Genomic DNA, 72089 nt, shown 5'->3' on the forward strand with positions numbered 1-72089 from the left:
GAGATCAGGAAAGGGAAAGGGGATGGGATTTGATATACTACCGCCTTTCTGTGGTTATTATCAAAGTGGTTTACATACCTGGGGCAATAGAGGGCGAAGTGACTTGCAAAGAGTCACAAGGAGGAGGCACCCCAGCCCCAAATACCTGACCCCCCTTTCCTCCTAATGTAAAAAAAACAATGCCCTGAAGGTCTAGTGGACCCCAGCCCCAACTCCCTTCCCCTAATGTTAAAAAAATGCCCTGGTGGTCTAGTAGATCCCCAGCTCCCCTCCAGCCCCTACTCCTTCCCTTAAAGTAGAATCAAAATGCCCTGGTGGTCTAGTGGATCTCTAGCCCCCCTCCAGACCCAGCCCCTTCCCCTAATGTTAAAAAAATGCCTGGTGGTCTAGTGGATCTCTAGCCCTCCTCCAGGCCCAGCCCCTTCCCCTAATGTAAAAAAAAATGCCCTGATGTTCTAGTCAACCCCCAGCCCCTCCAGACCGGGCCCCCTTCCCCTAATGTTAAAAAAATGCCCTGGTGGTCTAGTGGATCCCCAGCCTCCCTCCAGACCTGGCCCCTTCCCCTAATGTTCAAAAAAATGCCCCGCTGGTCTTGTAGACACCCAGCCCCTCTTCAGACAAATCTGATTAATTTAAATGGCCAGGAGCCATTTCTGACTGTTGAAATCATTGAATATTGACCCCATCCTTTTTATTGGCCATGTTTTTTTTTTAAACTGCAGAGTGGCCATGGGATCAGAGTTCATGTTGTACAGTTGTATGCAAAAGTTTAAGCACCCTGGTTAAAACAGCACGTTTCAGCGCATCCCTAAGTGACCAATTAAACTCTAAAGGGTTCAAAAACACTCTGAAAACCACTTGTTACCCTTCAAATATTGGGCGCTTTTACCAAGTGGCGGTAAAAAGAGGCCCACAGTAGTGCTGGTGTGTGGAATTACTGCATGCCAAGGACACTTTTTACTGCAGTGGGAAAAGGGCATTTTTGTGTGCTGGAGTCGTTAATGTCTCTGCTCTAATATCAAAATTAACGCATGGCCGTTTACTGCCCGAGCCCTCACAGCCACCGGTTTAGCAGGCGGCTCACGCTGTGAAGAATTGGTCTCCAGAGGCCCTCAAGGCCTTCGCCATCCTGAAGGGAGCCTTCATGAGTGCTCCGTTGTTCCGCAGTCCAGATATCACAAGACCCTTTATCGTGGAGGTCGATGCTTCTTCCATGGGTGTCGGAGCCACTCAGAGTCCCATGTACAGACCGGCCGAGGGATTCCCGGAGCATTGGCCTAGCCAAGATGGCCGGCGCTCCGTATTGTAGGAGGACCCTGGAGCGTCGTGAGCTGACAGGAGGACGGAGGAGCCAGCAGGCAGGGGAAGCGTCAAAGGGACAGAGGAGCTGTTGCGTTGCAGCAGGCCGGGGAATCCCTGGAGCGCCGGACCTGCCAAGATGGCCAGCTCTCCGTGAGGCAAGAACACCCCTACTGAGGTGAGGCGCGTGACACACGCACTAACCCAGACTTCTCGCCTTCTGTCTCGCTGCACCCTACGCCTGGAATAAACTTCCCGAGCCCCTACGTCTTGCCCCATCCTTGGCCACCTTTAAATCTAGACTGAAAGCCCACCTCGTTAACATTGCTTTTGACTCGTAACCACTTGTAACCACTCGCCTACACCTACCCTCCTCTCCTCCTTCCTGTACACATTAATTGATTTGATTTGCTTACTTTATTTTTTGTCTATTAGATTGTAAGCTCTTTGAGCAGGGACTGCCTGCTATGTTTGTGCAGCGCTGCGAACGCCTTGTAGCGCTATAGAAATGCTAAATAGTAGTAGTAGTAGTCTCTTGTAACCAGAGCTAATATTGTGATGACATAATGCCTCAGGCCACCAATAAGAGCCAACCTCATCAGTGATGTCACAATGGCTTGATTGTCCTATACTTGGCTCACTTTTATTACATAGCTCTTTGAGCAGGGACTGTCTTTCTTCTATGTTTGTGCAACGCTGCCTACGCCTTGTAGCGCTATAGAAATGCTAAATAGTAGTAGTAGTAGTAGTAGTAACCCAGCGATAATCGGGCAGCGCATGGCAATATGCCCACACTGCCCAATTACTGCCAGGATCGCCTACTCCCCACCCTCCGTGCGGCAAACTCAGAACTACTGCCGGGTGCCTGGGTGTGCTGTTTTACTGCGCACTACCCGTGCGATAGCCCTACCACCGCGTGGTAAAAGGGCCCCATATTGTTTTATTATTCTATAAAAACACAAGGTGGTATTGTACTTCCAAATATATAAAGAAAAGTAAAAATGAAATGGACACAGCCAGTGAATGAGGCCTTTGCTGAGGTCACATGACTGCTCACAGCCCTTAAAGGGACCGCTGTACTAAGGCACATTAGTGTTTTTAGCGCGCCTATAGGAATACTGTAGGCGTGTACACAGCACGCGTACATTGTTAAAGCGTGTTTAAAAAGCTAACGCGCCTATAATGTCGCTTAGTAAACAGGGCTCAAGGGCTGGCACTGTTAGTCTCAGTGATCATCACTGCATGAGTTACCACACCTTTCTTTCTAAGAAAAATAGAAAGACATGTCAGCTTTAAAGTATCAGTCCTCTGGCACTCAATTCAGGATGGAGTCACCAATGTTCTATTTATTGACCTCCACACAGGCCACATTTTGTGCCTAACCACGGAGTCAAGGGGCAAGGTGCCACAAATTTCACGGAAACTCCATTATTCAAAACATCCCTTACTGTATATGTCAAACTGCCTACTGCAACGGGAGATAAATCATAATAGGGCTTGTGCTACAAAACTGAGGGTGAAAACTAAGGTAGACTCTACCTTATAACATCATGCAACCAGTATAAATCCAATTCCGCTGTAGTGATGATTGATTATTTTATATATATATGATGTGATGATTATTTGATGTTGTGTTGTTTTAAGTTCATTATTTTATGTATATTTATGCCTGTTTTAAGTTGTTTATTTTATGTCTGTTTTATTGTAACCTGCTTAGATTTTTCAGATAATGCAGGCTATAAATATTTTTACATACATAAATCGACTCCCTGGTTTTCAGGTGGCTGCTCTGACCAGTAGATTACACCTCCTCTTGTGGACAAACTTACATAACATCTCTCTGCAAAGTTTAATGCACAGTTACTATTTACTTGCTTTTTTTTTTTTTTACAGGTTCAAAATAAGAAAATAGTGAATTATGGCAGCACTTTTAACACCTCTTTTGGCAGAAATAACAGATTCCAAACATTCCCTGTAGCCAGCTAAGAATCTTTCTGTTCTTGCTTTTGGAATTTTTTCACATTCCTCTGTGCAGAGGTTCAGAAAACTCCTTAGGTCTTCTTGCATGCACTGCATATTTCAGATTTGCCACAGATTTGTAAATTAGTCCTGTTATTTTCTATCTGACTCTAGTTACTCTCTTTTATCTGTTTATATGTTCCACATCCTCGTACCCCCTGTGCTCAGGGCCGGTTTTAGACATGCTGGGGCCCAGGGCAGAAATTAAAGAGGGGCAGGGCCGCTGAGAGACTGGGCTGGGCCCGGGACACGGCCGCCCCCAGGTCTTGCCCCATCCTTGGCCACCTTTAAATCTAGACTGAAAGCCCACTTCTTTAACATTGCTTTTGACTCGTAACCACTCGCCTCCACCTACCCTCCTCTCTTCCTTCCCGTTCACATTAATTGATTTGATTTGCTTACTTTATTTATTTTTTGTCTATTAGATTGTAAGCTCTTTGAGCAGGGACTGTCTTTCTTCTATGTTTGTGCAGCGCTGTGTACGCCTTGTAACGCTATAGAAATGCTAAATAGTAGTAGTAGTCGTAGTCTCTTGTAACCAGAGCTAATATTGTGATGTCATAATGCCTCAGTCCACCAATAAGAGCCAACCTCATCAGTGATGTCACAATGGCTTGATTGTCCTATACTTGGCTCACTTTTATTACATAGCTCTTTGAGCAGGGACTGTCTTTCTTCTATGTTTGTGCAGCGCTGCGTACGCCTTGTAGCGCTATAGAAATGCTAAATAGTAGTAGTAGTAGTAGTCTTTGGGATTCCGGAATCTTGCTACTCTTTGTCCTTATCCGTTATTTGTCCTGTTTGTCTGTCCTAATTAGATTGTAAGCTCTGTCGAGCAGGGACTGTTTCTTCATGTTCAGGTGTACAGCGCTGCGTATGTCTAGTAGCGCTATAGAAATTATAAGTAGTAGTAGTAGTCTTTGGGATTCCAGAATCTTGCTACTCTTTGTCCTTATCCCTTGTTTGTCTGTCCTAATTAGATTGTAAGCTCTGTCGAGCAGGGACTGTCTCTTCATGTTCAAGTGTACAGCGCTGCGTACGTCTAGTAGCGCTATAGAAATGATAAGTAGTAGTAAGTCCAGATCGATTGGTTGTAGAGTCCCTGTTCCTTTTTAAAATGCTGCGATTGTTCTGTCACTTGTTGCATCTTGCAATAAAAATGAAGAGTCCAGGTAGGGCTGTCAGAACTCTCCATTTTACTGCATAAAGCTTTGCCTTGTAAATCAGACGGTTGCATTGATGCTGAGAGCCTCCTGTCCTACCCCCTCACCCTTGCCCAGTTATGAAGAGTAGTTGTCATTATAATCCATTTGATGTACTATTGTCACTAGCTTCATTCATGTTTAGGCCATTTCATTAGTGCAATGACTGACAACCTCTCCCTTATCACATGAAACTGTCATCAATGGTAACCCTGCCAGCTTTCCTGAGGATGAAATTAATACAGCACTGAAGCTATATTTGTGCCTTAAGCCTGGACAACATTTTAAAATATCAGATTGGGTCAGCAGTCGTTGGGGCCTCCTTGCTGCCGTCCAAGAGCGGGTGAAGTGCCATGGTCTGTATTCTGTCTTTTCGTCATTTGCAACTTTTTTGAACAGTAATATGGTTGTGAGTGAATGCATGCGATTCAGCTGGCATTAGCTTTCAGAGCAAGAGAGGATCAGGGGCCATGTGGATCTCGTTTCAGAAACGGTATCATCAGAAAAGCATCAAAACTGGGGCAGTCTCTCAGCACATGTATCTTGAACTTTGAAGAAAGAACATTGCCTTGCTTTCTCTTTGCTGATACAGGGGGGGTTTAATGAATACTCTCTGAAAGAAGGGGACCAGAACATTCTAATTTCACTTCCTTTGTTTTCTGATGAGCTGAACATTGCAAAAGTCTGTTCAGAGTAACTTTCTCCATCATTTCCTCAGAACGTTTGCTCAGAGCAGCCACAAGGACAGGGTCCTCCTGCCCCCCCCCCCCAAAAAAAAAAATGTAAATGCTTTGCAATTGTCAGGGCTGAAATCTGCATTTAAAGAATATCTTTTTATTTATGCTGTGGGATTTATTAACTGCCTCTAAGAAGAAATTCATTGAAGGCGATTGTCTATGACCTACACATTTATGAAAGCCCTCTTACTTTTCATTTGGTTGAACTGTGGTTATTTGCTGACTTTTCCTTGGTACGGTTTTTGAGTATGGGGCATTAATGCTCCCTTGAAACATCAGATATAGCCCTATAATTAGGGAACGGGAGCATCTGATGAGTCATGGACATTGCTGTGCCCCAGCTGAAGAAATTTGGCATGCATGGGAGTCTTCCTTGCCTGCTCTTTGTAAACACTCTGCTTGAGGTACCCAGCTTAAGCTGCTCTCCTACATGGGCTTAGCGTGGCCTAATGCAGGACCTTTCTGTGCGCTAAGCCCATTTCAATTATTTCATTTTCTGGCTCAGCTTTAATGTTAGTATTACTGCTCACCCCACTAAAGAAAATGAATACGGGAGCCATTTACGCCTCCTGTTTAGTAAAGCAGCGCACCCGCTCCTGCCTGTTTAAATGAGGAGGCCTTTATTTCTTTATTTTGTTTTTAGGATTTATTTACCACTTTTTTGAAGAAATTCACCCAAGGCAGCGTACAATTACAGCAGTAAATGCACTCAAATAACAGGACATGGTATGACTTATAGAGGGGCATAATTGAACGAAAACGCCTATCTCCATGGGCGTTTATCTCCAAGAACGGGTCCGTGAAGGGGCGGACCGAACCGTATTTTGGGAAAAAATAGACGCCCATGTTTTATTCAACAATGTGTGAGCTGGGCGTTTTTGTTTTTCAGCGATAATGGAAAATGAAAGCGCCCAGCTCAAAAACGAATAAATCCAAGGCATTTGTTCGTGGGAGGGGCCAGGATTCGTAGTGCACTGGTCCCCCTCACATGCCAGGACACCAACCGGGCACCCTAGGGGGCACTTTTACAAAAACAAAAAAAAAGGTAAAAGAGCTCCCAGGTGCATAGCACCCTTCCCTTGTGTGTTGAGCCCCCCAAATCCCCCTCAAAACCCACTGCCCACAAGTCTACACCATTACTATAGCCCTAAGGGGTGAAGGGGGGCACCTACATGTGGGTACAGTGGGTTTGGGGGGGTTGGACGACTAATAAGCATTAAGCAGCACAATTGTAACAGGTAGGGGGGATGGGCCTGGGTCCACCTGCCTGAAGTCCACTGCACCCCCTAACAACTCCTCCAGTGACCTGCATACTGCTGTCAGGGAGCTGGGTATGACATTTGAGGGTGAAAATAAAAAGTTGAGAAACTTCATTTTTTGTGCTGGGAGGGGGTTAGTGACCACTGGGGGAGTCAGGGGAGGTCATCCCCGATTCCCTCCAGTGGTCATCTGGTCATTTAGGGCACTTTTTGGGGCCTTATTTGTGAAAAAACAGGGTCCAGGAAAAGTGTCCTAAATTCTAGCTAAAAACGCATACTTTTTTCCCATTATCGGTGAAATGCGCCCATCTCTGTTCGGCAGATAACCACGCCCCAGTTCCGCCTTCGCCACACCTCTGACACGCCCCCATCAACTTTGTCCGCATCCGCGACGGATTGCAGTTGAAAACGTCCAAAAATCGGCTTTCGATTATACCGCTTTATTCGTTTTTGTGAGATAAACGTCCATCTCCCGATTTAGGTCGGAACTTGGGCGTTTTTCTCATTCGATTATAAGCAGGCTAGTATACTACTTACAATGTCAACACAATACACAATCTTAATAGACAGGAGGAGTTAGAATATAATAGGACTAACTTAGAGAAATTAGCATGTGAGGTCAGAAAGCTACAGGAACATGATCTCAGCTCAGGTAGGAGTGGATAAGCAGGTCCTGTTACAGTATGTGTAGCTGGTGTTAGTCCTGTGTATGTGTGACTAACCTGCCTATTACCTAGGCAAAGTACAATATAAAACACACACAAAATAGCAGTCCATTTGTCTGTGGTTAGGCACAGTACATACCTCAAACTGAGGGAGAAAGGGAGTAGGGTTCCCTTGTCGTGTTTGTCACCTCTCAGAACCAGTCAGAAAGGGTTCCGCAGAGGACCACAGACCTCTACCATCAGCCTTGAAATGAAGCTCTTCCTCTGTTACCTTCCTGCACCATGGGTTTGGTCAACACACCCAGACCTGAGTCCACTTGCACAGTAAAATTTGGGTCTAACTGTAATGTTCTCACTCGAGCCAGGTCACCACAAAGAGGCTGGATCGATCTAGACTTCATTGCATTCTGGGAATTGTAGTTGCCTTTCATAACTTAGGACTACAAATCCCAGAAGACACAGTGGGGGCTGTAGAAAAACCTATAGAGGTGAACCATCAGGCTGGCTCCTGGTCTCTTTAAGTGGGATTTAACTCCACAGATTTAATTTCCTTGTGCCCTTCATGCCTAGAAATACAGTTTAACAAATAAAAAGAAAGAAGACTTGAACTAATTTGAAAGCATTTCTTGACTAGCCTTCAGGAGTTCAGTTTTCTGATACTTGATGTTTTGCAACGTTTTCTCCTAACAGTCTCATCGCAAGTTTTCAGCTCCCAGGCACGGTCACCTGGGCTTCCTCCCCCACAAGAGAAGCCGGCACCACAGAGGGAAGGTGAGGAGCTGGCCCAAGGATGATCCCAGCAAGCCCGTGCACCTGACGGCATTTTTGGGCTACAAGGCTGGCATGACACATACCCTGCGTGAAGTTCACAGGACTGGAGCGAGTATGAGATTTTGCATTCAGCACAGTAAATGGGGGAGGGGACGGGATCGGGAGTAGCTTTGGCAGTATCAGTGGATTAGGAAAACATTGGGTCCTTTTGAACTACATTTCTCCATGGTTGACTCAAACATTTGGCAACACTATCTGTAGGTGTATAACTTCAAAACACAGTGCCGTGCACCGACGTAAACATTATTTTATTAGTGATTGAGAATCTAGCAAATGCCAAGAGAACTATTGCTCCCTCTGCCATGTCAATAAAAGCTGAGCCTCCGATATTCAGCTGGTGATGGTCAGCGATTTTCCGTCACCGGCTAAATTAGTCCCAGTATTCAATGCTTGGCCATGTCTGGGCAGCGGCACTGAAAACTGGGGGCTAATTATGGGCAGGCTCAGGGGCCACATAAGGGGCCCTTTTACTAAGTCAAATAGGCACCTATGCACGCCCAATGCACATCAATTCAGAGATACCGCGTGGCCCATGCGGTAATTTCATTTTTGATGTGCATCCGCTACGCATGCCCCAAAAACTATTGTATTTTCTGGTGCGTGGCGAAAATTGGGCGGTAACTCTGACTTGACGCGCATAGGCGATTACCGCACGGTTATCGTGAGAGACATTACCGCTAAGTCAATGGCTGACGGTAAGGTCTCAGACCCAAAATGGACACGCGCCAATGTTTATTTTGCTGCATGTCCATTTTCGGTAAAAATTAAAAAAAGGCCTTTTTTACAGGTGCGCTGAAAAATGGATCTGCGCGCTCCCAAAACATGCGCCTACACTAGCGGAGGCCATTTTTCAGCGAACCTTAGTGAAAGGACCCCTAAGAGAGTAATTCAGGTGCCAACACTAAATCTGTTTTTAAATTCAACTTTCACGGAGTGGGTGCAGAGGGAAGAGGAGAGGAGTGGCCTAGTGGTTAGGGTGGTGGGCTTTGGTCCTGGGGAACTGAGGAACTGAGTTCGATTCCCACTTCAGGCACAGGCAGCTCCTTGTGACTCTGGGCAAGTCACTTAACCCTCCATTGCCCCATGTAAGCCGCATTGAGCCTGCCATGAGTGGGAAAGCGCAGGGTACAAATGTAACAAAAATAAAATAGATACTATTGGAGATTCTACATGGAATGTTGCCACTATTGGAGATTCTACATGTAGGTAGAAGGCTGCGCAGGCTTCTGTTTCTGTGAGTCTGTTAGACTCACAGAAGCAGAAGCCTGCGCGGCCACATTGGTGATCTGCAAGGGCCGACTTCTACATGGAATGTTGCTAGTGGAATAGCAACATTCCATGTAGAATCTCCAATAGTAGCAACAGTGGAGGAGTGGCCTAGTGGTCCTGAGGAACTGAGTTCGATTCCCACTTCAGGCACAGGCAGCTCCTTGTGACTCTGGGCAAGTCACTTAACCCTCCATTGCCCCATGTAAGCTGCATTGAGCCTGCCATGAGTGGGAAAGCGCAGGGTACAAATGTAACAAAAATAAAATAGATACTATTGGAGATTCTACATGGAATGTTGCTACTATTGGAGATTCTACATGGAATGTTGCTATTCCACTAGCAACATTCCATGTAGAAGGCTGCGCAGGCTTCTGTTTCTGTGAGTGTGCAGGACGTCAGACTCACAGAAGCAGAAGCCTGCGCGGCTACATTGGTGATTTGCAAGGGCCGACTTCTACATGCTAGTGGAATAACAACATTCCATGTAGAATCTCAAATAGTAGCAACAGTGGAGGAGTGGCCTAGTGGTTAGGGTGGTGGACTTTGGTCCTGAGGAACTGAGTTCAATTCCCACTTCAAACACAGGCAGCTCCTTGTGACTCTGGGCAAGTCACTTAACCCTCCATTGCCCCATGTAAGCCGCATTGAGCCTGCCATGAGTGGGAAAGCGCAGGGTATAAATGTAACAAAAATAAATCACCCTTAAAAAAAAAACCATCTAAGTGGCATCAGAATTGTAGCAAGTTGTTGTTCCAGGTTCATTGGCAAAAGTTCTTCATTCAAGATAAGTCATTTTGTTAAAGACGTTGCATTGCCCTCTATCTGGAACAGCTTTGCCACTGAACTAGTAATTGTTAGAAACAGTGGACCTGTGCAATGATGGGAAGGATGGTGGCCTCATTTCACTTGTGGTGATTTGGACACTAGTCTGAGCACAAACAGAATATTTAAATAAGCCTTTGATAAATGTATATAAAAATAAAATAGGATAATTTCTGACACAAGATTCTGTATTTAGTGAACGGCCATTAAATTGGAAAATTGGCCATTTTCTGGCCACAGCAAAAACTGGCTATGATGTCCCATCATGAGGAGATGGAGACCCCAGAGGCAATGTACCAGGATTTGGCATTATGGAATGACAACCTAGGTTTGAGGTTAGTCCACTAGTTGGTGGACATTGCTGGTTGATAAAACCTGAGAAGGGAGAAAGGGACCCTGTTAGGCCACAAAAGGGATAGGGGGGGTGAGGATATCTGTTTACCCCCAGGACTATAAGAGACACTGATAGGTGATTGACTGTTGGGAATCCTGGACTAACCCTAACTGAGATGGGCCACCTAAATAAAGACCCTACATCCAGTGAGTTGGGAGACTGATCTCTCCATTTTTGAAGGTGAGAGACTCTTCTGCTGGAGCCTGTTGCCAGATGAGTGGACTGACCCTTGTTGGAGTACTGTAGCGGATTGATCTTTTGTTAGAGTACTAAGGTGCATCATGGACTGACCTTTTGTTGGAATAGCGGATGCTGAATAGAGGAGGATGGTGGGGACCTACATCTGATTAGAGGAGCGAAGCTAGAGGACAACGGTCGACAGTGGCCTTAGCGTGCGGGAAAGACCCGCAGCTTTGTAAAATCCCTAAATTGACATAATGATCAGTGCAAATTGAGCATTGTTAATAGTATGAATTATACAGCTTAAATACATTATACATTCTTGACATGAAATAAAGTACTTATTTGTACTGTTTTTAAAATTTTAAGTTGTTTTCTTTTAGTTTAGTCATTTGGTTTTCTGTTAATCCTAAGTACTTGCTCTTGATGAGTTGTCAGTAATGTAGATTCACTTCCAAATGTGTACTCAACATATTTCTCTCTTTGATTTTGTGGGTACCAGAGATTTCCAAAAGGGAAGCAGTAGAGGCAGTTACCATTATTGAAACCCCCCCTCTGGTAGTGGTTGGGATTGTGGGATACGTGGAGACTCTTCGAGGGCTTCGAGCTTTGAAGACCATCTATGCAGAGCACATCAGTGATGAGTGCAAACGTCGCTTTTACAGGAACTGGTGAGAGCTTTATAACTGTTGGATATGTTTGTATGTGTAAGGAGAGAACCCCACTGGTGGGGCCAACTCAGCCTGCCACATGGAGAGCGCTAACAGTACTGAGGAAGTGTATTAATTTGGGCAACGTACTTGGCTTGTCTGTGCCTTTGTTTCCTCAGCAGTAATGGCTTGCTTATTTATATATATATATATTTAGTTATTTAATACATTTATACCCCACATTTTCCTGCTAGTTGCAGGCTCAGTGTGGCTTACACAAAACTGTAGGAAGACTACAGAAAAGTACAATTAAACAATGTAAAAGTAAGATAGTGAACATATAGACATCATTTAAACAACAATATATAGATGATAATAAAGATAATTAGTGTCCATGACAGTGGCGTAGGAAGGGGGGGGCGGTGGGGCGGTCTGCCCCGAGTGCACGCTGCTGGGGGGGTGTCGGCTCCGCTGGTTCCCTGCTCCCTCTGCCCCGGAACAGGTTACTTCCTGTTCCGGGGCAGAGAGAGCAGGGAACCAGCGGAGCAGACGCAGCTCCCAGCAACATGCACTCGGGGCGGTTCGTCCCTCCCCGCTTTCCCTCGTCGCTTTCCCTGGTAAGTACACGCTACAGGGGGGGGGTGCGCTCCGGAGGGGGGAGGGTGCACCGTGCTGCACCCGGGGGGGGGGGGGGGTGCGCAGCGGCAACCCGCCCCAGGTGTCACCTGCCCTCGCTACGGCACTGGTCCATGAATCTTGTTAAAACAGGAGTTAATCAGATTATGTTGAACCTGGAGAATAAGAGCAAAACAGCAAAAGTAGAGGCTGACAAATGTGCAAACCAATAGGGAGATAATATCAAGAAGCAGTTTATTCAGAATATTCATATCAAGGACCCGACAAGCAACAAAGTGTTGCTTGCTGATCGGTTGGCTGTTTCTTTGTTCTCTCTGTGGATTAACCACATGTATACATAAAGGATTTATTCAGGCCAATCAGCTTCTTCTCAGAGAAAGTTGTTTGTGACCCCTGAGGCAGACGCTTTGACGCCGAAACACGGACCGTGTCGGGTCCTTGATATGAATATTCTGAATAAACTTTTTCTCGACATTATCTCCCTATTAGTTTGCACATTTGTCAGCCTCTACTTTTGCTGTTTTGCTTTGATTCTCCGTGGAGGTTCCTCCGTTTTCTTGGATTTGAACCTGGAGAATAAGCCTTCTTGTATGTATTGGGAATTTAGAGTCCGCAGATCTACCAGAGGTAGCCTTTCTGTCTGTGGATTACAACAGTGTCAGCCATCCTACAGTACCAGTGATCAAAAGATAAAAGACAAACAGACAGATCTCTCACAAATATGATCAACCATAACAAATCCGTAAAAGAGATGTGGTACCCCCTGGCCTTAATCACTTTCCTTGCCCATCATCTCTGCATGAGCCAAATGCCTCCACAAATGGAGTTGCCTTCAATTTCTTTCTTTCTTTTTTTTAAATGTTTTTAAATCAGGATTTCAGTAATTAAACAAACAAGAAACAAATCTTCTTGTACAGAAAAGTATGGTAACATTAAGCATATGACAGTATTAACTACAGCATTAAAAAGGAAAATAGAAAAAATAGATTATTTCCGTTACCCATACTCAAATCCACAATTTGATTCCAAGATTCTTAATCATTGGAGACTAAGGAAATTATTATTACTAATTATAGCCAAACGTACCCCAGGATCCTATTTTATACTTCGAGAGCAGACACTAGGGGATCACCCCCCCCCCCCCCCCCAGTGTTCTGTTTAGATGACATAAATACTGCAAGGCGGGAGGGTTCATAAAAAACATATTTAACCGATCAATATCTGATCACACATTTACAGGGATAACGAAGGAAAAAAGTAGCCCCTAACTGAAGTACATCCGGTTTAATTTGAATAAATTGTTGACGTCTTTTCTGGGTGTCTCTTGAAACATCCGGGAAGATTTGAATTCTCAGACCCATAAAAGTCTTTTCCTTATTTTTACGATGATACATTGAAACCTTCTGCTCAGTGTGCTGCTGCGGCTAAGAAAGCAAATAGAATGTTAGGTATTATTAGGAAAGGAATGGAAAACAAAAATGAGGATGTTATAATGCCTTTGTATTGCTCCATGGTGCGACTGCACCTCAAATACTGTGTGCAATTCTGGTCGCCGCATCTCAAAAAAGATATAGTGGAATTAGAAAAGGTGCAGAGAAGGGCGACGAAAATGATAAAGGGGATGGGACGACTTCCCTATGAGGAAAGGCTAAAGTGGCTGGGGCTCTTCAGCTTGGAGAAAAGGCGGCTGAGGGGAGATATGATAGAGGTCTATAAAATAATGAGTGGAGTTGAACGGGTAGATGTGAAGCGTCTGTTCACGCTTTCCAAAAATACTAGGACTAGGGGGCATGCGATGAAGCTACAATGTACTAAATTTAAAACGAATCGGGGAAAATTTTTCTTCACATAATGTGTAATTAAACTCTGGAATTCGTTGCCAGAGAATGTGGTAAAGGTGGTTAGCTTAGCGGAGTTTAAAAAAGGTTTGGACGGCTTCCTAAAGGAAAAGTCCATAGACCGTTATTAAATGGACTTGGGGAAAATCCACTATTTCTGGAATAAGCAGTATAGAATGTTTTGTACATTTCTGGGATCTTGCCAGGTATTTGTGACCTGGATTGGCCACTGTTGGAAACAGGATGCTGGGCTCGATGGACCTTTGGTCTTTCCCAGTATGGCAATACTTATGTACTAAAAACGTCTCAAAAACAGCATAAAGTGACAAGATTTTCAAAAATCTGATTTGAGACATTTTTCTGTGCAGTGCATCCAAGCACAAGGGGGCATGTTGAGGGTTCATAGATCAACAACAAAGGATATATTATACACTGCACTTTATAAAATGTTTTGGACCAATTCGGAGATATAAATTTGACTTATATATCATGCTTATTGATGATTGTGTGAGGCGAGTTCGGAATCTAGGTGTTGTGTATTGTCAGTGTAATAAGAAACCGTGCTAGAGACAAAATGTTCATATTATTTGGAATAATGTTTCTCATGGGTGTATTTTGATCCAATTCAGCCAATAATAAGGCAGTTTTTATACTACTTAGTGATAATCAAAGTAATACTGTCCAGATTTCAGGCATCTCAGATAAATTCATCTCAGATAAATGCTTTTAAATATCTATTGATAATGTTTGTTTGCTTTCTCCTATTCTATATTTAAGTAGTAAGTTTGTCTTTTGCTAGGGTGTGTTACCTTTCCTATCCAAACTGTAGTTCTTTTCTTTTTCAACCTTTTATATTTTATTTATTGTAAACTGCTAGTTAGCTTTACCAGCTTAACAAATTTATTTTTATTACATTTGTACCCCGCGCTTTCCCACTCATGGCAGGCTCAATGCAGCTTACATGGGGCAATGGAGGGTTAAGTGACTTGCCCAGAGTCACAAGGAGCTGCCTGTGCCTGAAGTGGGAATCGAACTCAGTTCCTCAGTTTCAAAGTCCACCACCCTAACCACTAGGCCACTCCTCCACTATAACAACTTAAGGGGCCTGTTTACAAAGGTGCTGAAAAATGGCCTGCGGTAGTGTAGACGTGTGTTTTAGGCGCACTCAGATTCGTTTTTCAGCGCACCTGTAAAAAATGCCCTTTTTAAAATTTTTAATGAAAATGGACGTGCGGCAAGATGATTTTGATTCACATTTTTTCTAATCTAGACTTTGCTAAGTTTGTTTTTGGGTGCATTCTTGTATGGAAGGTTTTTATGCCGATGATGAAAGAGTGAGAGACCACTTTGCTCTGTCTAGCTCGTTAAATCGCTTGCGATTCTTGAGTTCTTTGAGGCTTTTCCTTCCATTTGGTATTGGTTATTTTCTAAGTGGATTTTTTTCTCTGATTTCATTTGTATGCTTTTGTAATCCACACCCGCTTTTTTGTGAACTTTAATGTGTCGATTGCTACAAATAAAAATATATACAAACCAACAGGCTTGATGAATTCTTTATGAAATGCTAAAATCAAGCTCCAAAAGTTTGTAAAATCAGAACTCTGAAACTGGAACAAACTGCAACCTTATCAATATGGGAAGTTCCACTGGAGTTTCCCTGTTTGAACTCTTAGAAGAAAGAAAACCGCATGGGTTTCTATATTATACATGCTAGAGATGAGAAAATGTTTAGATTTGCTCGGAACATTGTAGTATGCTGATAGATAAAGCTTTTTTTTATATATTCAGAAATAATTGTCTTGAATGGGAGGGAGTGAAGACTTGGCAGAACAAGCGGACATAGGGCCATGTTTACTAAGCAGCGTTATAGGAATGTTAACATTTTTAACGCGCATTAAACATGTACGCACATTAACCATGTACATGCCTACAATATCCCATAGGTGCCTACATGGTTAACATACGTGCTAAGTATAGGCGCGCTAAAAACAGTAATGCACCTTAGTAAACAGGGCCTTTAGTCATTGGAGGTTATAAACCTTTCCATTTGTTAGAGGCGTTATTTATTCTGTTGTTATTTTAGGCATAAGAGCAAGAAGAAGGCCTTCACCAAATATTGCAAAAAGTGGCAGAACCAGGAGGGGAAGAAACAGCTGGAAAAAGACTTTCAAGCAATGAAGAAATACTGCAAAGTTATTCGTGTCATTGTTCACACTCAGGTGAGTGTGAAACAGCTTGCCGGAAAAAGAAGTAGCAGTATGTATGAAGGAGCCAGCTTGCTGAGACAGAAGTAATAGACACAAATATATTCCTTTTATACAAACGTAGAGGGCTGATAACAGAGAGAAATGTAGAATAATAATTAGTGAAATTAGTTGAGTCCTCAGTGTAAAACTTCAGACTGAGATAAGAGACAAAGCTCTGCTCTGGGGCTGGTTTTAAGCAAGGACGGTAATCTGGCTTCGATCAGGAGCCAGTGCAGCGTTTTGAGTAGTGGGGTTGCTGATTTTGACTTTCTGTAGATCAGTCTTGCTGAACTGTTTGTAGCGATTTCAAGATGTTTTCTTTGCTCCCTGCATATGCTGCATTGCACTAGTCTATTTGTGGCAGTATTAATGATTGTACAATGAGACAAAATGATTTATTGGTAAAGCAGTCTGTGATTCTTTGCAGTTTCCATGGTGTTTTGAAACACTTTGCTGTAACTGCTGAAATTTGATTTTCAAGAAGAGATAGGTGTTTGTCAAGAACGATTCCTAGTAAATTTAGTTTTGGTTCAATTTGGTACGTTTGTTGGTTGATTCTGAATTTTTGATACGAGTTGGGGTCACGCAGGCTGGTTAGAATCAGGAATTTTGTTTTATCTCTGCTTAGTTTGAGTTCGCCACATCATAGGGATAAAAATCAATACTCAAATACCAAAAAAATCACCTCTCTTCTATTAAGGGTATAAAATAGCCTGCTTTGCAATAAAAATAGTGGAGAAAAAAATACCTCAGAATCATGTAAGCTTAAAACAAATGACCTTTTTCCTAAAGTTTCCCCACAAATATCTGGTTGCTTTTGGGGATAATTGACATGTACTTTATCAACCATCTCAGGTGGAGACTTTTCTTTTGCAGAATTCCTGTTACTCCAACTGACATCATTTCTTAGATTTATATGAACAGGGTATAGAGATTGGATTGAATTTATTTAGGGGGGGAAATTATCAATGTGGGCCACTGTTGTCAGTTTATTTTAGTGGGGTTCCTCAGGGGTCTCTGCTAGGACCGCTGCTTTTCAATATATTTATAAATGATGTAGAGATGGGAGTAACTAGCGAGGTAATTAAATTTGCTGATGACACAAAGTTATTCAAAGTCGTTAAATCGCGACAGGATTGTGAAAAATTACAAGAGGACCTTACGAGACTGGGAGACTGGGCGGCTAAATGGCAGATGACGTTTAATGTGAGCAAGTGCAAGGTGATGCATGTGGGAAAAAAGAACCCGAATTATAGCTACGTCATGCAAGGTTCCACGTTAGGAGTTACGGACCAAGAAAAGGATCTGGGTGTCGTCGTCGATAATACACTGAAACCTTCTGCTCAGTGTGCTGCTGCGACTAGGAAAGCGAATAGAATGTTGGGTATTATTAGGAAAGGTATGGAAAACAGGTGTGAGGATGTCATAATGCCGTTATATCGCTTCATGGTGCGACTGCAACTTGAGAATTGTGTTCAATTCTGGTCGCCGCATCTCAAGAAAGATATAGCAGAATTGGAAAAGGTGCAGCGAAGGGCGACTAAAATGATAGCGGGGATGGGACGACTTCCCTATGAAGAAAGACTAAGGAGGCTAGGGCTATATAGCTTGGAGAAGAGACGGCTGAGGGGAGACATGATAGAGGTATATAAAATAATGAGTGGAGTGGAACAGGTGGATGTGAAGTGTCTGTTCACGCTTTCCAAAAATACTAGGACTAGGGGGCATGCGATGAAACTACAGTGTAGTAAATTTAAAACAAATCGGAGAAAATGTTTCTTCACCGAATGCGTAATTAAACTCTGGAATTCGTTGCAGGAGAACGTGGTGAAGGCGGTTAGCTTGGCAGAGTTTAAGAAGGGGTTAGACGGTTTCCTAAAGGACAAGTCCATAAACCACTACTAAATGGACTTGGGAAAAATCCACAATTCCAGGAATAACATGTATAGAATGTTTGTACGTTTGGGAAGCTTGCCAGGTGCCCTTGGCCTGGATTGGCCTCTGTCGTGGACAGGATGCTGGGCTCGATGGACCCTTGGTCTTTTCCCAGTGTGGCATTACTTATGTACTTATATAGCACAGAATCTCATTGCATTAAATGGGACCCTGTGCCAAAATAATCTGACTTAACAGTAGCCCGTTGTGAGGTTCCTGGGGTGGCCTTGGAAATAACTCAGCCACAGAACATCTATAAAGATGAAAGTAAATGTTGTTATTCAACTGAGCCCTGGGACCTGTTACCTCACAGGCCAGGAATCTCAGATGCAACAGTTTCTCTGGGTTAGTAACAGCCTGTGAACTGTCAGGTCACAGACTTCCCGAGCATGTCCGTCTAGCCCCATCTTTGGCCGTTTTAAAGTCCAAGCTAAAAGCCCACCTCTTTGACGCTGCTTCTGAGCCCTAACCTCTGCTCACTTGCCTGTACCTTTATCTCCTCCTCTTTAATTCCCCTGCCTCTTAGTTGTTCTGTCTGTTGCCTGTCTTATTTAGATTGTAAGCTCTTTGAGCAGGGACTGTCTTTATGTGTATGGTGTACAGCGCTGCGTATGCCTTGTAGTCTTCAGCCAGACCTCAGCAAGCCTTGCAAGTCTTAACAAAACAAAGTTCACTTAACTCAGCCTGCTCACAGCAGCTAAACGCTTATAGTAAAGGCATAAACTTGGGCTTCAGGTCTTCCTTCCCTGGGCCTCTCTAACCTCAGCCTGGCCCTGTCAGTAAAACTCCCAGGTATTGACTCCGCCCCTCCTGGCTTACTTCCTCCCAGGGCGGGATCAGTGCTCTTCAGGTGGTCCAGGCTAGTTTGAGAGGGACTTTTCTTAAGAGTGAGGGGCAGTATTCTATAAACCCCCTCACACCCGCGTTGATAACTTTCCCCCTTAGTTTCGTAATTTTTGCCAGTATTTATTTATTTATTAGGATTTATTTACCTCCTTTTTGAAGGAATTCACTCAAGGCGGTGTACAGTAAGAATAGATCAAACATGAGCAATAGGCAATTACAGCAGTAAAAATATTAAAGTAACAATACAAAGTATGGCATGGTATACTACTTGCAATGACAACAAAATACGTAATAGAACATTTTAATTGACAGCGTAAGGTATAAACAAAGATGGAACATATAGGTAAGAGAGTAAGAGGAGTTAGAAAGTAAGGTGACAAAGTTGCACATGAGGTCAGAGAGATGGTTAAATATTATCTCAGCTAGGGTAGGAGTGGATAAACATGTTCCGCTGCAGTATGTGTAGCCCCAGTCACTCCTTGTGTGCGTGAGTGAGACTAACAATGCTAAAATGAGACTGATTTTTTTTCTTGTAAGAAAATTTCAACAGGACCAGAGATGGATAATAGTGGAGAAAAAAAGACCTTATTATCATCAAGCTTAAAACAAACAGCAACAGCTGATAATAGCCAAAGCTGTCATTCAATCATTAGTCAGAAAAAAACTCCACAAAGTTCCAATGTTGCAAATAGCAGTCAAATATACCATATACAAATATACCAAATATACCACAATGATTCATCCTAAATACCAGACAACAAAATCTTACCAAAACTAAACAAAGCCGAACTCCCTACACCGGACTACCTCACTTACTCGGACACACGTAATACGTTATGCACCACCACTTTATCTCCCATACCGGAATGAACTTTCTATATTTGAGTAACTACCCTATAATTTACTCTATCATCTATGAACTTTAATGCAATACCACCTTGTAATCTACTCTATCATTTACGAATTACAATGCTATAGCACTTTGTATTTCTCAGATCCGGAAGTGACGATTGTCACTACGGCATTATGCAAGCCACATTGAGCCTGCAAATAAGTGGGAAAATGTGGGATACAAATCCAATAAATAAATAAATAAATAAAAATATAAATAGGCAATATCCCTGGTCAACAGATTGTTTCAGCCATGCGATCCAAAACAGCAGCAACAATATCAAAATCAGAAATAATTCTTCAATAACAGTACAAAGTACTTATCTGAATGGCTGAAACATTCCGTTGACCGGGATAGATATCGCCTATTTATATGGTATATTTGACTGCTATCTGTCCCTCATGACATGGTGTTGTGTTTCTCATGTCTTTTTCTGCAGATGAAACTGCTGCCTCTCCGTCAGAAAAAAGCCCATGTTATGGAGATTCAGCTGAATGGGGGGACAGTGGCTGAAAAGATCGACTGGGCCCACGAGAAGCTGGAGAAGCAGGTCCCAGTCCACACGGTCTTCGGCCAGGATGAAATGATCGATGTGATTGGAGTTACCAAGGGAAAGGGAATGAAAGGTAGCTGGTGGGTCAGTGTCTGGCCACATACAGGTGCCACTGGGCTGGACGGTATTTCCCACATGAACACAGAGCAGGCTTGTCCACACACCTCCCCCATTCTGTCTTTTTTTTTTATCCTTAACCAATACTCTTCATGGAGGCCATGTAAAAGTTATGGGTCCTAATGGAGGAAGATGTTTGCTGTCTTTTAGTTCTCCATTCCATTGGAGGAGAACGAGGGGGATTGGAATTTGGAAAGGGGGGGGGGTTGAAGTGGGAATTTTTATTTAATATGAAATGGTGATGGAGTACAATATCTATGTACATGGACTACATATGTTAACTATTCTGGTATTTTGATGGTTTTCTTTGCTTTTGTTTATAAGTTTGTACTGTGATGACCACCAATAAAAACTGACTGAGAGTTATGGGTCCGGTATGCTCATAGCAGAAAGAAAAAACAGGCGTTAAATTCTCACAGACGCTGAAGAAGGCGGCTCTAACCCTTCCACAGCTCTCAGACTTGACATTAAATGGGCCATTGATTGTAATAGTGGTTAGTGCAGTGGACTTTGATCCTGGGGAACTTGGGTTAAATTCCCACTACAGCTCCTTGTGACTCTGGGCAAGTCACTTAACCCTCCATTGCCCCTGGTACAAAATAAGTATCTGTATATACTATGTAAACCGCTTTGAATGTAGTTCCCAAAACCTCAGAAAGGTAGTATACCAAGTCCCATTTCCCTTTCCCTATTTGTAGATTCTACATGGAATGTTGCTACTATTGGAGATTCTACATGGAATGTTGCTATTCCACTAGCAACATTCCATGTAGAAGCCTGCCCTTGCAGATCAGCAACGCGGCCGCGCAGGCTTCTGTTTCTGTGAGTCTGACGTCCTGCACGTATGTGCAGGATATCAGACTCACAGGAACAGAAGCCTGCGCGGCCACATTGCTGATCTGCAAGGGCACACTTCTACATGGCATGTTGCTAGTGGAGGAGTAGCCTAGTGGTTAGTGCAGAGGACTCTGATTCTGGGGAACTGAGTTCAATTCCCACTGCAGCTCCTTGTGACTGTGGGCAAGTCACTTAACCCTCCATTGCCCCTGGTACAAAATAAGTACCTGAATATATGTAAACCGCTTTGAACGTAGTTTCAGAAACACAGTATATCAAGTTCCCTAATATGCTGTGCACTGGTGTATAATGCAGTTTTTACCAGCCTGCACAGGGTTAGCTTCTGTGGTAAAACCTTTTTTTTTTCTGCGCATGTGCTCACAAAATTCTGTGCTAAAACGGTGCTCCCCCACCCTGCATTAGACCTGTGCACAGCCTTGTGCATTTTACTGCATTGGCCCTTTGGTTTTAAAACCTTTGTCCATCCTGGCAATACTTTCACCTGGCAGCAGAGGGAGCTGGAGTACTGGGAATGGAAGTGGATGATAATTCCAGGTTTATTTACATTTATATTGTATTGTTTCTTTTTCCCTTTTTCTCCTCTCCTCTATCCATTCCCCTTCCTAGGAGTTACTTCCCGCTGGCACACCAAGAAGCTTCCTAGAAAGACGCACAAGGGGCTGCGTAAAGTTGCCTGTATTGGAGCCTGGCATCCAGCCCGGGTTGCCTACTCCATTGCCCGTGCTGGCCAGAAGGGCTACCACCATCGCACTGAGATCAACAAGAAGGTATTGGGCAAAGCCCAATTCTTGTTTTCTACCTTGAAGGCAGCAGGTCAGACTGAGTGAATACTTCAGGCAGCTCTGGATCATTCTTGTTTCATAACTACTTGAAGATGAAGAGTTGCAGGAGTCACGTCCTCTCTCATGGGAGCACTGGTTTAGTTAGGGTTACCAGGAGGGGCATAACTCACTGTTCTGTTCCACTGTAACCAGATCCTTTCTAACACAGCAATAAGAGCAGGTGGAGGTCTCAACTCCGCATGTAACTCATTAACAGGGATCTTTTCCCTGCAGATTTACCGCATTGGCCATGGAATCCACACAGAAGATGGGAAGATAGTGAAGAACAATGCGTCTACCAGCTACGACCTGACCAATAAGTCCATTACTCCTCTGGTAACAGAACCCGCTGACCAAAATGAGAGGACTGCTTAGTTCTCTGTGAGAGCCTGCAAGTGCTGTGGTCCAGCCTCCTGCTGCCACTGAACTTCTAGAGCACTTTCTCATGGCCTGAATCCACAGTTTGTGGTTCTGGAGCTCTGAGATTATTGCACAGGACTCCTGTTACACAAGCGAAGTCTTCCAAACTTTGTTTACAATGGAAATTTAAGTGCAGTCCTAGTTTCTTTAATTCTGCACTGGATTGGATTTATTCACATAATATATTGCTCAATACAGAGGTTTTAGAGCAGTTTACAAAAGAAAAACAATTACAAAAACAGTAATTAACCAGTTAGCAAACAATTAACTGACAGAAGCCCAGCACTGGAAACCTCTCTGTAAGTTAAGACTGTGACCAAGTCTTGGCATAGACTCATGGAAACATGTTGAGAACTATTGAAGAATAATCATTTGATGTAACTATTTGTGTTGCCTTTGGTAATCAATAGAAATAAAACAAAATAAAACATGGAAAAGAAAATAAGATGATACCTTTTTTATTGGACATAACTTTTCTTGATTAGCTTTCGAAGGTTGCCCTTCTTTGTCAGATCGGAAATAAGCAAATGTTGGTAGATGACGGTATATATAAGTGAAACATCAAAGCATTTCAGTGACAGTCTAACAGGATGGGGGTAGATAGGTGAGAGATAGGAAGAGTCCGGTGGATGAGGGACAGGGAGATATGCATGGAGATAGGAGGGTGACAAAGCAGTACAATTTAATGGTTTAAAATGGGCTAGAAAACCAAGATCTTTGTTAAGTCCTGTCTGGTGGGTGTCAACATATTTAATCCTGTATTGTTTTAAAGTTCTCTTTCAGGATTCTCACCATGAAATCACTGGTACAGTGTTCTGGTTTTGTAAAGTGCTGCCCCACAGGCGTGACATCTTTATTGGTACTAGCATTTTTCATATGGTGTCTATGTAAATTAAATCTGTTCTTTAGCATCTGACTTGTTTCTCCAATGTAGCAGCCTTCGTTGCATTTTTTACACTGAATGATATATACCACATTGGAAGATAAGCATGTGAAAGATTGCACTTATATATACTGTCATCTACCAACATTTGCTTATTTCTGATCTGACGAAGAAGGGCAACCTTCGAAAGCTAATCAAGAAATGTATTAAGTTATGTCCAATAAAAAATGTATCATCTTATTTTCTTTTCCATGTTTTCTTTCTATTGATTACCTTTAAAAGTGGACTAACATGGCTACCACACCTCTCTACAGTGTTGCCTTTGAACTTAGTTTCTTGTGCTCTCTATATGTGACAGGGCGGATTCCCTCATTACGGCAGTGTCAACAATGATTTCATCATGCTGAAGGGCTGTGTCGTGGGAACTAAAAAACGTGTCCTCACTCTGAGAAAGGTAAGGGAACAATGCTTAGCTCTACCAGTGTCCAAACTGTGTAACTATTATTTTATCACAGTGATTTTCAACCAGTGTGCCGTGGATGGTCATTGGTGTGCCATGGGACTCACAGTGGCTGGCAGGGATCTCCAAGCCCTGCTGACTACCAAGCTGTGCATAGGAGCTTCTTGGCAGTCAGCAGGGCTTGGGGATCCCTGCCAGCTGAAGAAGTCCTCTAACTACTACTACTAATCATTTCTATAGTGCTACTAGACGTACACAGCGCTGTACACTTGAACATGAAGAGACAGTCCAAGCTCTGGAGTTTTATTTAATGCAAAATAACTTTATTGGAACTTCTGCAACCAGCAGGTAAACTCTTTAGAACTTTTTATGTACATTGTCTACCCGAGAGTATCTGTGATAAACTTAGCCACACGTAGTACAAAAAACAGAAGAAACCAGTCTTCGCAAGAAAATCAACAGGAAACAAAACAGCGAAGATGACTAACAAAAACAAAACCAAAAAAATTAATAAAACAAAAGTATATAAAAAAACATCAAAATTAAAAAAAAATAATCATGAAATGTGTATTTAAAAAATATATCAAAAAATTAAAAATCACACAAAAAAGATGACGGGTTATAAAAATAAGAAGTCAACTCGAAACCAAAGTCGAGCGGAGAAAATCGGAGCAGCGTCTCTGGTCTGTGAAATCAAACAGAACTAATATTAGTTCTGTTGGTTCCACAATTGGATAGAAATATTAATCAACGTATGGTGAGAAGACTCCTGACGCAGGCCTGTACGGCCGAAACACAGCTGTGTCGAGTCCCTTTCTCCCTGCTATCGTTTGGCTAATAAAGTTGACTTTTTATTTTTATAACCCAATTGTCGTCTTTTTTGTGTGGTTTTTAATTTTTTTTTATATATTTTTTAAAATACACATTTCATTATTATTATTTTTTTTTAAATGTTGATGTTTGTTTATATACTTTTTTTTTTGGTTTTTTTTTGTTAGTCATCTTTGCTGTTTTGTTTCCTATAAACTTAGCCACTCCACTTCACTCTAAGTATTCCAAAGCTGTATATATTTACATAATCTCCTGTCCTCTACTCATCGGGTTGTGCTAGCAATAAACCCAAGGCTGCTCCTGATACCAATCTAACTCTTTCAGGCACAGACCCTTGAGGCTGCACTTCTTCTAGCGATGCACCTCGCAGGGCTGCACCCCGTCCTTGAACAGGCTTCCCCTGCTCTGGATCCAGCTTCCAGGCCGGATTCCCCTTATCCACCTGAAGCTCTGTCTCCTTCTCAGTTGCTCCTTTACTCAGCCTTCATTTATTCCTTTAACTCCAGGATCCCCCGATGCTCCCAAGAGTCTTGGGGGGGGGGGGGGGGGGGGGGGGGTACAGGCAACCAAAGATCTTCTCGTGTACCTCACTCTAATCACTTTTATTACTTTCCAACTCCACCCCTCCTGCCACAGGAGCCCACTTTATCTCTGCAACTTCTTTGCCAACCCCTCCCTTGAGGCAGGGACCTTCCTCCTCTCAGGGCCTCTGGAACAATCTATCACTGCTGTCTTAGTAATACCCATATCATGGGGTATATTACATGAGGTTTCTTCTCGGGTGTCATATCCCCGAGCTGGCTCTTCTGAGCTACCTATCACTGCACAAAAGGCAGGTCTGAATTTAAGCAGCCATACTTTGGTCTGCTATGGTTAGGAAAAGTTTCAGCTAGGCTGGGTGCTGATTCTGTAATAAAAATTCATTCTTGTGGCTTAAGTAGAGGAGTGTGGTATTCTTGTGGCTTAAAACCTCTTACTTGGTCCAGTGTAACTAATTCAGCACAGATTAAAACCTGGACTAGCTCCAAGTTCTGCTTTGTTGTGACTCGAGTTTCTTTGATATTGAAGGAGAGCAACTATAGAGCTGTCCAGAACACCACGTTCCCAGTTTTTAGTGGCTAGTTACAATGCATTGATTTAGGAGGAGAGGCACACTGGTAATGTCCAGGATATCAGGAACCCTAGGTGAACCTTTAATCTTGCACCCCCCCCCCCCCCCGTAATCCAGTCTCTCATCCTGTCTTCCCCTCATATTCTAGCATCTTCCTTCCTCCCCCCCAATCCATGGATCAGTAATCCCCCCTCTCTTCTCTTTCCCTTCCACCTTGCAGTCCAGTATCTCTCCCATAGGCCAGCATCTTGTGTCACTCCTACCTGGTGGTCCAGCATCTCCCTGCCCCTTTTTGCTATGTTCCCACCATAAATAATTCCCTAATCCCTTAGTTGTCCTAGTTGTCTATCTTGATTAGATTGTAAGCTCTGTCCAGCAGAGACTGTCTCATATGTGTTTAGTGTACAGCGTTGCAGCTAAACAAAATGGAGGCAAAAGGCTTCAGCACATGAGCATGTGGAAGGCTGCTGCATTCCCGCTGTTCCATAACAAGAAAATCTATGCTGGATCGGGTGGGTATCTGTCAGGCCTTCAGTGTGTGAATGCGCTGAGGCCCTGTGCTTCCTTGTTGTTTAGCTGCCAACTCATCTGCTTGTTCCCCCTGTTCAGCTGGCTGCTGATTGGAAAGGGGAATTTAATACCTGCCCAGGCTGCATGCCATTTTATCCACCCCCCCAAATCTCTAAGCTGTGCATGAATTTTAGTCTCATTTCAATAGACCAGAGATATTCATAGAAACATAGAAAAATGTAGGCTGATCGAGGCCATATGGGCCCATCTACTGTCCTTATCACTCCCTTAGAGATCCTACAGTTTTCATCTCCACCACTTCCACTGGGAGGCCATTGCATAGATTCACCACCCTTTCCATGAAGTATTTCCTCAGGTTACTCCTGAGTCTCTCTCCTTTCACCTTCATCCTATGTCCCCTGGTTCCAGAGCTTCCTTTCAAATGAGACTTGCCTTCTGTGCATTTCAGTGGCGTAGCCAAGGGTGGGCCTGGGTGGGCCCACACCTACCCACGTTGGGCTTAGGCCCACCCAGTAGCAGCACACCTATGATGTGGCTGGCAGGGATCCCCAAGCCCCACCAGCTGTCCCTCCTGCAGACCTTGTGAATAACATCTTTGCCTGCAGCAACTGATACATACTGCTCACACTGGCCCCCCAGCCTTGGCTCTGATGTATTCCCACCTATGCAGAAACAGGATGTTGCATCAGAGGGAAGGCTGTGGGGTCAACATGAGCAGTGTGTATTAGTTGCTGCTTGCTGCCAGTGAAAATCTGCTACTTAAAAGGTATGTGTGGAGAGATGGGATGTTTGAGAGACCATATAGCATGCAGGTGAGAGAGGAGAGTCCAAATCACTTGTGGGACAAGGCAGAGTTCTTCTGCCCACCCATTTTGGACCCAGGCCCACCCAAAAATTGGGTGTCTGGCTACGCCCCTGGTGCATTTATGCTGCGTAGGTAGGTATTTAAATGTCACTATCGTATCTCCCCCCTCTCTCGCCTTTCTTCATATTGTGATCATACTGAATGCCTGTGTGTTTTGCGGTTTGTGTTTTTACGTGGGTCCCCCCAATAGAGCTTTGGAATGACTAAACCCAGCTGTACCAAACCTTATGGGAAGGTAGAAACTTGGAGGAACATTTGACTTTTCCACTTTTCAGCACTGGGGAGTTATTTGGGAGAAAGACATAGAAGGCAACAAAGTTGTCAGTTTTCTCAAAAGAAATATGTTTTCACCTTTTATGACTTTGAAACGGATGAACCCAGGTTCTCCAAACTTCCTGAGGCGGTAAGACCTTAGGGAACATCACATTTGTCCATTTTTCAAAGATGTGAATGACTTGGTGTGGAAGGGGCAAAGCTGACAGTTTTTGAAAAGCATGCATGAAGGATTGAACCAAGGCTCTTGAACTTTCTACTTGTTAAAAATATTTAATGTAGCATTTCTGAGGTTCCGTGAGTCTTCTTCCACTTCACCCAAGTGTTCTATACTGTGGATCCTGTTCGTGCCACTCTTTTAAGAAAGTGTATGATTAGCTTTACTGCTCTCATCATGGTTGTGTTTGACTCCTTGAGGTGTTTCAGGACTGGGGTATGTCTCTATGAGCTTCCTGACTGATATTGTGTAGCATAAGCCCTTCTGATGGTGAATTGGTGCCTGTAATGAAATACAAACCCTGCTGATTGCTGAATTTCTCTTCCAGTCCCTTCTGGTACACACCAGTCGCAAATCCTTGGAGTCTATTGAACTCAAGTTCATTGACACCACCTCCAAGTTTGGCCACGGACGCTTCCAGACTGACCAGGAGAAGAGAGCTTTCATGGTAAATTCTCGTTTATACTTGCATTATTATTATTATTTATTACATTTGTACCACACGCTTTCCCACATACAGCAGGTTCAATGCGGCTTACATACCGAAGAAAAAAAAAAAGCATTACAGAGTCCTGTAATTACAAACTACAATAACATAATAAGGTTTGAAGAATATATGGATTGGATATGGGAAGGTAAACACGGATAGATTGGAAAAAGGAGAGAAGATTGGGAGGGGGGAGGGGAGAGTCGCAGCAACGTCCTAAGATCTGCCATATTGTCATTTTCATCACTGGGGCACCAGTAAGGCTCGGTGAGGTAAAATAAAGACACATTGTAAAACAACTAGAAAACTTTTCTAAATTTTAGAAATGCTTTGGCTGAATTGTAATCGAACATTTCAAGTGGGTGAAGTCTACTAGTGATGGCGACTTCTGAGGACATATATTTCCCATACACTCTTCACTGGGGGCTTCCCTCAGTCCTCCCCTAACAGGTGTTATGCGTTACATCTATCCAGTTCCTAAAAAAAAAAAAAGTTCTTTGCAGAACTATCTTTCTGGGATGTCCTGAGGGCTGGCTTTGGGATATGGCCAGCAAGGCGGTCATTCAGGGTTCCTCTGGGAAATGTCAACCTGATCCTCCCACCCCACCCCCTCCCATTTAAAACCAGAGCAGGCTCTCAGCAGGGCTGCAAGCTTTCTGCTCTATGGGGTTTAAGTACCAGGTATTACTTTACCCACCTAAGCTACCCATTTACAGTTATATGTGGATTTCCAGCAGTACCACTCGGATGGATCTACAGAACTTTAAATGGACTGCTGAACCTTGACCTCAGTGATTGTAATAGTAACACAAGCTTGGGAACCTTTCTTGCAGCATTATCCACCCCAGCAATTCTCAGAGCACTTCAAGGGTTGTCTTCCTACCCCTGGCAAAATACAGCTGTTACTGCAGTGAAATTTTCAGGCTATTGTAACTGTGAGACAGGTACTGCAGACAGCGTGGCGGGAGGCAGGGCTGGTGGTTGGGAAGCGGGGATAGTGCTGGGCAGACTTATACAGTCTGTGCCAGATCCGGTGGTGGGAAGCGGGGCTGGTGGTTGGGAGGCGGGGATAGTGCTGGCCAGACTTATACGGTCTGTGCCAGATCCGGTGGTGGGAAGCGGGGCTGGTGGTTGGGAGGCGGGGATAGTGCTGGGCAGACTTATACGGTCTGTGCCAGATCCGGTGGTGGGAGGCGGGGCTGGTGGTTGGGAGGTGGGGATAGTGCTGGGCAGACTTATACGGTCTGTGCCCTGAAAAAGACAGGTACAAATCAAGGTAAGGTATACACAAAAAATGGCACATGTGAATTTATCTTGTTGGGCAGACTGGGTGGACCGTGCAGGTGTTTTTCTGCCGTCATCTACTATGTTACTATGGAAGAGCTGCCACCAAGCAGAGACATGAGGTGTGAAGAGTTACTCCATTTAATGTGACCCTAGAGCTCCTATTTCAAGCCATTTGTTTGCCCAGGAAGAGGTGGTATCTCTACCCAGCTGCTGGGTTTCTGTTTCAGACAAGCTTTCCGTCAGCGTCAAGATACACTTCCTAGTAATAAATTGATTTAGTTTTCTTTACAGAGGATACAGTATTGTGCTTAGAATGGGATCGGGGTCTCGAACTCTGGCCCTTAAGGGCCGCAAACTAGATGAGGTTTTCAGGATGTCCCGAATGAATATGTATGAGTTAGATTTGCATATCTGCTGCTTCCATTGGATGTGAACCCTTCTCTAAGAACATAAGAAGAGCCATACTGGGTCAAACCAATAGTCCATCTAGCTCAATATCCTGTTTCCGACAGTGGCCAAGCTAGGTCAGAAGTACCTGGCAGAAACCCAATTAGTAGCAACATTCCAGAACCGCAATTAGTAGCAGGATTCCGGAATCCCAAAGAGTAGCAACATTCCATGCTACCAATTCCAGGACAAGCAGTAGCTTCCCCATGTCTGTCTCAATAGTAGACTATGGACTTTTCCTCCAGGAACTTGTCCATACCTTTTTTAAAACCCAGATACACTAACCGCTGTTATTACATCCTCCAGCAAAGAGTTTCAGAGCTTAGCTATTTGCTGAGTGAAAAAATATTTCCTCCTATTTGTTTTAAAAGTATTTCCACGTAACTTCCTCGAGTGTCCCCTAGTCTTTGTACTTTTGGAATGAGTAAAAAATGGATTTACTTCTACTCGTTCTACACCACTCAGGATTTTGTAGGCCTCAATCATATCTCCCTTCATCCGTCTCTTTTCCAAGCTGAACAGCCCTAATTTCTTTAACCTTTCCTCATACGAGAGGAGTTCCAGCCCCTTTATAATCTGTGAGATGCAACTCAAATTGTTTATTTCTTTTAATGGCATTTTTTTCTGTTGTAATTTCTGATCCCCTCCTCTCCTCTATTTAACTTTTTTAGCCATGTAGTAAGCTGTCTTGATGAGTGAGATATCATATGTTTAATAAACGTGGAAACCTCTTCCATGTTCCCCAGGGTTAAGCCTGAAAACCAAACTGGTTTGTGGCCTTGGAGGACTAGAGTTTGAGACCCCCCTAGTGTAGACTGAGGAAAAGCCAAGCTTAGGACCCTCAAACACTTACTGCCTGACATTCAAAACTATTTAACTGTCCAGGAAATGCACTGGCCGGTTAAATAGCATTCAGGCGCCTAACCACGGCTATTCAGAGGGAGATAACTGACTATATTGTGCAACATTGCCAGTTAGGCGTGGATATTCAGCGCCAAACCCGGTATGTGGAGCGGTGATATCAGCGTAGCTGGTTAACTTTTAGTGGCCAAAATAAACCCAGATATTCTATGCTGGTTGCTGGATACGGTCCAGCATTGAATATGCGGGTTTAATGTCGCTGGTGGACAGCAAACGCACTGACCACCGCCAGCTAAATATCAAGCCCATAGAATACTGTGCGTTGCGTCCTTAGGTGCCAACATTTACTTGTACATGGCATCCAAATGCCAGTAGGCTGTATTCTATAGTGGAATAGAATTCTATCTTAGTGCCAGCGTGGACTTAAGTACCTAAGTACATAAGCATCGCCATGCTGGGACAGACCAAGGGTCCATTGAGCCCAGCACCCTGTCACCAACAGCGGCCAAAAGAACAAGCAATTTGTCCCGCCCATCCTAGAAATAGTGTATTATTCCCTCGGCCACCTTAACCACCTTTTCCTGCAGTGAATTCCAGAGTTTAACTAGATGTTGAATGAAGAAACATTTCCTCCGATTCGTTTTAAATTTACCACACTGCAGCTTCATCGCATGCCCCCTTGTCCTAGTATTTTTGGAAAGCGTAAACAGACGCTATGAGCGTGTGCCATTTCTGGGGGAGAAAGAAACCCCCCAGAAATAACTTGCGCAACCGGTGGTAATTGGGTATCACCGTGCGCTGCCCGGTTACCGCAAGGTGGTGGTAAGGGCTCCCCACCGCATGGCCACATAGTAAGAGTTCTTATACTGCATGGCCATGTGTATCTGGGGGCTTTTCACCCGCTGCAGTAAAAAGAGCCCTGGCGTGGTGGAAAAACGGGCCCCTGCTGCTAGCACAGGGCCCTTTTCCCCCCGAGTTTGGATGTCTGATTTTTAGTGGGCTTTATACAATTGCCCCCGATGTTCAAAAACATTTAACCAGCCAGGATCGGCACCTGGCTGGTTACATGCCTCATAGCCAGCTATCCGGCGATATTCAGCAGGGTATATTTCGCTATCTCTGGTTATATCGGGCAATATAACTGGTTATCTGCCGACTTTCATTCTCACTTTAAAAGCAGCTATATTTTGCTGCATAAATATATGGGATGTCTTTGGCTGGTTTAAAGATAACCGGCTAAGTCTGAAAAGCAACTAAACCAGTTATCAAACCGGCCAAAAATAAACCGGAAATTCAGTGCCAGTCAGCAGAAACGGCCCGGAATTCAATATCCGGGTTTAGCATTGACCACATGAGTTAGCCAGGCTAAATCCCATGGTTTGAATATCGGCCCCACAGAATCTCACACAGCGTGGAACTAGTATTTATGTGTGTGGATGTTATATTCCCACGCCTGTGCCTGTGTACATTCCACTTATGTTACCGAATTAGGGGGTTTCTGGGTAACGTTATGAGGGGGCAGCTGTTAATTTGTCTACTAAATTATTCAACTACATGCATAAATTAATGTATTATATAAGCTACATGCCCTGCTCTGCTCCTACTCCGCCCTGTACACATCTACCAGCTAAGTTCACACCATCATGTAAATGCACTACTTTTACGCTAGAAGCGTAGATGAAATGAACAAATGACACCGTGCTGAAAGGCTAAGAAAGTTGTACTTATTTGTTCGTCTACACAAGGAGGGTAGGTTCAAGAAAAAGCGCCAGGATGATGTGTACAAAGCGAGAATTCTATAAACAGCAGCTCTGTGCGGAGCTGCCATTATAGAATGACTAGTCTGAGACAGCAATTTGGCACCAAACTCTAGGTGCAAGCACTTGTGCCATGTCAAAGCCTGGCATAAGTGCCTGTGCCATAACTCCTAGAATTCTATAACCTGTACGACCAACTACTTGTCACGTTCTGACCCACTCATGCCCCTCCCATTTCCACGTCATCTAGAAGTTGTGCACGATAGAATTTGTATGCACACAGCTTCTAGAATAGCAACTAAAGGCAGTGCAACTGCTAATGCTGCCAATTAGCAGCAGTTAACACAGATTAAAGACAATAATTGGCTGTTAATTGGCATTAAGTTGTGCATGCAACAGACCTTTTTCTATAAATTGTGTGCTTAAATTTGCATTTTAAGCCTTAATCTGGGCACACAAATTTATGAAATTAGGGAGAAGGTGATTAAAGTTCTTCGTCACATTAAGAAAGAATAGCCACACTGGGTCAGACCAATGGTCCATTTAGCCCAGTATCCCACTTCTAAGAGCAGTCACTCCAGGTCACAAGTACCTGGCAGAATCCCAAAGAGTAGCAGCATTCCAGAATCCCAAAGTGTAGCAACAATCTGGAATCCCAAAGAGCAGCAACATTCCAGAAATCCAAAGAGTAGCCAAATTCTAGAATCCCAAAGAGCAGCAACATTCTGGAATCCCAAAGAGTAGCAAGATTCCGGAATCTCAAAGAGTAGAAAGATTCCATACTACCAATCCCAGGACAAAATTCCGGAATCCCAAAGACTAGCAAGATTCCAGAGTCCCAAAGAGCAGCAACATTACAGAATCCCAAAGAGTAGTCAAATTCCAGAATCCCAAAGAGCAAATTCCAGAATCCCAAAGAGCAGCAACATTCTGGAATCCCAAAGAGTAGAAAGATTCCATACTGCCAATCCTAGGACAAAATGCCGGAATCCAAAAGACTAGCAAGATTCTGGAGTCTCATAGATTAGTAAGATTCCGGAGTCTCAAAGACTAGCAAGATTCCGGAATCCCAAAGAGTAGCAAGATTCCAGATTCCCAAAGAGCAGCAACATTCCAAAATCCCAAAGAGTATCAAGATTCCAGAATCCAAAAGAGCAGTAACATTCTGGAATCCCAAAGAGTAGCATGATTCCGGAATCTCAAAGAGTAGAAAGATTCCATACTACCAATCCCAGTACAAAATTCTGGAATCCCAAAGACTAGCAAGATTCCAGAATCCCAAAGAGCAGCAACATTCCAGAATCGCAAAGAGTAGCAAGATTCCAGAATCCCAAAGAGCTCTGGAATCCCAAACAGTAGAAAGATTCCATACTACCAATCCCAGGACAAAATTCCGGAATCCCAAAGACTAGCAAGATTCCGGAGTCCCATAGACTAACAAGATTCCAGAATCCCAAAGAGTAGCAAGATTCCAGAATCCCAAAGAGCAGCAACATTCCGGAATCCCAAAGAGTAGCAAGATTCCAGAATCCCAAAGAGCAGCAACATTCCAGAATCCCAAAGAGTAGCAAGATTCCAGAATCCCAAAGAGCAGCAACATTCCAGAATCCCAAAGAGTAGCAAGATTCCAGAATCCCAAAGAGCAGCAACATTCCGGAATCCCAAAGAGTAGCAAGATTCCAGAATCCCAAAGAGCAGCAACATTCCAAAATCCCAAAGAGTAGTAAGATTCCAGAATCCCAAAGAGCAGCAACATTCTGGAATCCCAAAGAGTAGCAAGATTCCGGAATCTCAAAGAGTAGAAAGATTCCATACTACCAATCCCAGGAACAAGCAGTGGCTTTCCCCATGTCTGTCTCAATAGCGGACTATGGACATTTCCTCCAGTGCAAACATTCTTGTACCCACATGGCTTGAATGTGATTGTCAGAGGCTCTGCAACAGTTCTAGAACAGGCTGTAATTGTGTGTGATTGTGTACGCTTGCTTAGATAATTGTGGTGGAACTGGAACTGTTCTGACAAGTCTCTTCTCGGTCTGTGTTTAGGGTCCTCAGAAGAAGCATCTGGTGAAGGAGAAAAAAGAAATACAAGAGGACACACCGGCGATTTAAATTCAGATTCTCTATCACAGGCCACAATAAAGTGACTTTAATGTTAAACCAACTCTGTGTGCCTTTCAGTGCTTTTTGGGAGAGAAATCTGTTTGGGTCAGTATTGAGCCAGCTACGGTCAGTGGTTTTATGAACATTGACCACCACTGACTAAATTACAGGGTGAGGGAAACAAAGTAACCCTCTATAATTTTTTGCAGTTTTCTGAGCAACCACTTTGAATTTCACTTAGAAATTTAACTTAATTAATTCTGTCTCGCTGCACCCTACGCCTGGAATAAACTTCCTGAGCCCCTACGTCTTGCCCCATCCTTGGCCACCTTTAAATCTAGACTGAAAGCCCACCTCTTTAACATTGCTTTTGACTCGTAACCACTCGCCTCCACCTACCCTCCTCTCCTCCTTCCTGTACACATTAATTGATTTGATTTGCTTACTTTATTTTTTGTCTATTTGATTGTAAGCTCTTTGAGCAGGGACTGTCTTTCTTCTATGTTTGTACAGCGCTGCGTACGCCTTGTAGCGCTATAGAAGTGCTAAATAGTAGTAGTAGTAATTAGTCATCATACTTACGTATTTCTATGAAACAACATTTAATTATCTTAAGGTACGTTGATGCTACTGAAATTTACCTAGCGATCTTTGTATGTTAAAAATGTTCATGCTAAAACACAGTAAAATAATGTCATTGTCAGAATTCTGCAGTCACACCAATTTTCTTCACAGCACTGATTTTCCAGTTCTTGGGGTGATAGGCAGCCACTATCGCCTTTGCTCTGAAATCTTGTTCACACGGCGTCTGGATAACGACACCTTGCCCATGATTGCCATTCCGATCCAAAATCTTATTAAAGAAATTATCTGTAAATTATCATACTATCAAATACAAATTATTCAAATTCAAGTTATTGCTTACAAAAGCCTGTGTCACTGTGACATTAACAGTAAGCTGGTACCCCTTCCCCCCACCCCAAATAATGGTAATTTTACAGTGCATACATTTTTGAACGCATGGTGGTCACACTAAAAACTCTGTATCTTCACCGTGTTTAAAGATAATCTCATTCCACTCAGAATACAGAGTTTATTACTGCTGTTTCTACCAGCTAGAATACTCTTTTAAGCTGTTTAAGTGATGTTCACTTTTATTTCATGATATACCCAGTGTACCTGACTGTAACTCACCTTGAGCTACTACTGAAAAGGTGTGAGAAAAGTCTAACTAACTAACTAACTAACTAACTAACTAACTAACTAACTAACTAACTAACTAACTAAAATATATCTAGATATGTGAAGCTTTAAAAAAATCCCTCATCTTCCATCTTTTAAGGCACTGCCTATCTAACTGGAGCAGCTTTAGACTTTTTACAGATGGATCACACATAGGCAGTCTCTTATTTCTAACTAGTAAAAAAGGCCCGTTTCTGACACAAATGAAACGGGCGCTAGCATGGTTTTCCTCAGAGTGTGTATGTTTGAGAGAGTGTATGTGAGAGTGACTGTGTGTGAGAGAGAGAGTGAATGTGCGAGTGTGTGTGTGAGAGAGAGAGAGTGAGTCTGGGTGTGAGTGTGTCTGTGAGAGAGAGAGTGTGTGTGAGAATGAGAGTGTGTACAAGTGTGTATGTGAGACCCAGTGTGAGAGAGAGAGAGAGTGTTTCACACAGATACAGTGTGTGCAAGAGAGTGTGTGTGAGACACAGACTCTCTGTGAGACTGAGTGTATGAGACCAAGAGAGTGTGTGAGTGACTGTGAAACATAGAGAGTGAATGTGATAAAATGTGAGACATAGAGTGTGTAAGAGACAGTGTGTGAGAGTGAGAGAAAGACATTGACTGTGTGAGAGAGAGTGTGTGTGTGTGTGTGACAGAAATACCGCCCTCCCTCTCTCTGGTGTCAGCCCCCCCTCTCTCTCTGGTGTCTGAGCTAGGGTTATCATACGTCCGGATTTACCCGGACATGTCCTCTTTTTGAGGATATGTCCAGGCGTCCGGACGGATTTGGCCAGCCTGCCCGTTTGCCCGGATTTCTGGACAAACGGGTTGGCTGGCAGGGGCGAGCACGGGACTCCCCTCCCCTTACTCTACTATCCCTGGTGGTCTAGAGTTACCTCTTCGTCTTCGGGGCAGGAAAGAGCCCCCTCTTCCTGCCCGGAGCAATGCTGCTAGCTGCCCTGCATACTGTGAGTCCGGCTCTCGGTGTTTCAAATTGGCGGCCGAGAGTTGCAGCAGTCTCGCGAGACTTCAACTCTCGGCAGCCATTTTGAAACGCTGAGAGCTGGATTCACCACAGGATGCAGGGCAGCTGGCAGCAGCGCTCCGGGCAGGAAAGAAGGGGCTCTTTCTTGCCCTGAAGAGGTACCTCTAGACCACCAGGGATAGTAGAGTAAGGGGAGGGGAGGTGACGGGGGGGGGAGTGGAGATGACAGGGGGGAGGCAAGGTGATTGGGGGAGGAGGGGAATATGCGTCAGGGGCGGGGCGAGGGTGTGAAAGGGGCAGGGGAGTGGAAGGGGCGGGACAGGGGTTGTGAAAGGGGCAGGGCAAGTGTCCTCTTTTTATAAGGACAAAAAATGGTAACCCTAGTCTGAGCATTACTGTGCAGGGCGCTGAGCTCTGGCTGTGCTTCAAGGCACTGACCAATCCTATTTAATAGAATGCACCTCCAACATTCTGAAGCCGAGAAACCTCGTGTGGTTGGTCACTTCTGCTTGTGATGAACCCGGAAGTACGTGATGTCAATTCAGGAGATGGATACAGAGAGCAGGAATGCCTCAGCCATGCAGTCAGCTTCAGAACGTTGGAGGTGCCTTTTATTATACAGGAAAGGAACTGACCAATCCTATTTAATAGAATGCACCTCCAACATTCTGAAGCCGAGAAACCTCGTGTGGTTGGTCACTTCTGCTTGTGACGAACCCGGAAGTACGTGATGTCAATTCAGGAGATGGATACAGAGAGCAGGAATGCCTCAGCCATGCAGTCAGCTTCAGAATGTTGGAGGTGCCTTTTATTATATAGGAAAGGAACTGACCAATCCTATTTAACAGAATGCACCTCCAACATTCTGAAGCCGAGAAACCTCGTGTGGTTGGTCACTTCTGCTTGTGACGAACCCGGAAGTACGTGATGTCAATTCAGGAGATGGATACAGAGAGCAGGAATGCCTCAGCCATGCAGTCAGCTTCAGAACGTTGGAGGTGCCTTTTATTATACAGGAAAGGAACTGACCAATCCTATTTAACAGAATGCACCTCCAACATTCTGAAGCCGAGAAACCTCGTGTGGTTGGTCACTTCTGCTTGTGACGAACCCGGAAGTACGTGATGTCAATTCAGGAGATGGATACAGAGAGCAGGAATGCCTCAGACATGCAGTCAGCTTCAGAATGTTGGAGGTGCCTTTTATTATATAGGAAAGGAACTGACCAATCCTATTTAATAGAATGCACCTCCAACATTCTGAAGCCGAGAAACCTCGTGTGATTGGTCACTTCTGCTTGTGACGAACCTGGAAGTACGTGATGTCAATTCAGGAGATGGATACAGAGAGCAGGAATGCCTCAGCCATGCAGTCAGCTTCAGAATGTTGGAGGTGCCTTTTATTATATAGGAAAGGAACTGACCAATCCTATTTAATGGAATGCACCTCCAACATTCTGAAGCCCAGAAACCTCGTGTGGTTGGTCACTTCTGCTTGTGACGAACCCGGAAGTACGTGATGTCAATTCAGGAGATGGATACAGAGAGCAGGAATGCCTCAGCCATGCAGTCAGCTTCAGAATGTTGGAGGTGCCTTTTATTATATAGGAAAGGAACTGACCAATCCTATTTAACAGAATGCACCTCCAACATTCTGAAGCCGAGAAACCTCGTGTGGTTGGTCACTTCTGCTTGTGACGAACCCGGAAGTACGTGATGTCAATTCAGGAGATGGATACAGAGAGCAGGAATGCCTCAGCCATGCAGTCAGCTTCAGAACGTTGGAGGTGCCTTTTATTATACAGGAAAGGAACTGACCAATCCTATTTAACAGAATGCACCTCCAACATTCTGAAGCCGAGAAACCTCGTGTGGTTGGTCACTTCTGCTTGTGACGAACCCGGAAGTACGTGATGTCAATTCAGGAGATGGATACAGAGAGCAGGAATGCCTCAGACATGCAGTCAGCTTCAGAATGTTGGAGGTGCCTTTTATTATATAGGAAAGGAACTGACCAATCCTATTTAATAGAATGCACCTCCAACATTCTGAAGCCGAGAAACCTCGTGTGATTGGTCACTTCTGCTTGTGACGAACCTGGAAGTACGTGATGTCAATTCAGGAGATGGATACAGAGAGCAGGAATGCCTCAGCCATGCAGTCAGCTTCAGAATGTTGGAGATGCCTTTTATTATATAGGAGGATAAGCTTTTGCTAGTGTTTTCATTCAATAGCATTTGGTCGTTTTGGGTGAACCAATATGGCGGCAAGCTCCGCCTACTGGCTTCAGCCCCCATAATGGGCCAGATAGGCTTATGCCGTCTCCTATTCTCAATCGATGTTAAACTGTACCTACTGCACTCCGCCTTGGGTGAATCTCTTCATAAAGGCGGTTACTAAATCCCAATAAATAAATAAAATAACCTCCTTGATCTTCGCGGCTACTGCTTGCAGTACTGCTGCGACAGAGTGGGCGGGACAGGGGAGGAGCGAGCCCATCATCCAGTGAGATCCTGCCTTTCTCCTCTCCACCTACTTTGGGGGCGGAGCCGGCTTTCCAACCCCTGCCCAGTGCCCAGGCTGTAATCAATACTTCCGTATGTCTCATTGCAATGCAGCCAATCAGCTTTGTTCTCCCACCTCCAGGGGCGGAGTCTGCTCCCCTTCCACTTCCCAAGTTCCCAGTGTGGCCCCAGCCCTCAGGCTGTAGACGTCCTGTTCCTTTTTGCAAGCAGCACGTGAGCTCTGAGTCGTGTCACTCTGCTGGAAGTTGACAGCTCAGTGCCTGGATTTGAACTCAGAGCCTCTAGCTGTGAGGTGCTTCGTGCCTTGGTATGTGTGAAGGTCCTTTGGGCATCATATGCTCGGTGTGGTGAACAGTGTCGAGAGTTGTATTACATGTGATTCCATGTAGTACTGTACAGTTACATTTTATTTTGTGAAATATTGAGTTTCCTGCATTATTGTTTTTTTAGTTTTTCAGATCTGGTAGTGGCCACCGACATGTCGTTCTGTTCCTTCTTTGGTGGAGAAGTTTTCCAGAATCACTTTGAGCCTGGTAAGGTGACGTGATGCTTGGGGAGAGGGGTGCTGTGTATGTTTTCGGTGCAAGGAACGTGCAGCAAAATGTTACAAAAGTCTCCTGCTGCTAGGGGTGGATTGTGGCCAAAAATAGGCTCCGGTACAAGGATCCTGTTTCTGCTCCCTCCTCTCTCTCTCCTACCCCCTTCCCATCTTACAGTGATGAAGCTTACATTCTTTATTGCTTCAGACCTTGTGCAATAGCAGCCAATGTCTCTCTCGGTGCTGCATGATGAACCATATCTGCAATTCATACAAACACAGCAGCAGCAGTAGTAAGTCCCTTCAAAGCCACCAGGACAGATGGGATGATATGCCTGGTCTGTAAACCCATGCGCCTTTGAGAGGACAGGGGCTTGTTTAGATCAGTGGCCCACTTCCATAAGGCAATTGCCTATGCATGCAGGCATGGGAGGATGTGCAGAAACCCCTTTTCCAACCTCTCCCAGTCTGTCTCCTGACAGGAGGGTCAGCTAAGCTCACTGTGCCACCATGCCAGATCTCATATCTGCTGCACTAATCCTGTTCCATGTTTGTACTACTGCCTTATCTCTGAAATCAGCATCTTAATATTAAAGAGGCCATTCTCAAAACTCTGAACATGTGTCAAGTCTGTAGATTTTGCACCATTTCTCAAAAGAAAAGTTCCTTTTAAAAATTGCCTAGTGAAAAAGTAGCCACAGATATTTTCACCTTCTTTCTTTGTGGCCAGCCTAATCCCGCCCTAGAAATGACTCTACCAAAATGCAGTGTAAGTGTTGCAAAAGAATACATATACTTTTAGCTGAATTACAAGGTGGGCAATTAAGAAAACAAACAAACAAAATCCCTGGTGGGGAAATGGCTTTGCAAAACTGCTCTTTAGAGGTTAAAGGGGGTCTTTTATGTATGTGTGCTGGCTTTTTTAGCTCGCGTTAAAAATAGGCGTGCGCTAAACGCTAAAGACGCCAATGTATTCCTATGGGCTAAGCATCTTGCTGATCGTTTGTTTACAGCTTTACTGAAATGGGATGAGGGAGGACGACCCCATTTCAATAATTTGTATGGAAATTAATACTGTATGCAAAAACTTTAATTTTGAGGTTCTTTGTAAGATTGTGCACCTCCCGATAGCTATATGCAGGAAGGATGCATTCATATAAGTATAAAGCAATCTGCCCAGGCATTTTTTTTTTCTGTGGGAGGGTGCTGGGGCTGCTTCTGCTGCAGTTGTGCAAAGTGGAGGAGGAAGACTGATATTTGTGACCTGGATTGGCCACTGTTGGAAACAGGATGCTGGGTTTGATGGACCTTTGGTCTGTCCCAGTATGTTAACACTTAAATACTTATGTACTTGGGATTCTGAATGAAATGTTGCTACACTTTGAAATTCTGCATGGAATCTTGTTATTCTTTAGAATTTTGAATCTTGCTACTCTTTGGGGTTCTACATGGAATGTTGCTACTCTTTGGGTTTCTGCCAGGTACTTGTGACCTGGATTGGCCACTGTTGGAAACAGGATGCTGGGCTTGATGGACCTTTGGTCTGTCCCCAGTATGGTAACACTTATGTACTTGGGATTCTGCATGGAATCTTGTTACTCTTTAGAATTCTATAATCTTGCTACTCTTTGGGGTTCTACATGGAATGTTGCTGCTGTTTGGGTTTCTGCATTGAATCTTGGTTCTCTTTGAGGTTCTGGAATGTTGCTACTCTTTGGGTTTCTGCCAGGTACTTGTGACCTGGATTGACCACTGTTGGAAACAGAATGCTGGGCTTGATGGACCTTTGGTCTGTCCCAGTGTGGCAATACTTATGTGCTTATGGTGTAACTGCTGCATTTCTGCTTTCTTCTAATGTTCCTCTTGCACATGCAGGGCCTTGGTCATTATGCTGCACTAGCTTGCTCCGTTCTGAATTTGAAGCAATACTCTGGTATTTTATTTTCTCACATTTACCCTGACAAACGTCACTTTCTATGAAGGTGAATTAGCAATCGGGCATGTGGTAATGTTGCCGTATCCTGTTGCGTATTAAGGAGTAATTCCACTTTGCTTCCTGTAGCAGACCTTGGTTTTGATTTAAGTAGAGAGCCAGTCCATGCCACAGAAAAAAGGAGCGCTGGGGGGGCATGTATTCCCCTGAGCCCAGAAGCTACAGACCCCACTTCTTGCTCCTTGATGTGTTGCTGGCTACCATGAACAGAAGATGCTGATCTGTAGCACTACACATAAACACAGGGAGCTGGGCCTGTCCGAACTGCTGATTCATCAACTCCAAAGTATGGATAGATGGCTATTTTTTGTTTAGAAACAAGCCTCTATCACAGTAGATTAGAATTGAGTGTCTCTGGTGTTTACTGGCATATTCTGACGCTTTCCGTTGTTTCTGTAGAATACAACAATCCTATATAATAATTCTCACCACCGACGTTCTAATGTGGGACTGCCTGTGTCCGTGGCTCCTGGAGTTGCTGAGCTAGGCTCCGTAGCCAGGATGACGTCACTAACAGCTGATTCCCAGGCAGGGGGAGGAGTAGGGAAACACGCGTTTCCCTACTCCTCCCCCTGCCTGGGAATCAGCTGTCAGTGCACTGCTCCCTGCCACTTCGGAGCAAGTGGCAGGGAGCGTCACATCAAAAAAACTACAAGCGCAGCACCACACAAATCCCTCCCCCCCGGCACATCAACACACACACCCCCGGCGCATCAAACCCCATCGCCACCCACAGATGCCAGTAGTAACGCTGTCCGGCCGCTGCTGCTTCTCCTGTTGAGCAGCAGCGGCCGCTACAAAAAGAAAAGAAGTGATAAATGTTTTTAAACCCAGCCCAAATCATTCGCAAATGCCCGAGTCTTATAACGCAGTCTCTGCAGCCGCTTCTCCTCTCGCCTCCATGTCACTGCCCCTGGAGTAAGACCCCGGAGGAGCACAGTGACATGACAGGCGAGAGGAGGAGCGGCTGCAGAGACTGCGTTGTAAGACTCGGGCATTTGCGAATGATTTGGGCTGGGTTTAAAAATATTTATCACTTCTTTTCTTTTTGTAGCGGCCGCTGCTGCTCAACAGGGGAAGCAGCAACAGCCAGACACCGTTACCACTGGCAGCTGCGGGTGGCGAGGGGGTTTGATGCGCCAGGGGAGGAGGGGAGGGTCACTGGACATGGGTAGCTGCAGGGGGGGCAGGGGAGAGGGAGGTGGGGAGGGGGTCCTGAGACCAGAGAGGTGGGGAGGGGGGCCCTGCGAGAGGGGGATGGGGGTTCACACTCACTCACTGTCTGTCACTTATACTCTCTCTGACACACTCCCCATCTATCACACACTATCTCTCTGTCACACACACACAGACACTCTGTCTCTCACACAAACGCACACACATGCTGTCTCTGTCTCTCTCTCATTCTCTCTATGACACACACACTCCATCTCTCACACACACTCTCTCTCTCAAACATACACACTCCGAGGAAAACCTTGCTAGTGCCGGTTTTCATTTGTGTCAGAAACGGGCCTTTTTGACTAGTTTGTTCAATAATTCCAGTCTGTCTCCTTGTCTCTCAGGTATTTACGTCTGCAGCAAATGTGGCTACGAGCTGTTTTCTAGTCGTTCTAAGTATCTGCACTCCTCTCCCTGGCCAGCGTTCACTGAGACCATTCAGCCTGATAGTGTTTCAAAGCACCAGGACCACGGCTATAAAAGAGCCTTGAAGGTAAGGCTTGAGCGAGGATCCGGACTGGGCTTTGGGATAGCAGCATTCACTTAAGGCCTGGTCAGAAAGTGGTTTCTCCCAGGTGGTGCTACGTGGCAAAAAAAATCTCTGGGGCTTACTTTATGTGGAAGTCTTGGATCCAAGCAGAGTGCTGAGCCCCTGATGTCTTTCTGATCAGTCTTAGGGACTGGCTAGTGAACACTGAAGATTGTGCATCTAAGGCTTTATGTCTTAAGAATATGGTCTCAAGACTATGTCGAAAAGTCCAAATTTATTGTGCAGCTCTAGAGACTCGACACGGCCGTGTTTGCCTCAGGAGTCAAAATTCAGGGCAAGTCACTTAACACTCCATTGCCCCATGTAAGCCGCATTGAGCCTGCCATGAGTGGGAAAGCGCAGGGTACAAATGTAACAAAAATAAAATAGATACTATTGGAGATTCTACATGGAATGTTGCTACTATTGGAGATTCTACATGGAATGTTGCTATTCCACTAGCAACATTCCATGTAGAAGGCCGCGCAGGCTTCTGTTTCTGTGAGTCTGACGTCCTACACGTACGTGCAGGACGTCAGACTCACAGAAGCAGAAGCCTGCGCGGCCACATTGGTGATCTGCAAGGGCCGACTTCTACATGGAATGTTGCTAGTGGAATAGGAACATTCCATGTAGAATCTCAAATAGTAGCAAGTGGAGGAGTGGCCTAGTGGTTAGGGTGGTGGACTTTGGTCCTGGGGAACTGAGGACCTGAGTTCAATTCCCACTTCAGGCACAGGCAGCTCCTTGTGACTCTGGGCAAGTCACTTAACCCTCCATTGCCCCATGTAAGCCGCATTGAGCCTGCCATGAGTGGGAAAGCACAGGGTACAAATGTAACAAAAAAAAAATTTAAAAACGTAAATAGCTTATGATATGTTTGTTTTACCTTTTTGATCTTGATGCTAATTATTTATCTGATTGTGTCTTTTGTATAGTTTTATTTCATTTTGAGTGTATACACTTGCTGATATTTTAAGCTATTTATGTCAGGGTAAATCTCGCACATACCACAAAGATTAACACATGTGAACTCCCCCACATGTATCCAAAACTGTCTTAAAATGTTCTCTTGTTATATTATTATCATGTTTTTCATTATCATGTAACCCAAAATCCTGTAATACCAAACGTCTATTCTCTCCTTACTTCCGCTATCCATGATGTATTGTAAGCCACATTGAGCCTGCAAAGAAGTGGGAAAATGTGGGATACAAATGCAATAAATAAATAAATTTATGTGTTTTAATTTAGACTTTAAAGACTCCTGAGGCACGGTCTTGTCTTTAGAGACACACAATAAATTTGGACTTTTCAACATCGTCTTGAGACCATATTCTTGTGCCATCTTCGCTGTGTTTTTTGTGATTTTGAGCGTACGAAGACTAATGTTCTTACACAGGCTTTATGTCTTCCCATACAAGCACCAGCAGTGCAAATGATATCCTAATGCACCTTATATCTGATTGACAAAAGAATATAGACCAATCAAAACTGTGACAGAAATCCCCTTGCTGGAAAGAATTAGGGGTCCTTTTACTAAGCCAAGGTGTTTAAAGGGTTTACTGCAGGATGCACTCACCACTGGTGACGTCCTTTTCCTCAGAATGAGCTCCATTTACCACTGTCCTGCGTCGCCTTCCACTCAACCATCTCCCAACCCAGTCAGTCACTTTAGGACTCATTCCGAGGGCACTCAGTTTATTTATTAGTCATCTCTGTGGAACCGTGTCAAAGGCTTTGCTAAAATCTAAATACACCACATCTCGTGCTCTCCCTCGATCCAACTCTCTAGTTACCCAGTCAAAGAAATCATATGTTACTACATGAAAAAAAAACCCATAGAGTGGATTATACAACTGGTTAATTTTAGCTGGGTATCTTTAGGAAAATTTTCAGTGAACCTAACCAGTTGGATTTGTCCAAAAATTCTCCTAAACCTACTCCAGTAAACTAAAGGCACTTTTTCTTGAATTGGAGACTTTCAAACTATTCATAGAGGCAGTTTTCACCCTCACGAGTAAACAGGTTTGCCTTTTTTCAAATCCAAAATCAAAGGCAAGTTACATTCGGGTATCTGAGTTATTTTCTCCCCAACTGAGCTCACAATCTTAGTTGTATCTGAGGCAGTGAAGGGTGAAGCAGCTGGTGTCCGTGGGAGAAGTGAAATTTGAATCTTGGAATCTGTGGTTCGCAAGCAACTCCTCTGCTCCAACATAACTTTTGGGATGTGGGCAAGTTAAAACAGCCGTCTTTAAATTCGTTGCCTGTAAAACCTGCTAGAAAACCCTTGTGACAGTTCTCGCTGGTTAGGGTGGGCCACTTTGAAATCCCTGCAGGTCATCTGCCTGGCTTGTTTTGTACTGGTGCACAGGATTTGGAAAGGATTTTAAAACTCTCTATGGGGTTTACCTTTGAAAACCAGCATTTCTGGACTTGCAGGCAGACTTGAGAAAGCTGAAAATAAGAGTTTTTTTTAACATAACATAGTAACATAGTAGATGACGGCAGAAAAGGACCCGCATGGGCCATCTAGTCTGCAGTGTGTTTTTTTGTTTTGTTTTGTTTTTTTTTTTAGATCAGAGTGGAAGGTGACTCCATGATTGTGGGTTAAGGGGAAACTTTCACTTTTAATTTAATGCAAAATGAAATTATATAAGTACATAAATGTTGCCATATTGGGACAGACCTAAGGTCCATCAAGCCCAGCATCCTGTTTCCAACAGTGGCCAATCCAGGTCACAAATACCTGGCAAGATCCCAGAAAAGCTCAATACATTTTATGCTGCTTATCTCAGAAATAAGCAGTGGATTTTCCCCGAGTCCATCTTAATAATGGCTTATAGATTTTTGCTAGGAAGTGAAAACGGTAACAGAATTCAAACACGCGTGGGATAAACATAAAGGAATCCTTTTCAGAAGGAATGGATCCTAAGGAGTTTAGCCGAGATTGGGTGGCAGAGCCGGTGGCGGGAGGCAGGGATAGTGCTGGGCAGACCTACACGGTCTGTGCCCTGAAAAGGACAGGTACAAATCAAGGTAAGGTATGCACAAAAAGTAGCACATATGAGTTTATCTTGTAGGGCAGACTGGATGGACCATGCAGGTCTTTTTCTGCCGTCATTTACTATGTTACTATGAAGCTAGCCAAACCTTTTTTTAAACCCCGCCAAGCTAACTGGTTTTATCACATTCATGAAGAAATATTTTCTCCAATTTATTTTAAACGTACTACTTTCTAGCTTAATTTAATGCCCTCTAGTCCTAGTATTTTTGGAAAGAGTAAACAAACGATTCATGTCTACCTGTTCCACTTCACTCGTTAGTTTATAGAGCTCTATCATATCTCCCCTTAGCTGTCTTTTCTCCAAGCTGACGAGCCCTAGCCGCTAAGTCGCCCCATCCCCTTAATCATTTTTGTTGCCCTTCTCTGTACCTTTTCTAATAACACTATATCTTTTTTGAGAAGTGGTGACCAGAATTGCACATAGTATTCAAGGTAGAGACCTGTGTGATCCATCCAGTCTGCCCAACAAGGTAAACTCACATAGAAGGGTTAGAAGGAAAAGTTTGCCTTTTTGTGGATGACACAAAGATTGCAAATAGAGTGGAAACCACGAGAGGAGACCTCCAAAAAGTTCTTGTGCTTTTCTCATAAGAATTTTTTTCCTCTACTTTTCTTCTTCACTGTCCTCTCTTCCCCTTCCCTCACTTTTGTTATTTAGCTTTGTAACGTAAACAGACTTGATTGAACTCCAGAAAAGTGGGATATCAAGAACTGAAGTGTAAACATACTGTGAAATAATTTTGATACTGAGCATGACAGCTGATATAAACCTCTGTTGTTCTCTGTGCTGCGTTTTGAAGGTGTCCTGCGGAAAGTGTGGGAACGGGCTGGGTCATGAATTCATCAATGATGGGCCGAAGGACGGCCAGTCCCGGTTCTGAATATTCAGCAGCTCGCTGAAATTTGTCCCAAAAGGTGAGAACCAAAATCTGCTGGAGTCTACAGAGCAGGAACTGCGGCTGTGACGCTGTCTGCACTGCGGCTTTCTACACTTGCCCAGATCAGGTTCTGGAATCAGTAACGAAGTTAACAAGTAAATGAGTGAATCATTAATGCCTGAAGGTCAGATAGGTGGTTGGTGTAGGGATTAGGGCTCTGTGCTCTGAATTTAGCATACATAACGTAAGTACATAAGTATTGCCACACTGGGACAGACCAAAGGTCCATCAAGCCCAGCATCCTGTTTCCAACAGTGGCCAATCCAGATCACAAGTACCTGGCAGAACCCCAAAGAGTAGCAAGATTCTATAATTCTAAAGAATAACAAGATTCCATGTAGAATTTCAAAGTGTAGCAACATTCCATTTAGAACCCCAAAGAGTGGCAAGATTCCATTCAGAATCCCAAGTACATAAGTACATAAGTGTTGCCATACTGGGACAGACCAAAGGTCCATCAAGTCCAGTATCCTGTTTCCAACAGTGGCCAATCCAGGTCACAAGTACCTGGCAAGATCCCCAAAAAGTTCAATACATTTTATGTTGCTAATCCCAGAAATAAGCAGTGGATTTTCCCCAAGTCAATTTAATAATGGTTTATGGACTTTTCCTTTAGGAAGCCGTCCAGACCTTTTTAAAACCCAGCTAAGCTAACCGCCTTTACCACATTCTCTGGCAGCGAATTCCAGAGTTTAATTACACATTGAGTGAAGAAACATTTTCTCCGATTCGTATTAAATTTACTACTTTGCAGCTTCATTGTGTGCCCCCTAGTCCTAGTATTTTTGGAAAGAGTAAACAATCGATTCACATCTACCTGTTCCACTCCACTCACTATTTTATAGACCTGTATCATATCTCCCCTCAGCCAACTCTTCTCCAAACAGAAGAGCCCTAGCCGCTTTAGCCTTTCCTCATAGGGAAGTTGTCCCATCCCCTTTATCATTTTCTTCGCCCTTCTCTGCACCTTTTCTAATTCCACTATATCTTTTTTGAGAAGCGGCGACCAGAACTGAACACAATATTCGAGGTGTGGTCGCACCATGGAGCGATACAAAGGCATTAAAACATCCTCATTTTTGTTTTCCATTCCTTTCCTAATAATACCCAACATTCTATTTGCTTTCTTAGGCGCTACAGCACACTGAGCAGAAGGTTTCAACGTATCATCAACAACGACGTCGAGATCCCTTTCTTGGTCCATGACTCCTAACGTGGAACCTTGCATGACGTTGCTATAATTCGGGTTCCTCTTTCCCACCTGCATCACTTTGCACTTGCTCACATTAAACGTCATCTGCCATTTAGACTCCCAGTCTCTCAGTCTCGTAAGGCTTTCTTGTAATTTTTCACAATCCTCTCGCAATTTAACAACTTTGAATAACTTTGTGTCGTCAGCAAATTTATGGTTCAACATTTTTTATTGACAACAAACCAATATTAGCATTTCACAAATAGAAAAGCTTTTCAAGAAAGGAAACACGCTCACGTGTGAAAGCAGGATACACACAATAGTGGTCAAAAAGACCCATTTGTCTTCAAGCTTGTATAACAATTATCCACCCCTCATCATAAAAGTTAACACCTGTGGATTAAACATCAGAGACCATCCAACCCCCAATTTGGTACCCCCCCCCTTGTTAATGAAACGGTACAACAATGCAACATTAACCCCCCTCATACCCTCCCATAGCTGTTGACAGCAGACTCCCTACCTTGCCAAAGCTCTATCCTGAGTTCAGAACTCGTCAGCAAATTTAATTACCTCACTGGTTACTCTCATCTCTAGATCATTTATTAATATGTTAAAAAGCAGCGGTCCCAGCACAGAGCCCTGGGGAACCCCACTAACTACCCTTCTCCATTGAGAATACTGACCATTTAACCCTACTCTCTGTTTTCTATCTTTTAACCAGTTTTTAATCCACAATAGAACACTACCTCCTATCCCATGACTCTCCAATTTCCTCCAGAGTCTTTCATGAGGTACTTTGTCAGACGCCTTCTGAAAATCCAATGGATGTGGGTTTGATTCCCACTGTGTTGGTGTTGGGGGTTACTGCTTAATCTGCTATTTAGATAAGACATGGGGAACCCACTGCTTGCGCTGGGATTGGTAGCATGGAATCTTGCTACTCTTTAGAATTCCGGAATGTTGCTACTGTTTGGGTTTCTGCCAGATACAATGTTGCTACTGTTTAAGATTCCAGAATCTTACTCTTTGAGGTTCTAGGTACTTGTGACCTGGATTGGCCACTGTTGGAAACAGGATACTGGCCTAAATGGATCCTCGGTCTGACCCAGTATTGGTATTCTTATGTTCTTAGCTGGGTAGGATGCATGGGCTGACAGTTACTGCATGGATGGATCTCTGTCGGATGGGCCAGTCTGGTCTTCATCTGCTCTTCTTTTATGAATCTTCTGTTTATTTCAAAGTGACTCCATAGTTTCCCCCTTACAGCTTCTCTTAAAACTGACTCCCAGACCTTTGTCCTGAGTAACTAATGATTGACGCATTTACTGGAGAATAATTTAGTTGTTTACCTCCATGGGGCTCTTGAGTTCATAAGGATAGCAGTTAGAAAGGACCGAGGGCAGGAGATTGTGTTAACCAAAGTTCATCTTGGCCAAAGAAATACCTGTCGAGGTGAGCACTTTTCATTACACTTCCTCATCACCTTTAAGGTAACTTTAGTAGGGACTCGGAGTGTATAGAACGGTATTTTACGAGGTCCTGTAGAACTTCCTAGAGTTACATGGGCAGTGCCTGGGGGTGGGACTGGCACTCGGGTGCATGAAAGATAGACCCGTGCTCTGGTTCTTCCTGCACAAGGACCTCGGAGCAGGGGTTGCTGGGCACCTGCTTTCTCCTGGGCTAATTTTACTGTATAAAGCGGTGGTTTTCAACCTGGTCCTCGGGACATGCTTAGCCAGTCTAGTTGTCAGGCTACCCCCGGTGAATATGCATGAGCTAGATCTTTATGCATTATACGCATATCCAGCTCATGCATATTCATTAGGGATAGCCTGAAAGCCGGACTGGCTTGAGAACCCAAGTTTATATAAAATTTGATAAACTGCCCATAGGAATGAACTTCTGAGCGGTTTACAAATCAATATAAAATAAAAATGAAAAGAACACCGTAATTATTAAAATAGAAAAAAAAAAAAAAAATTTCTGAAGCATAAATAAACACATCACATATAGATATCTATATCTGCCGCTGATCAGTCTGGCCCCAACTGACGAGCCAAGGGAAAAAAAAAGGAAGAGAGAATTTTTAACAAACTAAGGGGGTCTTTTACAAAGGCACAGTAGCGTTTTTAACGTGTGGTAATGATTAGCCCTTGCTAAACTCTAGAGACGCCCATAGGAATATATGGACATCTCTAGCGTTTAGCGTATGCTTATTTTTAGCGCATTCTAAAAACGCTAGCACACCTTTGTAAAAGACCCCCTCAAAGTCCAAAAGCATCATAAAACAAAAAAAGATTTGTTGTCTTTTAAACTTATCTAATGAATCCTTCAATCGCAAATACAGCGGTCCAGACATCCTAGTGCATAATACCGCTCCAAAACTGAAACTCCGAAATGATGCAACTACTAAATGATTTTTGTGAGCTTGATTTAAGGAATCAGCAGTCAGTGCATTGCCTGTATCAGTGGCGTAGCTACGTGGGGCCTGGGCCCCTGTAGATTTGGCCCTGGACCCCCCTGCCGACAACCCTCTCGACCCGCCTCCCCTCTCACCGTCACCTGCCTTTGCTGGCAGGGGACACCAACCCCCGCCAACCGAGGTCCTCTTCTTCTCGCAAAAGGCTTCCGTTTCTGATGTCCTGCACGTACAACAGAAGGAAGCCTTGTGCGGGAAGAAGAGGGCCTCGGCTGGCGGGGGTTGGGGTCCCCCGCCAGCAAAGATAGGCGTTGGCGGTGGGAGGGGGGTCGAGAGGGTTGTCGGCAGGGGGGGGGGGGGCAAAGTTGATGGTGGCAGCGGTGTCAGCAGTGGGGGGGGGGGGGGGGGCTAAAATGTGCCCCACCTCGGGCTCTGGACCCCCCTTCCGCCAAAGTCTGGCTACGCCCCTGGCCTGTATGATGTATCTTATGAAGTAAACAAAGAATTTTGAAACAAATCCTGATTTTCCTGGCATGTGGACTGTTCCCTGTAAGCTGAGCAGAAGATCTTCCAAATGTCAGTGCTACTAGTGCTTCAATCACTAGGGACAGGCAGGTTCCCTGGCGTCCGGCAGAGCCCACCTGTCCCTTACTATTGAAAACGTGATAGTGAAACAGCGCCACCTACTGGCAGGACTGTAGGTGGAGGACTCCCACTCAGTTCAGAGGGAACAGTGGTGGACATGTCACTTGCTATTCTATTCCGGTTCTTCCGTACTGCTTTTTTATATTTTCAAAGTGGTTTACAGTAAGATTAAATATCCTATCCAGATATAATTCACATCTTAATAAAAGTTCAAATATACTTTTTTGTACTAAAAGGGTTCTTTTCTGGGACTTGGCACATATAGCATGGTTTCCTCTACAGGGAGCGTCTGTTTCACATTTAGGGGCCCTTTTACTAAGCTGCGTAGGCGCCCAACACGCGCCAAATTGGAGTTACTGCCCGGTTACCGTATGGCCCTTGCAGTAATTTCAATTTTGGCGTGTGTCCGCTACGTGCGGCTGAAAAATATTTTTTTCTGATCCGTGGCAGCTACATCCGTCAAGTGGAGTTTGACACGTAGACCATTACCGCCCGGTTTCTGCATGAGACCTTACTGCGCTAGGTCAATGGCTTTGCGGTAAGGTCTTGGACCCAAAATGGACACGCGGCGATTTTCATTTTGCCGCATGTCCATTTTCGGCAAAAGTAAAAAAAAAAAAAAAGGCATTTTTTGTAGGTGCACTAAAAAATAATTCTGCGTGTGCCTAAAACACGCGTCTGCACTACCGCAGGCCATTTTTCAGTACACCTTAGTAAAAGGACCCCTTAACTTCTTCTGGAAACAAACCAGTAGCTCTTCGATGCTCCGTCCCCACCTCTTGTACAAGGAAACTCCTTGAACAATATTTTCTGTTTGCCTGTATTTCTTAAAAATATTTGGCCAGATTCCCCTGGTGTTTATTTTTGGGATCCTTCTTTGGTTTAACGGTTGACTGCACTTCTGTCCCATGTGAAAATGTTAGCTGTCTCTTTTTCTGATAAACCTGGGGGGGGGGGGGTTAATTATAATGCCATTTACTAGCTGTTTAAGCAAACAATAACCTCATGTAACCTACATAAATATTGCCACACTGGGACAGACCAAAGGTCCATCAAGCCCAGCATCCTGTTTCCAACAGTGGCCGATCCAGGTCACAAGTATCTGGCAGAAACCTATATAGTAGCAACATTCCATGTAGAACCTCAAAGAGTAGCAACATTCCATTCAGAATCCCAAAGAGTAGCAACATTCCATTCAGAATCCCAAAGAGCAGCAACATTCCATATAGAACCCCAAAGTGCAGCAACATTCCATTCAGAATCCAAGTACATAAGTGTTGCCATACTGGGACAGACCAAAGGTCCATCAAGCCCAGCATCCTGTTTCCAACAGTGGCCAATCCAGGTCACAAGTACTTGGAAAGCAGTGGATTTTCCCCAAGTCATTTTAACAACGGTCTATGGACTTTTCCTCTAGAAAGCCGGCCAAATCTTTTTTTTTAAACCCCGCTAAGCCAACTGCCCCTACCCCACTCCCCCAATTTCTGGCAACGAATTCCAGAGTTCAATCACACGTTTGGCATCTCTGTTTACCACTGAGGATCCCGAACTCCAGTGCTGTTCTGCTAATAAACATTAGAAAAGCTCAAACTGATTTTTTTTTTAACTTTTGTCTTTTCAGACAAAGTTGATGGCGGTGTAACTGAAAACTAATGCAGCCTGCAGCTGTGGCCTAAGCTATGCAGAATTTCCGGGAGACAGTGCCATGAATTCTGAGACTCCTGGACACTTTTCTGGTATTTGATCACCCTATGACCTACCCAGGGTCAACCCTTTCAGGATGCCTTGGCCAGCGATGTTTGTGGTCGTACTGGAAAACGTTCAGTGTTTCGTTCATACCTCTTTTTGTTTTGTATATGTTTTTTTTTAGAGTGGATTTCAACGTTTTATACTGACTTTTACAAAATGAAATGCTCACGGTTAGCTGAAATTTTCAGTCACAAACTTACCAAAGGAGATTTTCTTGCCTCTTTAAAGCTAAAGACCGTATTGCCTTTATAAGCTACACCTTGGGCGATTGTTAATGATGTGAATAGTCTCGGTTAGTTCAGTAGACTAACGTTATGCCTCATTGCTTTGTCCATGTAGACTAGGCCACCTGTCTTCCCTTTAAATCTAACACAGTGTTATGGACAATATTCTATTATGCAAAAGTGTCAGAAATTGTGAAAGTTCCTAGATTTTGCTGCGAAAATGTGCTCCACACTTTAAAATTGCTTGACAGCTTCCAGCCTGCGATCTGCTATGACCCATTTTTCAGACGATGTCAGCCTGCGCGTCATCTCCCCTGCTTCCTAAGATATCCTGTATCTTTTCACTTTTTCCCACTGACTGGAACATTGAACATCGCTTCTGACTCAAACAAGTTAACTTTGTACACTGAGAAGACAAGAGGTCGTCCAGCAAGAGTGACCTGCTGCTTTTCTTCGTTTCCTCACTTCAGATGCCACATTTCTGGGCTGCTTTGGTTCCTTATTCTGTGTTGTCTTTTATCTAGTATGATCTCGGCCCATATGCTGTTGTGTTTCGTTGATGCCCCCTAGACAGGGTTTAATGCATTTGCTTTTCCATACCTACAACTGTGCCTTGGTTGGGGGTTTCCCAAGAGCAGTGAGGTACCCTGGGGTGATGGGATTTGAAATCTAGTATCTATTGTAAGCTGATCTTGATCTCTGAAGAACCTGTTGGCCTGTCTGGCATCAGTGGAAGATTGGATGACTGAGAATTCCTTAAAGTTAAATTAAAAAATGAAGTGATTTATATCTTTGGGTAGGATTTGAAGGTAGAGGGAGTCTGACTCTACCAGATGTTAAACATGGACCATTTTACTGGGAGGCTTATTGATGAACGATTATCTGTGTGACCCACCCGGTGCTGTGTAGTTGCACAGTTTGGATGACTTTGGGCCAGAGGTGTCCAACCTCAGTTGGGTTTTCAGGATTTTTGCAATGAATATGCATGAGATCTGTTTTCTTGCACTACCTCCATTGTATGCTAAGAAATGTTATATTCATTGTGGAAACCCTGACCTGGTAAAGACCGAGGTTAGACACCCCCTGCGCTGCCCATCTTTCCTCCGAATTAGACTATCCTGATGTTTTACTTAAATGGCCACTTCCGGTGCCATGACGTGACTTATAAGCACATAAGCACCACCATACTGGGAAAAGACCAAGGGTCCATCAAGCCCAGCATCCTGTCTTCGACAGCGGCCAATCCAGGCTTCAAGAATCTGGCAACCCCCCCCCCCCCCAAAAAAAAAAAAAAAAAGAAATTAATAATGTTCAATGGACTTTTCCTCAGACAAAGGCACGTATGATGCAGTAGTAAAAACCCTTCACTGATTACCAACTGGTTACTGCATCCGCTTCAAGATTTTACTTGTGGTGCTTGTCCCTTTGCTAACGTGGGGCCTGGCATTTGCCACAAGCCAACCTCCTTTCAGGTAGCATTGTTAAACGAGCTGACATGGCAGGTAATTAATTAGTATAGTGTGGAATGACCCTCCAGTCACAAATACATCAGCTGAAGGAGTATCCAGCATGCCGTAAGTTGGTAAAGATGACCCTGTTTGAGACAGCAAATGAGGGTCATAGGGAGGAGGGGCCGGCTGTGAATTTGAACATATGCAGGGTAAAAGGGTGGTTAATATAGTTAGATGGGGTGGGTGTCCTATTTGTCAGGGTTTTTAACAGTTTATATGGAATACAGTTTGTAACTGATTATTAGGAAGAAGCTATATTTAGGAGAAATACATGTATTTTGGCACAGGACAGGGTGAAATGTTGCCTTGCACGTTTATCACTGTGCCACTTTCAAACAGATGTAGACAGACGGTTGTGATAATAAAAGGAAAAGGCTTTTAACCTGTGTCGTGTCCTTTTCATGCACTATTAGAAATGTGTCTGACTTTGTAGCTCTTCCCTTCTCTCATTTTGAATGACCTTCATCCTTCCTTTTCTCATTTATAGTATATTTATAGATCACTACACACTCCTGAGCGGTCTGTAATACAATGAACACAGAGGGCTACTTCAGACATTATATAACATGTATAATTGTACCAGTACCGATGTAGAGAAGTGAGACTCAGCTGCATAAGCTGAGAAAACAAAGATGGCGAATTGCACATGAGTCTCAGTATTTTTTCTTCCCTTCCCCCCCCAAAAAAAAACAACAACAAAAAACAAACACACACGAACCCAAGAGACCAAGAGGTGGTGGAGATGAAAATGGTAACTGAATTAAAAAATGAGTGGGACAAACACAAAGGAATCCTGTTTGGAAGGATCGGATTCAGGGGAGATTGGGTATGAAAGCCAGCGCCGGGCTGACTTCTATGGTCTGTGCCCTGACGGAGGCTGAATTAGATTTGGATGGACTGGAGTGAAGCTTTTTGGGGGCTTTGACAACAATTTCAGAAATTTTAGACTAAGGTCGGTGCCGGGCAGACTTCTACGGTCTGTGCCCTGACGGAGGCTGAATTAGATTTGGATGGACCGGAGCGAAGCTTTTCGGGGACTTTGACAACAACTGCAGAAATTTTAGACTAAGGCCAGTGCCGGGCAGACTTCTACGGTCTATGCTGCCCTGGAAGTGGCAGGGATAAAGAGCAGGTATACATACCATATGTAGTGAGTTTGTCTAGTTGGGTGGATTACATGGACCATGCAGGTCTTTATCTGCCGACATAAGTACATAAGTAGTGCCATACTGGGAAAGACCAAAGGTCCATCTAGCCCAGCATCCTGTCACTGACAGTGGCCAATCCAGGTCAAGGGCACCTGGCACGCTCCCCAAACGTAAAAACATTCCAGACAAGTTATACCTAAAAATGCGGAATTTTTCCAAGTCCATTTAATAGCGGTCTATGGACTTGTCCTTTAGGAATCTATCTAACCCCTTTTTAAACTCCGTCAAGCTAACCGCCCGTACCACGTTCTCCGGCAACGAATTCCAGAGTCTAATTACACGTTGGGTGAAGAAAAATTTTCTCCGATTCGTTTTAAATTTACCACACTGTAGCTTCAACTCATGCCCTCTAGTCCTAGTATTTTTGGATAGCGTGAACAGTCGCTTCACATCCACCCGATCCATTCCACTCATTATTTTATACACTTCTATCATATCTCCCCTCAGCCGTCTCTTCTCCAAGCTAAAAAGCCCTAGCCTTCTCAGCCTCTCTTCATAGGAAAGTCGTCCCATCCCCACTATCATTTTCGTCGCCCTTCGCTGTACCTTTTCCAATTCTACTATATCTTTTTTGAGATACGGAGACCAGTACTGAACACAATACTCCAGCTGCGGTCGCACCATGGAGCGATACAACGGCATTATAACATCCGCACACCTGGACTCCATACCCTTCCTAATAACACCCAACATTCTATTCGCTTTCCTAGCCGCAGCAGCACACTGAGCAGAAGGTTTCAGCGTATCATCGACGACGACACCCAGATCCCTTTCTTGATCCGTAACTCCTAACGCGGAACCTTGCAAGACGTAGCTATAATTCGGGTTCCTCTTACCCACATCTACATCTACACCGACATCTACTGTGTTACTATGGATGTTACCTTCTGTCAAGCTAACGGCCTTGGCTGACCATCAGCTATTTCTCATTGTCCATTCAGCCCAGATTTGTGGTGGGAGGGAAAACCTGAGCCAAGGATTGGTTAGAGTCTTGGACTTCTTTTTGTTGGAAGTCTGCTTGGGTTTCCTAAGCCTGGAAAAAGAAGCTTAGTTGAAAAGAAGGGCAGAGACCAAAGGGTTTAGAGCAGAGCTGATATGGGAGATAAGAACATAAGAGTAGCCATACTGGGTCAGACCAGTGGTCCATCTAGCCTATTATCCTGTTTTCCAAACAGTGGCCAAGCCAGGTCACAAGTACCTGGCAGACACCCAAATCGTGGAAACATTCCATGTAGAACCCCAAAGAATAGCAAGATTTGGAATCTCAGAGTAGCAACACTCCATACTACAAATCCCAGGGCAAGCAGTTGCTTCCTATGTCTGCCTCAATAGCTGACTATGGACTTTTCCCTCCAGGAATTTGTCCAGAATTAAACACAATATTTTAAGTGAGGCCTCACCAATGACTTGTGAAGTTTTGATGTTCTCTCATGGACTTTGGTTCCACTGTATTTATTCAAAGTTGTATGTGATCACAGAAAAAATTGCCAATATTTGAACAATGGACATCACAAGACTCCTGAGGTAGGCGTTTTGACACCGAAACACAGCAGTCTTTTGAGTTGCTCCAATAAAGATCACCTTTTTGACCTATCGTCTCCCTCGGTCTTTTGGAAGAGCCAATTTACTCTACTCCTTGGTTTCTTTCAGGATGATCCCAGGAGGCTACCATCGGTGGTAACAGCTGTGTATTGACTGGAAACTCTCCGGCAAGGCCTCGGTGGCCAGATATTACAAAACCTAATGGGGGGAAAGGGACTGGGTGCTGGATTAAGATTGGGAACTTGTAGTCTCATGTATTGAAGATGACCGAAAACCCGACCTGGAGCTCTAACCTACCAGTGGTTGTGCTGTGTGACTGGCACCTTGGGTGCATCCTTGCAGCCCAGACAGACTGGCTGTATTAAAGGCACAAGAAAAGCTTGGGAGTCTTCATAGGCTTCACCCTTGCATGGGACAGCTAGATCTCAGCCAGGCTGGATGATTTGCCAGCTTGATACTTTTATGAATAACCAGTAGATGGAGATTTGACCGGGCATTATTTAGGGTAAGGGATTGTTACGACTGTATGTAGGTCTCCCAGAAAAAAAAGAAGAATGAAAACATCAGCTTACTAAGAATCCAGATTTCTAGGTGACTGTAGGCACCGTGGTCACATCCGTGCTGTATCTGTGGTACACATCATCATTTAAAATCTATCTGGCAAATGTCCTCCTGGACTCCCTAAAGGGTAGAGATGGTGTAAGACCATAGGGGGTGAGAGAGAGAGCTGGAGAGATCCCAGTAGCTGTTTTTAAAATTCCATCTTACAGTAAATCCATGGGGTTTCCCCCCCTATGTTGGACTGCTTTAGAAAATAGTACTAGTATTTTTTTTCAACTAATTTTCCACTTTTGTAAAGTTGAATTTTTTAACAATTGGCATCAAACAAAATAAAACATGGAAAAGAAAATAAGATGATACCTTTTTTATTGGACATAACTTAATACATTTCTTGATTAGCTTTCGAAGGTTGCCCTTCTTCCTCAGATCGGAAATAAGCAAATGTGCTAGCTGACAGTGTATATAAGTGAAAACATTCAAGCATTACTATGACAGTAAAATAGATACCATTGGAGATTCTACATGGAATGTTGCTACTACTGGAGATTCTACATGGAATGTTGCTACTATTGGAGATTCTACATGGAATGTTGCTATTCCACTAGCAACATTCCATGTAGAAGGCTGCGCAGGCTTCTGTTTCTGTGAGTCTGACGTCCTGCACGTACGTGCAGGACGTCAGACTCACAGAAGCAGAAGCCTGCGCGGCCACATTGGTGATCTACAAGGGCCGACGTCTACATGGAATGTTGCTAGTGGAATAGCAACATTCCATGTAGAATCTATAGAAATCAAACAAAATAAAACATGGAAAAGAAAATAAGATGACACCTTTTTTATTGGACATAACTTAATACATTTCTTGATTAGCTTTCGAAGGTTGCCCTTCTTCCTCAGATCGGAAATAAGCAAATGTGCTAGCTGACAGTGTATATAAGTGAAAACATTCAAGCATTACTATGACAGTAAAATAGATACCATTGGAGATTCTACATGGAATGTTGCTACTACTGGAGATTCTACATGGAATGTTGCTACTGTTGGAGATTCTACATGGAATGTTGCTATTCCACTAGCAACATTCCATGTAGAAGGCTGCGCAGGCTTCTGTTTCTGTGAGTCTGACGTCCTGCACGTACGTGCAGGACGTCAGACTCACAGAAGCAGAAGCCTGCGCGGCCACATTGGTGATCTGCAAGGGCCGACTTCTACATGGAATGTTGCTAGTGGAATAGCAACATTCCATGTAGAATCTATAGAAATCAAACCAAATAAAACATGGAAAAGAAAATAAGATGATACCTTTTTTATTGGACATAACTTAATACATTTCTTGATTAGCTTTCGAAGGTTGCCCTTCTTCCTCAGATCGGAAATAAGCAAATGTGCTAGCTGACAGTGTTTATAAGTGAAAACATTCAAGCATTACTGTGACAGTCTGACAGGGTGGGAGGAGGGGGGTGGGTCGGAGGTATGCATGGGGACATCAAAGCATATCATTGATATTCTAACAGGATGGGTGTGGATAGGTGAGGGGTGGGGTGATCAACAGAGACATACAGCTTTATGGTTTATAATGGGCTAGGAACCCCAGATCCTTGTTAAGTCCTTTCTGTTGGGTGTGAAAATATTCAATCATTCTGACTTCAAAGGTCTTACGTTCTTGTATGGTTTTAAAGTTACCTTTCAATGATATGCTTTGATGTCCCCATGCATACCTCCTACCCACCCCCATCCTCCCACCCTGTCAGACTGTCATAGTAATGCTTGAATGTTTTCACTTATATACACTGTCAGCTAGCACATTTGCTTATTTCCGATCTGACGAAGAAGGGCGACCTTCGAAAGCTAATCAAGAAATGTATTAAGTTATGTCCAATAAAAAAGGTATCATCTTATTTTCTTTTCCATGTTTTATTTTGTTTGATTTCTATTGATAACCTTAAGAGTGGACTAACACGGCTACCACACTCCTCTACTTAACAATTGGCAGAAAGTGCTGCTAATGCAGGTGCAAAATTTAAAATGACCACTGGGTGGCACAGTTGCTTTAGACTTGTCCACAAAGGAGCTGAATTAGCACACGTGTCAAATTTGTGAGCTGAAGTGTTGATCAATAACACTTTATCCTTAGCTTTGACCACTGGTGCTACAAACCTATTGTGTCGTACTGTGTGTCCAGTTTCTGCACACACAGTTCTGTTCACAAACAAGAAATGTTTACACAGGCACAGTGTTCATCGGCGAACTGGTGGTTGTCAGTGATGAGTGGTGATAAAGAACCAGAAGCAACTCAGCGTGTGAACACATTTCAGTAAAAGTGATTGGGAAACTGGCTTTGATTCTCACTCTGGCTCCCTGTGATCCTGGGAAGGTCACTTAAGCCTCGATTGCCCCATGTACAATACTTAGATTGTGAGCCATGGGGACAGAGAAAGTGTCTGTGTATAATGTATGTGAACCGTATCACAGAATATCAAGTCCATGACCTTTGACTCTTTGTTAGAGAATGACACGGTGACAAGGTTTCTCCGCGTGGGTTCTGTCTCCGTCCCTACCCCATCCCCGCAGATTCTGTCCATCCCCGCAGGCCCTGTCTCCATCCCCGCCCTGTCCCCGCAGGTTCTGTCTCTGTCCCCGTGGGCTCTGTCCTCATCTGCAGAAGCCTCGAACACTTATGATTTTATATTTAAATCTTTTTATTAAAATATAAAAAGGAACAATATGCTGTGCAACTGTTGTGTATAAATTACAAATAGAGAACAATAATAACAATGAGCAGCTATAATAACCCTCCTTCCCACCACCACCCTCTACCCTTACAACCCAAACAATAGGTGATTTCTACTACACCAAGGAATCCTAATTCACACTGTTAAAATGTCCAGGGGTATAAAATACAACCCGTTCTATATGCTCTAGAGGGGAAAAATATTCCCTATAAAATCACTGTTATGTTTTTTAAATCTGTGGATGAATAAGTCATCAACAATCTCAGGATTCAGTCTAGCTCTCCTGTCTTCCACAGTCCTTCCTGGAACAGAAGTTGTCTTCTTAGAAGATGTGCTGGTAGCAGGATGTACAGGATCCCCCATGCAAGTTTTGCTAGTTGTGGCCAGTATGTTTGCTTGTTTTTCCAAAAAAATCAAAATATCTTTGTAGGCATCACTCAAACATAAATAACAGTCCAGTTCATTAACAGACTTCAAAGTAGAAAATGACACGGGAACAAAGTTTGTCCCCGTCCCTGTGGGCTCTGTCCCGGCCCGGCCCCGCGGTTACTGCGGCTCCCCGTCCCCTTGTTATTCTCTACTCTTTGTCTCAACCTTTGGTTCTCAACGAGTCAGAGAATTGTCTTCAAGTAAATGTGATCTTGGGTTTCCTCACTTTAACCATCTGTAAAGTTGTGAAAAACATAACACAGATACTCAGCTCTGTGTAGTTGTCAGTATCAGGGCATCCAACTCTTTTGGCTGTTTCCAAGTTAAACCATTGACCCCTGACGCAGGTGGTTTTCTCTGGTGAAACATGGGCCCGTCTGGAAGCCTTTTGTGTTATCTTCTAGTTCCCAACTTGCCTTTGGACCCATGTAGAGGCTTCTTCTTGTTTGTCCTTCGTATTTATTTATTTATTTATTTATTTATTAGGATTTATTTACCACCTTTTTGAAGGAATTCACTCAAGGCGGTGTACAGTAAGAACAAACCAAGCCTAAGCAACAGACAATTACAGCAGTAAAAATATTCAACTAACAATACAAAGTATGGCATCGTATACTACTTACAATATCAACACAATACGTAATAGAACATTTTAATTGAAAGTGTAGGGTAGAGCAAAGATGTAACATATAGATAGGTAAGAGATTAAGAAGAGTTAGAAAGTAAGGTAACTGATTTAAAGAAAGCTGCATGAGGTCAGAGAGATGGTTAAATATTATCTCAGCTAGGGTAGGAATGGATAAACATGTCCCGCTGAGGTATGTGCAGCCCGAGTCAATCCTTGTGTGTGTGAGCGAGACTAACAGGTTAGTTACTTCTTCTATTAAAGGCTTGGTTGAAGAGCTAAGCTTTCACCTGCTTCCTGAAGTAAAACATTTTAATCCCTCTCTATCTACGATTCTAGGCAGGTCCAGTAAATCATTCACAATAAAAACATACCTATCAATACTGATGTCATCATAATACATCGACCGCCACCTAACACTCGAAACTCATGCAAACAACACAACCAAAAAGATGTTCTACTGCATGTGGAAACTGAAAAGAATAAGACCATTCTTCCCAAGATCCGTCTTTCGCAGCCTAGTGCAATCCCTCGTTCTCAGCCTACTGCAACTCACTATACGCAGGTTGCAAAGAGCAAATACTGAGGAAACTTCAAACAGCCCAGAATACAGCAGCCAGACTCACCTTCGGAAAACCAAAATATGAAAGTGCAAAACCCTTACGAGAGAAGCTACACTGGCTCCCACTCAAGGAACGCATGACTTTTAAAGTATGCACATTAGTCCACAAAATCATTCACGGTGAAGCCCCAGCCTACATGTCTGATTTAATAGACTTACCACCCAGAAACGCTAAAAGATCATCCCGAACTTTCCTCAACCTCCACTTCCCTAATTGCAAGGGCTTGAAATACAAGGCACTGCAAGCGTCAACCTTTTCTTACATGAGCACGCAGTTCTGGAATACACTGCCGTGCAACCTGAAAACAATCTACGAGCAAGCCACCTTCCGCAATTGAAGACCCATCTTTTTGAGAAAATTTACGGAAAGAACCAAAACACTTAAAGCCCACACTCACTGTTCAGTAATGCATCAATACAGCCACTTCTGAATTCTCATCCCCCGTAATCTCACCACACTCATACCTTTACTCACAGGACGTCAGTCTCACAGAAGCAGAAGCCTGCGCGGCCACATTGGTGATCTGCAAGGGCCGACTTCTACATGGAATGTTGCTAGTGGAATAGCAACATTCCATGTAGAATCTCAAACAGCAGCAACAGTGGAGGAGTGGCCTAGTGGTTAGGGTGGCGGACTTTGGTCCTGGGGAACTGAGGAACTGAGTTTGATTCCCACTTCAGGCACAGGCAGCTCCTTGTGACTCTGGGCAAGTCACTTAACCCTCCATTGCTCCATGTAAGCCGCATTGAGCCTGCCATGAGTGGGAAAGCGCAGGGTACAAATGTAACAAAAATAAAATAGATACTATTGGAGATTCTACATGGAATGTTGCTATTCCACTAGCAACATTCCACGTAGAAGGCTGCGCAGGCTTCTGTTTCTGTGAGTCTGACGTCCTGCAGAAGCCTGCGCGGCCACATTGGTGATCTACAAGGGCTGACTTCTACATGGAATGTTGCTAGTGGAATAGCAACATTCCATGTAGAATCTCAAATAGTAGTAACAGTGGAGGAGTGGCCTAGTGGTTAGGGTGGTGGACTTTGGTCCTGGGGAACTGAGTTCAATTCCCACTTCAGGCACAGGCAGCTACTTGTGACTCTGGGCAAGTCACTTAACCCTCCATTGCCGCATTGAGCCTGCCATGAGTGGGAAAGCGCAGGGTACAAATGTAACAAAAATAAAATAAGCATTAGAACATTCAACTAACATAGATATGATGCTAAAGATTTTCTATAATACGGCTTACCATATAGCCGCGGGACCAAGAGTAGGGTTACCATATGGCTCCAGAAGAGGGAGGACAGATTGAGCCAGTCTGGGTTTTACTTCCATTGGTCCAAGAGCAGATGTATGATGGGTGGTACAGAGTCAATTTGGGTAAATAGATGGGTGTCTAAATTCAAGGCAACTTCTTTGTACAGAATAGGACTTGGGTGGCTTTTGCATTTTCTGCCACGTCTGCATAATGTGATTATTTTCATCATTTCTCCATGTGATAGGCACAGTAACTGTTAGTGTTTGTTTTGTACAGTTTTCTCCACATTTCATAAAAAGTCTCTCTGTCCAACCGAGACCATCTATTCAAAGGCAAAGAAGAGGGAGGAGTCTTAACCTCCTTTTAAAGGGGGCTATGGAATTTTAGATAACAAGATTTTGCACGTTGAACAGACTGACGCCAAGCCAGTAGAAGTTTTTAATATAGCAGAAAATCAGTTAGATTTCTTCCAGCCTTTCTTTAAATTGTCCCTACCAAGCCTGATGGATGTGGAGAGAACCTTGATGGGGCTGAAACTGTCATCCTGTGAACTGGATCCAGGTCCGTTGAGTTTGGATCTACTGGTTTGTCCAGGTAACGGCTTGTTGATTCTGCACTCTTGAAAGTCTCTGCTACAGAGGAAGCCATGGGGGTGAGACCTTTCCATTAGGCTGACTCAGCACATCTGTGTTGAGTTTGCGAGTACTCTGTTCCTTTTACCAAGATAGATCTGAGTTTAGTGCAGTGGGAAAAATCTCAGCTAGGACATGTCTGTTGACCCTTGTTTCTCCCCGATCCAGGGGACTAACACAGTGACCTCAGTACGTCTTCCAGACTAGTAGCGCAGTACTGGTGAACTTTCTGGAATTCATCACCAGTGCCCATGTGACTTCCCTACCCACCATGTGGAGAAATCAGAATTAGCTTCTAACCCAGACAGAGGAAAAGAGGAAGGGCATACTTCCATTTCTGTTCACACCACACAAAAATAGCAAGTCTGGCTCATGCACATCTGGGCAGACCCAGGCTAACAACATCTGGATCTCTCCAATGATCCTGGCTGACTTGTACAAGGTAAAACAAGAGCCCAATTTAGTGGCAATTTTCCATTCTTGTAGTGGCGAGAATCAGTCTGTGAGAGGCAATTACAGGAAGCAATGAATGAGGACCTTTAGCTCGAGCACTTTCTATGTCAAACACTAGCCCTGGTTTCTCTTCTCTATCCACAATGGATAATTGTTGTGTTGTTGTTCCTGGGTTTCAGGTCTCTGTCTGTTAGAGTGAAATAGTACATGAAGGCAGAAAGGGGAAAGAGGAAGCCAAGCCGAGAAGTTTCATAGTTTAAAAAACTTGATATACCACCCTTCTAACAGAAAATTAGAGTGTTTACAACACATTTAAAATATACTTAAAATCAAGAAAAGAAAGCGGTCAACAAGTAATCATATCTTCCAATCCATTCATACAGAAAAATGTTTTACAGATTATCAGCCAATACCACTTTCGGACAGCTCATTAAGCCCAAAGACTTTTTGGAGAAAAAAAAAAAAAAGAAACTGTTTGTAAGAGGATTCACTCTTCAAACCCATAGGAAGTTGGTTCCATAAAAGTCCAAAAAGCACCAGTCTTTTAAAGACAGTTTATGTGCCATGATAAAATTTGCACCCAAAACCAGCCCCCACTCCCCCAAGGGAATGCAGGTGCATGTGTAAGGCTGTATGATCTTTTTGGTGTATGTACTTATGCTTGGGTATATGGTCAGGTAGCTTTATAAACACCCACACACACACATACATTTTCATATAGGTAAACTGCTGTTCGCCATATGAAACCCTCACAAAAGTTTGCACCTCTCCCACAGACAAGGGACATGCTGAGCACATTGTCATGAATAGGGGTAGAGTTGAGGGGAAAGAAAGGTGAGTGTGGAGTGTTCACTTAAGTGATAAATGCATTAGATTTGGAAACCCTGCATGCACTTTCCCTTTGCAACAGGCTCATAGATCCACAGGGATAACGGATTTGTGAGCCTACAAGCTCGACAGCCAGACTGAAAAACATCCTAATAAAGCTTTGATATATTGAATGACTGAACATTTCTAATTCTTCCCTTTAGTGTGCCCTGGAGTTTATCGGAGTTTGCAAGAATCTAACTTTGGAAACAGAAAGGGAAAAGCCCAAGATCTCCTGAGACGCTACTGTGAACTGTTTCTTGGGAATAACTTAACTTCTGACCCAGTCACAGCCACTGCTGCTGGGAATGTAAAGGTGCTGGATGCCCAGTGCTAATTGGATAAAAGAGCATTTGGGAAATAGTCACAGATGGTAATGAACAGAAGGTCTTTGTCCTGAGAAACCTGAGACAGGTCTGGGCTGTACCGCAGGACTGTTAGAATTCTAGGTGCTGACCTCCTTGGGCATCGGCTTTAGCATCCCAGCTTTGGAAATGTAGAGTTTGCAAATCTTAGAAATAAAAAAGGATTGCCAACTTTTTCAAATATAAAATTCCATTGGTGGGGTGAAGGGCAAGAGAGAAAGGGAGGAAGGAGCAGTTTAGAATTAGAGCATTGAAATCAACCCTAGGGGAAGATCAAGGTTCCCAAATTTGCCTCAAGGACACAGCTGGAATCAAGACATTTGCAGACCTGCCAAGTCTCCGCAGTGAGTGGAGACTCCTCATGTTGCCAGATTCCACATGTGAACTGCTTTGGTTGTATCACAGAAAGTTAGTGTATCAAATGCATTAACCTTACCCTTACTTCTACCCCAAATCAGGAAACTCCAGAAAAATGTAGGAGACTCAGGAGCAGCCAGTCAGCATTTTCTCTGCCTGCAAACACCTCCAGATTTCACAACTGACACTTCCTGGCATGAGATTAACAGGTAGAATGGGGTGAGCCACCAGACTTGACGCTGTTAAGGGTTGCAGTGCTGGCATGGAATTGTTTGAGAGCGGGTGAAGTGGGGGTAAGGCATCAGCAGGGTAGGGGGCAGGGCCAAAATCTTCCACTTGGCATCTTTCTGCAACCCTACATTCTGGGTGAGCATCAGGTAGACTACACAGATATATTTTTCTTGCATTGGGTTGAGGACAGAGCTGAGGCTGGCACTCCTCACTTGCAGAGCAGTTCTCTTAGCCAATAAATCAGTCCAGGTGAAAGGCTTACATGAGATTAGACTCTGGAGTTAGACTCTGGAACTCGTTGCCGGAGAATGTAGTGACAGCAGCTGGCCTTACAGAATTTAAAGGGGGTTTGGACAGATTCCTGAGGGAAAAGTCCATTGAACATTATTAAAAAAATTTGGCTGCTATCAGAGACAGGATGCGGGGCTTGATGGACCCTTGGTCTTTTCCCAGTATGGCGGTGCTTATGTACTTATGTAACTACAACAATTGCTTCAAATCAACATGTATATGCCAGACGTTCAAATATTTGAAAGGTATTAATCCGCAAACGAACCTTTTCTGGAGATACGAAGGCGGTAGAACGAGAGGACATGAAATGAGATTGAAGGGGGGGCAGACTCAAGAAAAATGTCAGGAAGTATTTCTTCATGGAGAGAGTGGTGGATGCTTGGAATGCCCTCCCGCGGGAGGTGGTGGAAATGAAAACAGTAACGGAATTCAAACATGCGTGGGATAAGCATAAAGGAATCCTGTGCAGAAGGAAAGGATCCTCAGGAGCTTAACCGAGATTGGATAGCAGAGCCGGTAGTGGGAGGCGGGGCTGGAGGTTGGGAGGCAGGGATAGCGCTGGGCAGACTTATATGGTCTGTGCCAGAGCCGGTGGTGGGAGGTGAGGCTGGTGGTTGGGAGGTGGGGATAGTGCTGGGCAGACTTATATGGTCTGTGCCCTGAAGAGTACAGGTACAAATCAAAGTAGGGTATACACAAAAGTAGCACACATGAGTTGTCTTTTTGGGCAGACTGGATGGACCATGCAGGTCTTTTTCTGCCGTCATCTACTATGTTACTGTGTTCTCTCTTTCCTCTTTCTACTCCTCCCAGACAGTGGTGGTTGACAGGTTCCCCACTCCTGTGCTCCCTTGAAAAGTCTAGCAGCTTTGTAGGTCCTGAATCTGGTTTTCACTCCCAGCTCCTTAGGGCCAGAGACTGAGCTGGTCAAGGTGAGTCAAAGTGCTGCAGCTTGGAGGTTAAACATCCATTAGTGCCCTTGTAGTAAGGTGCATTGGCTGAGGATCTGAACCAAAGAGCCTCGTCTCTCATCCCCCAGGGGACGGGTATATAAAGTCCCTCAGTTTTCCTCCAAAGGCGTCTCCTGGTACTGCTGTCACTACGCAGAAGGATGAGCACTATTTCTTTCTGGAAACGGCAGAGGCCACTATTCCATCCTCATCCTCCTCGATCTATCCGCTGCGTTTGACACTGTCAATCATGATTTACTTCTTGCCACACTGTCCTCTTTTGGGTTCCAAGGCTCTGTCCTCTCCTGGTTCTCCTCTTATCTCTCCCACCGCACCTTCAGGGTACACTCTCATGGATCTTCCTCCACTCCCATCCCACTATCTGTTGGAGTTCCCCAGGGATCTGTCCTTGGACCCCTTCTCTTCTCAATCTACACCTCTTCCCTAGGCTCACTGATCTCATCTCATGGTTTTCAGTATCATCTTTATGCTGATGACACCCAGCTATATCTCTCCACACCAGACATCACCGCGGAGACCCAGGCCAAGGTATCGGCCTGCTTATCCGACATTGCTGCCTGGATGTCCAACTGCCACCTGAAGCTGAACATGTCCAAAACCGAGCTCCTCGTCTTTCCACCTAAACCCACTTCTCCTCTTCCTCCATTCTCTATCTCAGTTGATAACACCCTCATCCTCCCCGTCCCATCTGCCCGCAACCTCGGAGTCATCTTCGACTCCTCCCTCTCCTTCTCTGCACATATCCAGCAGAGAGCCAAGACCTGTCGCTTCTTCCTCTTCAACATCAGCAAAATTCGCCCTTTCCTCTCTGAGCACACCACCAGAACTCTCGTCCACGCTCTCATTACCTCTCGCCTTGATTACTGCAACTTACTCCTCACCGGCCTCCCACTCAGCCATCTATCCCCCCTTCAGTCCGTTCAGAACGCTGCCACACATCTTATATTCCGCCAGAACCGATATACTCATATCACCCCTCTCCTCAGGTCACTTCACTGGCTTCCGATCAGTTACCGCATACAATTCAAGCTTCTCCTCCTTACCTACAAATGAACCCGGTCTGCGGCTCCTCACTACCTCTCTACCCTCATCTCCCCCTATGTTCCCGCCCGTAACCTCCGCTCACAGGACAAATCCCTCCTTTCAGTACCCTTCTCCAACACTGCCAACTCCAGGCTCCGCTCATTCTGCCTTGCCTCACCCTATGCCTGGAACACTCTTCCTTAACCCCTACGCCAAGCCCCCTCCCTACCCATCTTCAAATCTCTGCTTAAAACTCACCTCTTCATTGCTGCTTTTGGCACCTAACCTTTCGAGAAATATAGTATGCCCTATCAGATTGACTCTACACTTGTCTTTTAGATTGTACACTTGTCTTTAGATTGTACACCTGTCTTTTAGATTGTAAGCTCCTTGAGCAGGGACTGTCCTTCCATGTTAAATTGTACAGCGCTGCGTAACCCTAGTAGCGCTTTGGAAATGTTAAGTAGTAGTAGTAGAGTGAAAAGGTCCACACTGGTTTTACTGGAGGCCAGAGATTACTGCCACCCTCTCTGTGTGTTCTCTGCCTCAGGCTGGTTAACAGGAAAGCAAATCATATTGGCCCACGCTGCTTATTTTCGTGATGCGTGATCTGTGTCCTGTATTCCACAGCTCTGCAAGGTCCGGCTTCAGTTGGCTGAAGTTCTGGACCAGGCTCCCTGGAAGAATCGGACGTTCTGAAGCTGGTCTGTGGCACTCAGTGATGAGCAAGAGGGACAGTGAAACAGGCAGTGGATTGCACGTGATTGCACTCTGTGTAGAATTTAAGAAGTTAAGAACCAGGGAGCCCCCCCCCCCCACTCCAGAAACACCAGAGGGCTCCAGGGTTCTATCAGGTTTCAATTTCACTGTTTGATGTGGGATGGAGGAAATTTCCCCTGATGTCAGGGGAGACCAGGGGAGCTGTTCACACTTTATTTTAAGGTTCTGGATTAAATACTGTAGTTAAAAAATGTTAGTAGCATTTGCATTTAGAATACATTAAAATCTGTACTAAATGTCTTCCCAATTCTCCTAACCGCAGTGTTTTTCAGCAGACATGAAGCATTTTTACCAAAGCTTCCTTCCTAAGACTCCCTGTAAATAACTAATCCTGCATTAACAGATGTCACAACAACCATCTGGCTGTGTCTTGTGTAGCTCCTCTCACTGTCCTTTTGATGAAAGTGCTTGCCACATTTCAGACCCTTTGATTTTTGTAACATGCCAGGAATCCATGTTTCATGTAAAGAGCACAAGAACATAAGAATAGCCATACTGGGGCAGACCAATGGTCCATTTAGCCCAGTAACCCTGCTTCCAACAGTGGCCAAGCCAGGTTCAAGTACCTGGCAGAATCCTAAAGAGTAACAACATTCAGTGGTGTACCAAGGGGGGGCGGTGGGGGCGGTCCGCCCTGGGTGCACGCCGCTGGGGTAACAGGAAGTAACCTGTTCCAGGGCAGAGGGAGCATGGAAACCAACAATGCTGACCGGCGCGCGGCACCCCCCCCAGCGGTGTGCATCCGGGGGGTGTCTCTTCGCCGGGGGGGGGGTCGCGTTGCACAGGGGGCGCTGCACCCGGGGGGGGGCAGGGCATATCGGTGATCCGCCCCGGGTGTCAGCGCCCCTCGGAACGCCACTGGCAACATTCAATGCAGAATCCTAAAGAGTAACAACATTCCACGCAGAATCCCAAAGAGTAGCAACATTTTTTTTATTACATTTGTACCCCGCACTTTCCCACTCATGGCAGGCTCAATGCGGCTTACATATTATTTTCTTTTCAATGTTTTATTTTATTCTATTCAAAAACTGGCTCACCTTTATCCACATGTTTATTCACGCCTTTCATGTATAAGGGAATTGCAAGAAAAACCACCCCAACTGTAGCACCGCAGACCTCAAAATGTATTGTTTTAATACTGTGGTATTGCTTGTTTTAAGTGATGTGGATCGCCTAGGAGCAAAGCAATAGCCAGGCTGAAAATGCATTAAATGAAATTAAAACGAAAAAATAAAATCACCCTTTAAATCCACCATGAAGAGAATCAAAGATGTTAGAAGTAATCATAGTGACACCCTTGTCAGACTCTCAAAACAACTGACAATTGTAAGTTAAACCCATTCACATAAACAGAACTGACCCTGTCCAGCTGTCTCATTTTATAAGGGCAATGTGGAGCGTTGGAAGAGGATTTTTGGAGGGGGCTGGGTAAGTGAAGGCAGTTCTTCTCTGGCTTGACCCCAATATTGAAGAGTCCTGGCAAGCCCCTGTTTGAAAGACCAGCTGCACCTCTGCTGGGGAGAAAAAAATGTAACCCTGGATCCATCCCCTCTCTGTAACAAACCCACCCTCTCCAGCTGCATCGCATGCTGATCAAAGAAAGGAAAACTGAATGCAGCCCTTAAGGCTAAGATGATAATCAATCTATTTATGGATAACAGAACAATTAAAATCCAGCAAACTGAATATTATACCCAAGAGATACAATATCTGAGGAATCACTGAGAATAGATACTGTAAAGACCAGTCGTTACTGACTGATGGCAATCCGTGATCT

The 72089-nt window shown here is 44.1% G+C and overlaps 2 protein-coding genes across 2 annotated transcripts; both read left to right on the top strand.

Moving 5' to 3' along the window:
* Positions 1–4797: 4797 nt before the first annotated feature.
* RPL3L (ribosomal protein L3 like) lies at positions 4798–34663 on the top strand. Its single transcript, XM_030211892.1, has 10 exons — positions 4798–4876; positions 7872–8064; positions 11180–11348; positions 15885–16020; positions 20160–20346; positions 21855–22015; positions 22304–22405; positions 23731–23826; positions 27989–28108; positions 34546–34663. The coding sequence occupies exons 1-10, from the start codon at positions 4874–4876 to the stop codon at positions 34609–34611; spliced, it is 1233 nt and encodes a 410-aa protein (XP_030067752.1). The 5' UTR covers positions 4798–4873; the 3' UTR covers positions 34612–34663.
* A 4846-nt stretch (positions 34664–39509) lies between these two features.
* Positions 39510–54622, top strand: MSRB1 (methionine sulfoxide reductase B1). Its single transcript, XM_030212522.1, has 5 exons — positions 39510–39642; positions 39786–39868; positions 43432–43580; positions 47484–47598; positions 53502–54622. Exons 2-5 carry the CDS (start codon positions 39814–39816, stop codon positions 53531–53533), a joined length of 351 nt encoding a protein of 116 aa, XP_030068382.1. The 5' UTR covers positions 39510–39642; positions 39786–39813; the 3' UTR covers positions 53534–54622.
* Positions 54623–72089: the final 17467 nt, after the last annotated feature.

This window comes from Microcaecilia unicolor, chromosome 8 (assembly GCF_901765095.1).
Source record: "Microcaecilia unicolor chromosome 8, aMicUni1.1, whole genome shotgun sequence".
NCBI lineage: Eukaryota > Metazoa > Chordata > Amphibia > Gymnophiona > Siphonopidae > Microcaecilia > Microcaecilia unicolor.

Bases quoted from the DNA above. Each gene is read 5' to 3' on its own strand.
- RPL3L (XM_030211892.1), top strand. The intron at 11,349-15,884 runs GTGAGAGCTTTA...TTGTTATTTTAG, and splicing joins CGTCGCTTTTACAGGAACTG to GCATAAGAGCAAGAAGAAGG. The intron at 22,406-23,730 runs GTAACAGAACCC...TATATGTGACAG, and splicing joins ATAAGTCCATTACTCCTCTG to GGCGGATTCCCTCATTACGG.